Raw genomic sequence first — 71,097 nt, 5'->3', positions numbered from 1 at the left:
ATCCTTGTTTCATCTTCATCCCATAGTTCACAATCAACCATAATTCTGTCGCCTTCCTTTTCACCATTGTGCTAATTTCTCCATCCTAGAACCCTCGCCTTTAGCCTTTGAATAATTTAGTTTTAGAGTCCATAATGTTGAGTTTGTGTTCCAAGTCGAGTTTCGTTGCTGGTTTAGATTTGTTTCACCCATCAATTTACTAGGGCTAATATTCATGTGTGTGCTGATGCTTCTTTGTTTTCTTCTTACCAGGTCGGAGGGACTACCTCCTTGTTGATGGGGAAGGGATCACATGCGCGTGGTCTTGGTGTTGGTACGGTAAATCTGAAGTTTACTTCGGGGAAGACCGTGCACTTGAAGAACGTGCAGCATGTCCCCACCATCAAGAAGAATCTATTCAGCGGCTCTACCGTGTAGAGATGGTTATAAGTTAGTCTTCGAGTCCAATAAATATGTCTTGTCTAAATTTGGTACTTTTATTGGAAAAGGTTATGATAGCGGAGGCTTGTTCCGCTTGTCTTTGTCAGATGATTGTAATAAAGTTGTGAACAATGTTGTTAATGTTGGTGAATCAAATGTTTGGCACTCGAGGCTTTGTCACGTTAATTTTGGTTGTATGATGCGGCTAGCTAATTTAAGTTTAATTCCAAAATTTACCTTTGTCAAAAATTCTAAATGCCATGTATGTGTTGAATCAAAATAAACTCGCATGCCACACAAGGCTGCTGAGGCGAGAGACTTGGCACCTCTTGAATTAGTTCATTCCGATTTGTGCAAAATGAATGATGTGTTGACAAAAGGTGGTAAAAAATATTTCATGACTTTAATCGATGATTGCATTGTTACATCTATTTGTTGAAGTCAAAGGATGAAACTTTACACTACTTTAAAATCTATAAAACTGAAGTAGAAAACCAACTTGAGACAAAGATCAAAAGAGTTAGGTCGGATCATGGTGGTGAGTACTTCTCAAATAATTTCACTTCATTCTACGAGGAACATGGTATTATTCATGAGAGGATGTCTCTCTATTCACCTCAGTCAAATGGGGTTGCCGAAAGAAAAAACCGCACTCTAATTGATTTGGTTAACGCCATGTTAGATACTGCGGGACTTTCCAAGGAATGGTGGGATGAGGCTATATTGACTGCATGTCATGTCCTAAATCGTGTTCCTACAAAGAATAAAGAGATAACATCATTCGAGGCATGCAGGAAAATGAACCGTCACGTGGGAAGTGGCAAATGTCTAGCGCGAACCCGTGGCCGATATTCGAACCCGTGCGGCAGCAGATTTTTTTCCCACCTTTTATGGAACGTTCGCCACACATGTTTTCAATGCGGGCTTGTTTCTCTTCTTGGGCCGGATCGAGCTGGACCCCGGTTACACGTGTAAACGACGTCGGCTTGCTGCCCTGCACTCCTCCACGTGTCTGCCAGCTACACAAACTGGACCAGTCAGCCAGCAACGTGGCAGCCGGTCTGGTTCTATGACAAATCGCGCCGATCGTAGGGACGAGGAGTTAATTGGCGCACATTTTTTTATGACGATATGAAATGTTGTTCTGTGACGCGCGTTGTACTTTCGTCATTGTTCCGTATGGGCTGAAGGTTTCGGCGATGAACGATGACGAAATTCCTGTTTTCATGTGACATGTTTTTACTTTCGCCACGGTTGAGCACTTTCGAGGGATGTAGACGAGGACCTATGATGAACCTGAAATTTTTGTCATAAATGGGATCTGTTCAATGACAAAATTCAAAACGTCATACGCAAAAACGTCATGGATGCTACTATTTCTACCAGTGTCATAATCCTACATGGCATGCTAATTTATGTTCATAAAACTTCTATGAAACCTCCATCGAGAATGACCTAAGGATTTTGGAAATAAACAGCGTGGTTTTCAGTCACAACTGCTATAATTAATTAGGGGTAACATCGTGGTTATTTCTCACTACTATATTTAAAATTTTCTAAATGAATAGTATTTATCGGTCCGAGGGAGTATATCTTGCACCTTGTAACTCAATAATATTTATCTTAGGTATTTTCACTTACAATTTTTTTCTAGTTCCCTTGCCACCAAGATTCTTTTATCAAAGTCGGTCATAATATTTTTTTCCCAAGAAACCTGAAGTCATGATTTTAGCAGCTGTATCCAAGCAAACACTAAGAGTGTGTTTGGTTGGGCTTCCAACCTGCTTCTTCGCACGTGCGAGCTCCAATGCGCGTGGGTGGGCCGCCGCCGGTGTGAGCAGACCTCCCCACCTGCACGACCTTGGGAGAAAGGGAGGTGGGAGGAAGAAGATGACAACTGGGGTCCGCTTGTCATGGAGAGAGGGAGAGAGTTAAGTGGGGAGGCATGTGGATGACATATGATCCTCTTAATAGTTTTCTCAAAAAGACACAGCTACCCAACTAAATGACTTTTGACTTTCCGACATCTCACAGCTCAACTTTTCCAAAAGCCGGTTGGGTTGTGGCGGAGACTGAACTTTGACCGGTTGGGTAGCAGACGGCCACACTAGTAGTGCGGAGCAAATTAAAGCCACCGGCCGGCAATGACTTCACCGGGCAACCAAGGCGCCGCCAAGGCCCAAGGTCATGCACCTACCGACCTACGCGTGCTGCTGCCATTCACCTGCGACACTCTGGTTAGTGCCGCCGCCGCTGCCGCCGTCGCGCGCGCGGAAGCTTGCGCAACTTTTACTGACCGTCCCTTTCCCCAGCGCATCCCCAACGAGGTCGCCGCGGAATCGGCGCAGAGGAGGCCCTAATCGTCGGCCCAGCCGGCGGCAAGGTCATCTGGCCCGTCGAGGTTGGGCAGGACGGCGACGACACGTTCCTGGGCCGCGGGTGGCACGAGTTCGCGGAGGCCTGTGGCGTCGGTGCCGGGTGGCTCCTCGTCCTCCGCCACCGCGGCCGCGGCGTCCTCTCCGCCAAGGCGTTCGACGCCACCTTCTGCGTCAGGGAGCTCGGCGGCCCACCAGCTCCACCTGCAGGTGCGCAAAATTCCCCATGGGAATCTGGGACCACTTCTTCCCATTTTTTTAGAAACAACACTTCTTCCCAATTTCTCATTGGCAACCATGTCTCCCAGAAATTATGGGCAACATTTTGAAAATTTTCGGTGGTAGTTTCTTCTCCTTGTAAAATAGAAACCCTCTCGTTGCAGTCGGATCTTTTCCCAGTATTTGCCCTAAAAATGAGCTAACTGATTTCTCTTTTTTTTTGTGTGTAAATCATATTTTGTCCAGGTGAAGCTACCGCGAGCATCAAAGATTCCACCCATAAGCCAAAGTTCATCAGAGTGCTTCCACGAGGTTTCATGGAAAAGATGGTTGGCAGATTGTTGTCGACAGTTTGTGGTGCTTACTTATTATCGTTATGTGTTCTTGCAGCTAATACCTGCTAAGTTCGTGCAACAGTACATCCCCAAAGAGCTCCTAGACAATCGTATGGCCATCATTTTGGGCCCCGGCGGCAAAGTTTATAACATTATGCTCGAAGTGGGGCATTGGGGCGTGTTCTTTGCAGGTGGTTGGTCACAGTTTCTCATGGTTCATGACATTACTGAAGCTAATTCTCTGCTGTTAAGGTACGAGGGAAACATGGTTTTTACAGTTAAAGTTTTTGAGACCCATGGATACCAGAGAGAAGCCAAGCACAAGGAAAACAGAGTTCTACAAAGTGAGCAAAATATTAAGACGTTTATGATATTTTTTTAACCTGTTAGCAATAGATTTGAATAAGTTAGATACTAAAGTCCATCTCTTGTCTTATCAAGCATCAACATTGCCAACTGTTAGTGGAGAAAAGAAACCACAAGACTCCAGAACTTCTTTGGACCAGACATCATTCAAGAAGACATATGTCTATGAGATCGGGCCACCATCCTGGATAGAGAAGCAGATCAATGCCAACACACTCAAACATCGTCTTGTAAGGACAACCTTTTCCCTATTAAATAGATAAAATTGTATGCTAAAAAATAATATGAGCTGAACATCTGCTGTCATATGGCATCTGGGGCTTATGTTGACAGCTTCGAATTCCTCACAATTAAACATTTTCATGTGATCAAATGATACTCTAATTTCTAATGAAATGTGCACATGCTAACAGGAAGGAACAAATCAAAATACGAAGTATAGAATTCGGTACTGGTATTGGACCATTGTGTAACATTTGTCATGTGTATGCACTTGAAGTAATTTCTATCAAACCCAAAAGTGCACTTTGATATATAGTGAACTATTAACTGCTTACTAAAACCAATGTGATTACCATTACTGCAGGTTTTGCCAAATGCTTTCTGTGATGCTATTGGGTTGCTGGAACGTTGCACGATCACACTCAAGACCGCGAGCAATGGTAGCAGATCATGGCAGCTACATGGTTGTCCATGCAAGGATAGAAGGTACCTGCTTGCACAGGGTTGGAGGAGGTTCTGCCTGGAGAATAATCTCAAGGAAGGTGACATCTGCACCTTTAATGTCATCGAAAGCACGACGTGGCATGTCAATATCACCCGTTGTAAGGAAAAGATCAACCAGATTTGTTTGAGTTTTATTTGAGTTAAACAGTGAAGCACATGTTCCTTTTGTCTTATCAAGTATCAACACTAACAGATATTCAATAATGGCATGGAACTCCTTTTGCTTTCAGTAGGAAGCGTAAGAGCAGAAATGACAGCTTAAGCAGTGAAGACCAAAACAAGCGAAAAAGCTCCATTTCTTTGAAGAGTGCATTGTCATGTGCGAATGGCGTATATGAGGTTGGGCCACCGGCTTGGATAAAGGAGATAAGCACCAGAATGATTAGAGCATATATTGTAAGTACAATATTTAAACTAATGATATGCTCCAAGTTAGGAATTAGATAAACTTGTTTCAGTGTTTAGCAAGAATAAGAAATGAAAAATTGCCTGATATGGCATTATAATTTTTGTGAACAAGCTTTCTAAATGGTGAAACAGATACAAACATTTTCATATAATGCTTTAACTGATGGTACACAAGAGGAAACACATTTGTATGATGAAGTACTTATTTCGACATAGTATCAGCTCTTGTGCAATGTTTGAAAATATGTATACGTGCTTCAACAGCATGCAACTTGCATGAACAGGAATTCAGTATTCATTCACTTAAATATTTGAATCATCGACATTGCTTACAGAAGTACGCTTCTGAACAATGTTGCTGGAATTCTTGCAGAGTTTTCCAGCGGCGTTCTGCGATGCGATTGGTCTCCGGGAAGCTTCCATGATCACATTCAAGACCTCACTAAGCAGCACCAGCTCTTGGCAAGTGCGTGTTCTCCCATACAAGAATACCAGCCACCAGGTCGGGTCAGTCTGGAAGAGGTTCTGCCGGGAGAATGAGATCAAGGAAGGTGACGTTTGCACCTTCAACATAGTTGAATCCTTGCTCTGGCATGTCGTCGTTGACCGTTGTTAAGCTTGGACCTGACATCAGTACATCTGTGACTTTTGTTAAAAATGCTGAGATGTACTCTTCTTAATATGACATGACGGTACATCGGTCCGTCTTTAAGTTTAGTAAAAAGCTCTGGGATGCTACTCTTGATGTGAAATATTCAAGTTTGTCAGTTAGTCAACAGCACTGTTGAATGTTTACTGAACATTTCGTGTTAGTGCTCTCTGCTCATGTCCTTCCATTTACATGTCAAGGTTACCTGATTAATTACATGAAATTAGCTTATATTTTCATGAAAGAAAAAAACAGGTAGCTGCTGTGAATATTGATTAGATCAATGGTGCTAGAGTGGCAAGATGCATGATTATGCCAGGTGTGTATTCAGGTATGCTAGATAAGTCCCAGGTCGTCCCTCTTAGCCTCAAAGTAAAGCTTCATTTGAATCAAACACCAAAAAAAAAACACCTTCAAGGAAAGCAATCATATGGCACTTGGGCAACTTCAAGGGAGCTTTATTGTCTTCATGATGACAAAAGTGATAGACTTCACATTACAACAGGGATAGTTAGACATGGATACACAAAATACGATTGTTAGTTATCTACCCAAATGGTTTGGGTCTCCGTTGGGAATTAAACTTCCGATAGTAAAATAAACATTACTGAAAGCATTACTGCTAAACTGTATAAATTTTTTAAGACTTGATGATCAAGGACAGAAATATTTAACAAAGATGGGACAACCACGAAAATGAAATTGTGGCCTGGGGGTTTAGGTACCAAATCTAACAGTACCAAGCAAAAGCATGCCCCCACTGGGGTTTTTGCCGTCACTGCAGCTGCGCAGCACATGCCGGTCGGAGTCCCAGAAAAGAACCTACGGCCGGGTGCTGCTCGATTCTAGCTAACAATCCAGAAATAAAGAGATATGCCAACACACCTACAATTAAACCCAAGAAAACTCGGTACCAATTCTAGCTCCATTCTACTTCTTATCAGCCTCCTGCTTCAAGTCAGCAATGTAGCGATGTGTTTCACCATTTTGAATTTTCATTTGACACATCTCCACCTTCATGTCACACAACACAATTGCATATTTTGGTCCTCAAAGTTCATGCTCAGACTACTGGTATAGCTGGTTCAACAATTCTTTCAGGCTGAAAAGGACGTGGCTAAACCAGTCCTGGTGCCGTTGCTGAAGTTTGAACATCAATAACTGCACTGCTGGGACCGACAACACTAGATCCACCACGATTAATCAACAAATGTGGATTATTGTCTACCAGCCACCTCAGGTAGAAATTTTTCGACCACTAGTAGGACGGACAAGATCTTGGATCATCCTACCAATTACCCACGTATCTAACATTATTTAACTAAAATATAATTGGAATACTAAAATACGATAAACAAGCAAGATAAGACAAATATGCCTAATGAGCTAAGCAAAAATGATAATCAAACTAGAAAAATAATCTTAAATACTCACATTGTAGTAGTTGGGGCAATTGTAAAAGATGTCCCCGGCCTTGCTCGTAAGACAAATGATCTTCGTGCAACATGACTGGTTCGTGCAGTCAGGGAGGGGGAGAGGCACGAACTTGGAGCTGCTCAGCGTGGATGTGTTGCTGGTGGTGGTTGCCATGCGGTACACCTTTCCTTCAAACTCAAGTGATGTTGATGAACTTGAGGTGGAAGAGAAGGTCGACAGCTTTGCGTCATTGGCATCCGTGGCGGCGGCCCTGGCTGGGAACTGAGGCGCGGTCTGGGGTGGCGGCAAGGTTCAGGAGCCGGCCGGGTGCGATCCGGGAGCAGTTCAAGAGCTGGGGCCCGACCGAGGGCGGCAGCGCTATCCAGCAGCAACTTGGGCACGGTCGGGGAGGTGGGGTGCGGTCCGGAGCTGGGATGCGGTCGAGGGCGGCGGCGCGATCCGGGAGCTGGGATGCGGTCGGGGGCGGCGGCACAGGCCGGGAGTTAGGGCACGGTCCACTACTACAGATTGGGCCATTTGTCCCGGTTCCAAAGAGTTATTTGTCTCGGTTTTGAAACCGGGATTCGACCGCCGGGACAAGAGCCCCTGGAGCCTTTTGTCCCGAGTGGTAGAACCGGGACAAAAGGTCCCTTTGTCCCGGTTCCAAAGGGCTATTTATCCCGGTTTTGGAACCGAGATTCGACCGCCGGGACAAAAGCCCCTGGAGCCTTTTGTCCCGAGTGGTAGAACCGGGACAAAAGGTCCCTCACGCTAAAAAATCTTTGCGTCATGTGGGATTCAAATCCAAGACCTATTGCCTAGCACATGGCTTCCTTACCAACTCACATAAGTAGTACATGTGACTCAATAAAGAATAACTCTCTTTTGAACTATCACGTGGAGGGGTCTTATCCGGGTTGGTAACATCAACCGGGACAAAAAGGTCCTTTTTATCCGGGTTGGTACCACCAACCGGGATAAAAGGGTCACCCTTTTTTGTCCGGGTTGGTGTTACCAACCGGGATAAAAAGGGTTGGGCCTTTTGTCCCGGGTGGAGCCACCAACCGGGACAAAAAGGGAGACCTTTTGTCCGGGTTGGTACCTCCAACCGGGACAAAAGGCCCATGTCTCCCCCGCTAGTCCGGCTAGGCTTTGGACCCGGAACAAAAGCCACCTATTATCCCGGGCCCAAAGGCAACCGGGACAAATGGCCTGGAACAAAGGCATATTCTGTAGTAGTGGTCTGAGCAAGCAACATGCTATCAGTTCGGATATATTACTACAGCGGCTTGGATTTTTCTTCGCAGTCGCAATTCTTGGTTGTCGATGACCGCCAAGGAAAATTGTATCCTTAGCGGTTTTAACATTTTCTTGGCATATTTGCAAATTTGATGTCGGTCTATTTTACTTGGCGGCCAAACTGCCAAGATAATAATCCTTGGCGGCTGGAAGCTAAGGTAAATGGATTTCTTTGGCTCTCTATTTTTGGCAGATTTTGCTTGGCGGCCAGCCGTCAAGTATCGTTTCCTTGGCGGTTTTGATACTTTTCTTGGCGGTTTTTGGCCGCCAAGCCAATTCCGTTTTGGTGTAGTCACATCATTTAATTACCAATCCATATTTATGCTGGTGGCTTCTTAAACCTCCAGTACAAACTGTTTATGCTGGTGGGCTTCTTAAAAAACCGCCAGCACAAAATGTTAATGATGGGGACAGGGGGTCTCAATCTTCCGTCAGGAGGATAACTATCGTTTGTGTGACATCTCTGCCAAATCGATAGTTACCCCCACCTAACAGAAGATCGGGACCCCCTGTTCCCATCAAGTGGTAATCAGAGACTCAGGTATACCGTCAGGTTTGCAATTCAACCATCCTTGTTTTCGTCTTCGTCCCATAGTCCACAATCAGCCCTAGTTGTCGCTTCGACTTCACCTTTTGTTTTCCCTATCCTAGAACCCTCACCTTTAGCCTTTTGCATAATTTAGTTTCCGAGTCCGTGGTGTTGAATTTGTGTCCTAGGTTGAGTTTGGTTGCTGGTTTAGATTTGTTTCATCCATCAATTCATTGATCCTTAGATCCACTGCTATCCTATCCATCAAACCCTAACCGTAACTCCTCTTGGAATCCTGATTCGATGATCCCTCCATAAAATTGTCATAACTTTTGCATACGGACTCGAAATTGGACAAACTTTTTTTTCACGGACATCTAAAAAAAATTTCCGTCCATTGGTGACTGACAAGTCATTTGAAAGAAAATTAAAATTCCAAAATTCGCCCTAGAAGATTGAGTTTTTGAGCAAACAATTTCCAATCCAATTATCGGAGCATCTACTTGTTTTACTATAGACAAGAGATTACATCTAATTGCTGTGAAAATTTTTGTGGTTCATTCTCTTGTGCTCCTGATTGAAAAAAATATTGAAGAAAATAAAAGAATAAATGCGAAAAAAAAAGAAAGAAAGAGCAGGAGCAGATAAAAGAGTACACATAGCAAGTTGAATCGTTCTTTTCCATTGCCATTGTCTGTGTTGCTTTTATTTGTTCACTTCCTTTGCACTGATCTGATTTCATCCTAGAAATAAATTTAGGCCAGCAACTAGGCAAGTGCTTTCGATATTTATTCAGCATTACTATCTGTTTCTAAATTGTGTGCCACATACATATATATATATATATTGTTGCCTTCCTAAGCTCCACATATATCTCTGGTTTTTGCAAGAATTTGAGCATTGCAATCATTGTACCACTCTCTCAAGGTAAGAACCAGCCACCGGTTGACATCTTGAGCTTTGCGGCAATAAGAACCTTGTAAGAGCTTGGTAAGACGCTTCCTTTTGCTGTGTTGAGAGGCACCACTATCTACTTTCATAGCAATTGATAGGTATCATCCTTTGTTGTCTTTTCTCGTATTACTAACATTTTGCAGTACAACATGAGTAATGTAGCCCATCAAATACTCAGTTCTCAAATGGAGAAAGCAGAGCAAAACTAGTTAAACAACTTGTTCCAAACATACTTTGCTGTGAAAGAGCGTCATTGTCGTGTCATCATCGACAACGAGAGTTGCAACAACCTAGCAAGCTTATAAGTGGTCAAGAAGCTTGGCTTGACGGCAAGACCATACCCTCATCCATACTACATTCAATGGGTAAATTCTTATGATAGGATAAAGGTAACTAAAATAACACATACACTACAACATAAATGACCTTCTGTGACGAATTTCTTGTGACGATAGAGCTATTCGTCAATGAATAATTATGTTTGTGACGTTTTATTGGAATCAATACAATTTAGTGACGAAAATATGGTGTGCGTTGCTAAGACCAACCAGAAATTGTCATAACCATTTCCATTACCACATTTGTGACAAAATTTACGACAATCTTGTTTCGTCATAATTATTTTCAAAATAAATATAAATACTTCTGTCGTCTCTATTGCAAGCACAACCCAATTACGGTTGGATCCCATCGCCATTTGATTATGTGGGAGCCACATGCACTCACTGCTAGGTGAGTTAAGTGAAAACTCTAATTCTAAATGAAATATGATAGATGAATATGATTTTTTTTTAACTTAGAGATCTGATAAAAAAATAATTAATAATACAGTACAAGAAATTGTTAGGGACAGCCCCGTCGACATGCAGCGTTTTTTTTTTCGAAAAACCCCCCGCGGCGAGGAGAGAGAGAGAGCTCGCCGTCGTCTCGTTCGTCGACGGATCGCGCGCGTGCTCCAACGCCAATCGACGAGGAAGCGATGCGGCTGGGCGACGGCGGCGCGGATCCGCTGCGCGCGCTTGCGGATTTCAGTTGCCGCCAAAGGTTCGCGCCTTCATGCCTCTCCTTCCCTCCGCGCCCTCATTCAGCTTCGTTCCTCACGGCCACCATGTCTCGGCACACAGATCAGGCGGCGGCTGCGGCAGCCCGAGATTTGTTGAAGGCGGATGCGGCTCGGAAGCGGAAGGCTGCGGCGGTGCACTCGCGGCGCCAGGGTGATCTGTGGCGGCAGACTCGCAGCGCCATCAGGGGGGATCTTCGGCGGCGGACTCGCGGGAGCAGTCGAGCTCGAGCAGAGCAGCGGAACGGAGGACTCCGCCAACCTCCTTCAGCGATGCAAGTTACTTCTTCAACGGCCACGAGAGGAGCAGAAGGAGCCGGGTCCGGTGGTGGCCGATCCGCGGCCTCCGGCGGCCGCCGTCGCGGAGGACGAAGGTGCCTTCGCCGTCGCCGGCGGAGGGCAAGGGTACGGGGGCGGCCGGCTGTGAGGTCAAACGACCGGGATTTGCTCAGGCATTTTGCTTATGCTATTTCTCTCGCAGGCATTGCTCGCAGCCTGAAGTAGTATCTAGTTAACTGTGTTTTTCACCTTTCTTCTTTATTACGCGTGCAATAGTCCGAGCGAATTTGAGCAAGTATCAAATGAGACTAGCTCTGTTTATTTCGACGACCAAAGTTGAAACATTAGAAAGCAGCTGCATTAGAAACTTGTGAATCCACACAACTGAATCTTACTACTATTTTAAGTGGATCAATATAGCAATTTGGCCATACAAAAACATGCGAGCATAACAATTACTTCATGTTTCCCTCCAATTCTATTTCCTCCCCTGTTTAATTCTACACCAAGATACAACACAACTGCCACATGTGGTTACATGGATTTAATTTACCATCTCGAAGTTTCAGCATGTAGCTCTAGTTAGTTTCAGCAAGGCATCCATGTTAGTTTCAGCATGTAGCTCTAGTTAGTTTCAGCATGTAACTGGAACAAGTGTCATGTGTGGAATAGATCCATGTTACAATTTTCTGCACAGCTTCCTATTCAAATTTTTCTACTTATACATTGACATAGTTTTATGTATAGAAGGTCCTATATTTCTAGTTAAATTGTCAGGTTCAGGATTATTATAGAAACAAAAGTTAAATTGTCAAGTTCAGGATTATTTTCGAAACAACATCATCCTGCATGATAGATGGAATTTGTCTTCATTGTGTGTCAGGGATTTCTTCTCCCAATGGGCTCTGTTAGCTTGCATAGCATAATGCGTGTCAGGTTCATTGAAATAATGTTTGGCATTCAAAACAAAATCCTGAATGGAGACCAAGGCATAGTTGAATTGGAGAATTGAGGTTAGTTTCCTACACTTAACTAGAAAGTTGTCATTTTGTCATTTCTGAAACCTGATAGAAGATTGTTTCACATGATCAGGTAACTATATTTTCATATTGAGGCTTTGTTGTTCTGGTAAGAGGAAGTCATTTTGGACCTATCTGTTCATTGGTTCCATTGTCACTGTCAGTTTGCACAAGCAGTTTGCAAAAAAAATTTAGTTAGCATCAACCTGCTGTTATGTGTATGTTAGCATCAATCACTCAATTGATCAGTCTATCTGTTATCTATCTATAGGACCACTTGGCTCTGATGATGGAAACTCTTGGAAAGATGACTCGGAGGAACTCATTTTGAGCATGTGAATGTTACCTGCATTTGTGTCAATTTGGACTGTCAAATATCTTTTTTTTTTTTTGTAAGAGGAACTTTTGAACCTTTGAATGTTTCCTGCTGTTCATGTGAAATGAAATGCCCGTGGCTGCATGTATGCCTGTATGCTCGTGTGAAATGTAATGCCCGTGGCTGCATGTATGCCCGATGGTGCTGGCTGCTTCCATTCCAAATGGGAACTGATTGTCCAAGTGCGAACTGAATATATGTCATGTATTCCTATCCATATAAATATATATTATATACGAGATTATTTTAAGAGTCATTCGAATTATTTGATATATTGTGTATTATCTCATGTATGCAACACAATGGCTATAAGATCAGATTATGCACTAGATCACCATGATTCATGTGTCAAAGAGTGGATTAAATATCTAGCAGACAGCTAAACAGACAACCCGTTGTATAAGCTGTCTATTTAGCTGTCCGTGTGTAACAAACAGACAGCAGTTGTCTAGACCTTGTACATGCCCTTAACGAGGTGCTGACTTTCATTAACTTTAATTTTTGTCTTTAAATTTTTCTATGATTGAACCTAGAACCTCGCATAGAGAGGCAAAGGACCAACAGTACTAATACTGCATTTAATTAGTTCTCCATTAAAAATATCCTAAACGATCTGATAGAGCTAAAATTGGGACAAAAGTTAGAAAAAAACAAGCGGCTAACCCTAGGTCCTTATCCCAACAACCCGGGGTTTTTACATTTTTACCATTATAACGGATGACACTCGTCAGATAGCACTCTTATGATGACACCTACAAATTTACTATTCTTATCTCGCGCCTCTTACATTTTTACCATATTTGCCTATGTGGCACGCCACGGCGGCCTGACACGCTGGCGTACAGTCAGCAACGCATGCGAAATATTGTGATTGCCCCTGATATTCTCCTCTCTTCTCCCTTCCGACAGGTGGGTCCCACAGCTTCTCACACTGCCAAGTGAGGCCCACTGGTCAGACTCGTCTCCTACCTCTAGCACCGGCTCGGTCACCCAGCTCCTCTACTCCCACGACGTCCGTCGCCCTGACCTCTCCCTCCGCCGTCTTCCAAATGGCGCCCCCTGCCATCCTACCCGGCCGCTGCCGCCGCGCCCGCCGAGGGCCACGACCTCCGCTCAGGCGGGCTGCCATTGGAGCCTCACCGGAGCTCCGGCCACGCGTCGATGTCCTCCCTTCGGCCACTTCCCCGCCGATTGGAGCCCACGGGAGCTTCCTCGCGTGCTCCGCTTCCTTCCCGGCCGCCGCCGTCGCGCCCGCCGAGGGCCACGACCTCCGCTGAGGCGGGTCGCCATTGGAGCCTCACCGGAGCTCCGGCCCGCGTGTCAATCTCCTCCTTTCGGCCACTTCCTCGCCAATTGGAGCCCACAGTGAGCTTCCTCGTGTGCTCCGCTTCCTTCCCGGCCTCGTTCCCCTTTCCTTTCGCCACCGCCGCCACCGGAATGCCACCGGCCGGCCCGCCGCCCCTGCGCCTCAGTTGCAGCCGCCCCATGTGCGGGCCTGCACGGAGCTACCGTGCGCGCCGGCACTAAGGAGCCGCCCTGGCTGCGGGCGAGCCCTGCCGTCCCGCCGGCGGGAACCCCGCCGTCGCCACCGTGCCTGCGGAGCCGAGCTTGGCAATGGCGCTGGAGATAGGAGACGAGTCTGACCAGTGGGCCCCACCTGGCAGTGAGAGAAGCTGTGGGACCCACGTGTCGGGAAGGGAGAAGAAAGGAGAAGATTAGGGGCAATCATGACATTTCGCATGCGTTGCTGACTGTACGCCAGCATGTCAGGCCGCCGTGGCGTGCCACATAGGCAAATATGATAAAAATGTCAGAGGTACGAGATAAGAATGATAAATTTATAAGTGTCGTAAGAGTGATATTTTGATGAGGGTCCTCCGTTATAATGTTTAAAAATATAAACCCCCGGGCCACCACCACCAACCCACGCCCCCCTGCGTCGCCCCCAACACACCCCGCCGCCCTCACCCCTCTTCCCCCTCACCTGCCCGCCGCTGTCCCGCCCGCCGCTGTCCCGCCCGCCACCCCCCGCCCGCGCAGGTGGCTGCCGCGGCCCCTCCCGGTTCCCATTCGGCGCGCGCGCAGGCGGCCACCACCGCCCCTCCCGGCTCCCCTTCGCAGCGCGCGCAGGTGGCCGCCGCCGCCCCTCTCACCACTGCCCGCGCAGGTGGCCGCCACAGCCCCTCCCACACGGCGCCCGCGCAGTGACACCGACGGCGAGGTGCCGAGACCTACAGGCGGCAGCGGCCGCCCTCCACTCTAAGGACGGCAGCAGCCCGCAAGGCACAGCCTCCTGCAGGTTGCCGCGGGCAGCGGCAGGCCGGACCTTCCTCCTCCCCATGCGAATCGACGGCGACGCCTCCTCCTCACGTGGACCCGCGACGACTCCTCAAGAGCCAGGACTTGCGGTGCCTCTTCCCGAGGAGCAGGCGGCGGAGCCTGACCCGGAGGCAAACGTGGCTGGCGCCTCCCGGCTCCCTGAGGAACGGTGATTTGTTAGTGCTCGATCTATGCATTCTTGGTCTGTTCTTGATATATTAGGACTTGATCTGTTAGTTCTGGATTTGGTCTGTAATTAATCGGTATTAGTTTGACAATTGATTAGTAGTTTGCTTGATCTGTGAGACATGGCAATAGAAATTTGTTCATGTGCTGTTAGCTTTTCTGTTAATACTAGTTTTGTACAATTGATTAGTACCATCCTTGATGTGCTCTGCTGCAGGGATGCCCCTGCCGGCCAATATATACAATTCTCCTAGTTAGATGTAGATTCTAGTTCTTGTCTTGAATCCTTAATAAGTATATATGGGTGGTGTGAACATTTCTAAAAAATTAATAATATAATTGTCTTTTCGGCACTAAAAGCATATTTGTCCAACTTCAATCTTTTGATCAAACTGAAACTCTGATTACTAATAAAGCATGTGATGTTTGTACTGTTTTTCATTCTACAACAATAGTCTGAGATGCAAGCATGCATTGTTCGTGAGCAATGAACGTCGACTCATTCTTTTGGCAAAGACAGTGCAAACATTCTTTTGTCTGTGCTATGAAATCATTTTTGTTAGAATAGCATCCAATTCAGTTCGATTTACTAACCTTGTTTTTGTTACTTCTAGTGTAATTTTTACTAACCTGATATGTGGCATTCTTGGCCTAACTTAGGATAATGGTGAACTATATTTAGTAACTTCTTTATTTTTAATCATGAACTGATATTAAGTAAGTTATACAGATAATAAGTGCTGACATTTCTCTTTGGTTTATCACTTGTCATGCTCTAAGTCTAACATATATGGTAGATTTCTCTCTTATTGCTGGTAATAGAACCTCAACCTTTTGACTCCCTGGATGTCCTTTTAGTTGGTCTAGAAATGTTATGATGTTAATCTCCTTCTATTAACATTTGCAGATTCATGTTCATCTTTGTACAAGCTATGCCAATGGTCTCTAAAGTGACTTGGAGATATTCGTTGAATCAAATGCAGCTGTGTTTCAATTGGTGAGTATTTCTCTGCACAGTTCAGCTGCCAGTTTCTGTACTATTGTCTTCTTTTTATGATGCATGTAATAGTAGCTGCTGCCTTGTTCAAAACCACTTGTTTCCTGTGCAGATTTGTATTTATATGATTAGTAAGTTAAGTTGGCAAATGATGCATGCATTTGATACATAGTTGATGCCATTGAGCTAGAATTAAATAGGGCTACCCGTTAGCCTAATTTGGACTGATTCATTCTGTAACAAATTCCCCTAGGTTGACAGCTCTGTCCAAGAAGTTGGCTTCAATTGATGAGAAGATGGCATGCGATCCAACATATTTACAGAAGGTCAGTTCAGTAAATGTTTCAGACTAGTTTTTTCACCCCTTCCATCATCCGTGTGGTTTGGTAAGTTTTGGATTTGATGCAGACTGGATGGGATCGTGGAAGATGACTAGGGTAAGCTTTGTTTACTAATCGTTTTTCTTATGGCTTGAATCGATCTGATACTGCAGCTAGAATTATTCTAGAAGACATACGTGCATCCCAGGTTGATCTGATACTGCGCATATGTTGCTACTGATGATCAACTTTCAGGTGCAGCAAGGAGTGCGGTTCTTCAGACTTTCACTCTCAACAATTGGGAAGTCAGCAAGTTAGTTTTCCATTTGTTTGTTCCAATTAAATTGTCTCTAGCCTGTTACATCAATATTTGAGCAAACAATTAGAAAGCTTTAACCCTAGGCCTGATTGTTAGATGCATTCTTTTAGTAACATTCTAAAGTGTTGAATCCTATTCCATGACATGTTGCTGATCAGTTTAAGTTGTTTCTATGCATAGGGAATTGAGGAAGGTCTGGAACTGGATGAATAAACCGCTGCTCCTGATAATCAGCGAACTGGAAGATGCTCCACTGTTAGATGAGAACAAAGGATAGGTCCTATTTGTGATTTATGTTCTTATACTGCATAGGTAATTAAGGTAGTAAATATATGTGGCTGAGTGCAGCATCACTTGTGTACATGTCATGGAAGTTACATTTTCTAGCACAAATGATTTATGGTTGTGTGGATTGATAAGTTACATCTCATGTAAGTTACACTTGCTAGCTGAATAGCAGAAAAAAAAAATATTATGCCCATCTACATGGGTTTTGTTGGGTCATATTTTATGACGAATCAAATTGTCATAATGGGAATGCCATATCAGATTTTGATCATCGCCACGTCATAAGATGATAAAATTTTATGATGTTTTCTATTTTATGTGGCACATGTACAGTCATCCAAACACGCAATTTCGTGACGTTTCTTGGTATCGATTATGACGAAAAATGAGCGTCACAAATTAGTGACCATAGAATAATCATTATAAAATTTATGATGAAAAAATATGTTTTCGTCGCAGAAAATCTTTTATGATATGGTATAGGCGACGAACCAATTTTCGTCACGCAAATGTCACATATTAGAAAGGATGATGAAAATACCACTTTTAGTGACATAAATGAAACGTCGCAGAAGCTCATATGTGTTGTAGTGATATTTAATTCTCCATTGATTTTTATAAGGGTAGTTTAGATTTCGATATTGTACCACTGCAAGTATGTCAATTGTTGCTAGGCAAGCCTTGAATATCTATAAATAATGTTGTGCACAATATAATTGCTAATAAATATTCTTTCAAATACCATGGTAGAAAAATTACTCTTATACTTATGAATGCTACTGAAATTTTAGAAGCTGATCTTGAAAGGGATGAGAGAAGAAAGAGCAAACCGTTGAGGAGAGAATGGGCTATTTCAAATGTTTCAACACTTTCATCTAAATCTGGTTTTGTACAAAATGAAGATATTGTTTTGTCTTTTGTTGGAACTAATATTTTGCACTATTTATCGAAAAAAGAGAACAAGGTGATTAAGAAAGAACATGCAATTGTCTCTAGTAAGAGCTTTCTTGATGTGCTGAATTTATCCACCAATGATGCTAATAAAGTAATAGAACCATTCATTGATTTTTCTTCATCAGACGATGAATGTTTTATTGATCTTTGTGACAAACAAAGTGCTATGATTATTCCCATGCCACAACTTTTGAAGGAAACTGATTCATTTGTTTTGGATCAAAATACTTGTGCTGAAAATAAGAAACTGCATCCCATTGCCTCTGAAAAAGATGAACTGAATTTGTTATTTTCTTTAAATACTTTGGGTTATTTTGAGTTTGATACTCTTTGTACTCGTAGTAGTTTAGAAGAGAAATTTAAATGTGCTGAATTGCCTTGATTGTCTAGATATACATATCATTTTATTGGCAAATATACTTGTAAAGGAGACTACATGATACACCGAGTTTATATTTGTTCAAATCTAAATTCTCCTTTTGCTATGCGACAATATGATCAGATGCGATATCTATAATAATGTCATGTGGAGAAACCCAAATTTTCTTTTAAATAAGCATGATAAATTTCAAGAAGAGGAGCAATATTGGATACTACCGACAACATGTCCTCCAACAAAGCTCAAACCGAGGACAGTTTGCTGTCAAGAAGGGGAGGATGACGAGGGCATGACACCTTCAGATACGAACATTGATTATAAGGTGAGTTCATTCTTACATTTGCATAATGATTTCTTATACAATTCACTTGGTTCCACATGTACATGTCATTATTTGCTTCTAGGTACAAATGTGTCATTACAATGTGGTCGCGAGCTTGTTATCCACACATGGGACTCAGGCCCAAGTTGGAGGATGCCCCAAACATGTGGAGAGGACTTCAAAGATGGACAAGAACGTCCTTTCCATTTGGCCACCACCTTAGGAGACTAGCAAGGGAGCCCTAGCCAAAGTGGAGGCCTAAACCGATTCAACTTCGAGTATGATTCGGAGTCCAAGAGCAGTCAGTACTAAAACGGACGTCCAGGTCGCATACGGGCTTGGATTTGGACGTTCAAGATATGCACGGAAAGCTAATGAGAAGACCTTTCCAATGGCTCTAGTTTGAGGCCCAAATTCATCCGGAGTCGATGGCAGACATACGAGAAAGTTGACATACAAAAATCTGTCCTGGTGCTGCTGCGACACTGTCTTTCGGTCTTTGTTCCTTGTATCGTGTGGGAACCCATTAAGGGTGCGTCTAGGGGGTCTTGCATGACCCTATAGTCTTCATAAACAGCAGCCGCCATACCATTAGGGTTTGGGTTTTGCTTAAGTTATTCTGTCAAGAACAGTTCGCCGCTAGATTGGTTTGTGAGACCCCAACTCGTGAGTTTAATCATACATCTGCAATTGGGTTGCATTCTTTCTTGTTTTTGCTTGTGTTATTCGATTCGCAAGCAAGGATTAGCCTTCGTGGTGAGGTCAATCGTGCAGCGCATGGTTGATAACCAGAGGAGAAGTGGTGCTGCGATTGCGGGGTTCGAATTGAGTTGATTAGAAGCCGGATCATTTGTGTGACATCTCCGCCAAATCGATAGTTACCCCCACCTGACGGAACATCGGGACCCTCTGTTCCCATCACGTTTCCTATAGATGGTTCATCAAGGCGAGCCAACAGTAGGAGGGAGACAGTAAGCGGCAGACTACTTACGTACCCACCGAATCGAGGAAAAGTTGTTGAGGCAGCGGTGTGGTGGCGAAGGGGTGGTCGATGTCGTGTAGGATTCACAGCTACGGCAGTGGAGTCAGTCGGGCGCAGCCGTGAAGGGGCTCCTCTACCTCTAGCAGTGATAGTGGCTCCTCCTGTCCTCCCCCTCCTCCTCGGGCGGCACATCAAGGTCGCAGCGAGCGGTGGAACGTCGGGGTCAGAGCGCGCAATAGGAGGCAGAGCATCGAGGGGCATGCACGGCAGGGGAATTTATGGGCAGCATGGTGACATCGTTTCAACTTCGCGCCAGGTCTTTAAAAATTACAAACCCCCCCGCCCCAATATATGATGTTGTTTGTGCTGGCGGGCTTCATAAGAACCTGCCGGCACAAATATCAAATCCAAAATAGAATTTCTTCCAAATTTGTGTTATTTTATGAGATGAAACTTTTAAATGCAGTAATGATTTATATATAAAACATTTTATAAAGTTACGTGAACACACGTATAGGTTATATGGAAGCATCCATCATTTAACACATTGATCTTAAATTACTTATTGGGATAATTGATTGAAAAAAAAGAACTACATGTGCCTCATACTTCAGTGATAATTTTTACAAAATCCATATTGCAGTTGCCTAGTTACACTGTAGTTATTATACACAAAAGTGATTTGTATTTTGAACTTAGTATTTAGATAAATGAATTTTCTATATATATGTCCAACAAAAAATTACAATAAACTTGTATTTGATCAAGAAAAACTTAATTTTTGCATGTCTTAATTTAATAAGTCAAAGACCACATATAAGATTTACACTCAATCTAACGGCTTATAAGTGATATGGACTACCAACCATTTTTAACAAGCAATATAAATATCCGGGGATTCAATAACTTTTGAAGTTATTTACTATTTTTTAGTGATTAATATATTTTCTATTATGATTCTTAACAATATTTGTGCTGGCGGTAGTTTAAGATGCCCACCAACATTAACTGATAAGGACATGACACCTTCGAATACGAACATTGATTATAAGGTGAGTTCGTTCTTACATTTGCATAATGATTTCTTATACAATTCACTTGGTTCCACATGTACATATCATTATTTGCTTCTAGGTACAAATGTGTCATTACAATGTCGTCGCGGGCTTGTTATCCACACATGGGACCCAGGCCCAAGTTGGAGGATGCCCCAAACATGTGGAGAGGACTTCAAAGATAGCCAAGAACGTCCTTTCCCTTGGCCACCACCTTAGGAGACTAGCAAGGGCGCCCCAGCAAAAGTGGAGGCCCAAACCAATTCAACTTCGAGTCTGATTCGGAGTCCAAGAGTAGTCAATACTAAAACGGAAGCCCAGGTCGTATACGGGCTTGGATTTGGACGTTCAAGATATGCACGGAAAGCTAATGAGAAGACCTTTCCAATGGTTCTAGTTTGAGGCCCAAATTCATCCGGAGTCGATGGCAGTCATCCGAGAAAATTGATGTACAGAATCTATCCCGGCGATGCTGCGACGCTGTCTTTCAGTCTTTGGGCCTTGTATCGTGTGGGAACCCATTAGGTGTGCTTTAGGGGGTCTTGCATGACCCTAGAGTCTTTATAAATAGCAGCCGCCACACCATTAGGGTTTGGGTTTTGCTTAAGTGATTCTGTCAAGAACAGTTCGCCACTAGATCGATTTGTGAGACCCCAACTCGTGAGTTTAATCATACATCTGCAATTTGGTTGCATTCTTCCTTGTTCTTGCTTGTGTTCTTCGATTCGCAGGCAAGGATTAGCCTTTGTGGTGAGGTCTATCGTGCAGCGCATGGTTGATAACCAGAGGAGAAGTGGTGTTGCGATTGCGGAGTTCGAATCGAGTTGATTAGAAGCCGGATCATTTGAGTGACATCTCCGCCAAATCGATAGTTACCCCCACTTGACGGAAGATCGGGACCCCCTGTTCCCATCAGGTGGTATCAGTTTGCTAGATTGATCACGGTACAATTGTTGTTTCTGTAGTTTTTTTTAGTGATTGTTACCATGAGGTGTCTTAGCACTGCATTGCAAAATTGTGGGGAGGATCCATCCATGGAGCTTGATCCCTCCCTGTGCTACACTCGTTGTCAAGTTGGTATGGGTACATGTGCAACGATTGTGGATCCATTTTCTACCATCAATGCTGCAAGTGAACGTCTTGTGAAAGTTTTGGGACTGTCACGGAAGCCTCATTTGAGGCCATATACTTTATGGTGGATTAACCAGGGCATTCAGATTACACACCAAGTGAAAGTGAAGTTTTCATTGAGTGGACATGGTGATGTTGTCATTTGTGATGTCATTCCTCTAGAAATTAGTGTTTGCTCATTGGTGCTTGGAAGACCCTGGACTACAGATCGTGAATGGCTTCATGAGTATCCGCAATATGCCCGCCACTACTCATATTTTTTGGGGAATCAATTTGTGCGTGTTACATCATACACGCCACAGCAATATTTTGATGATCGTCAACAACACGAAGCTTATGTGAACCAAGAGAAGAGTTCATTAGTGGTAGGTGTCCAGAAGGAGGTCAAATCTGGTGTTCCTAACACATGCTTGAGAATAAATCCACTAGTACTCTTGCTGAAATTTTTCCTCCAAACAAAGCACACAGAGAGCCAGCGATTCCTGCTGATGTGCAGGAAGACGACTCAAAAAGAGGAGTTCAATGTACATGATGTTCATGGTGACCCTTCCATTGCAGGAACCTCAAATGGGTTATCTATGTTGGCGCAAGAAGTACAGAGTGATGGCACTATTATTAATGTGAAAGGGCAGCTCTCTTGTATATTTCAATTGGAATGCCAGATTCAAGACAAAGTGTGCACGCTGATTATCGATGGTGGTAGTTTTACTAATGCCATTAGTTCAGATGTGGTCCATGCTTTATCCTTGTCTACGCGGAGGCTGCTAAAACAGTGTTACATGCAGTGGATGAATCAAAGTGGTATACTGAAAATTACTCATAAGGTGAGAGAAAAATTTTCTGTTGGAACGTATGTGGATACAGTTTACTGTGATGTTGCGCCAATGAGTGCCTGTCATTTATTGTTGGGTAGACCATGGCAGTTTGATCTTGATGCTATTCATGGTGGTCGTTCTAATCATTATTTGTTTGTGCACAAGGGAGTTCATCATGTGCTCAAACCAATGCCCGAGACTGCTATAAAGGCAGCTGCTTTTGCTCTTGTCAAAAAGAAGAAACCGGTGCTGGCTACTGCCATTAAGGCTGAGGTATTTACTACTTCGAAAGTAAAGAAAAAGGTTGCTGCAATTACCCGAAAGCCGAGGACGGCTTTGCTTCAAGAGGGTGTGAATGATGTGAATATTCCTACTCTTGCTGCTACTAGTGAGTCTGTGATTCACTACAAGGAGCCAATTAAATCATCAATCCAATTTGGTTCTATCCCTAATAATATTTTTGGAAACAATGTGGCGATGACAAAAGGCACTTCTGCTGCAAATAAGGTTTCCGACATCAATGCTCAATTGAATGAGTCATCCGAGTATGATATAGCCATCAAGGGGAATTCTTATGTGATTATTAATTCTTTGGGTGAATGCTGTGATGCTAATAAATCTCCTATAAAGTTTGGCTCTTTTTCTAATTTCATGGGACACCACAACAAGAAAGATGAAATTATAATAGTTACAAAGATGAAGAATCCAGTTGAGATTATGCCAAAAAGCCGAGGACGGCTTTGTTTCAAGGGGAAGAGGATGATGAGCTAGCCCATGGCTCTTCAAAATATTAAAGCCAATGTCATTGTTAATAATGGGAAGGACTCAATTATTTCGGATAGCAATAGTCCAACAAATCCTTTGTTAATTAAAATTGGTGAATTATGCTTTGATGTTAAGCATGACGAGGAGGAGAAATTTCTAGCTGCTGTAAGTAGTGTCCAGCCGCACATGTTAATTTTCAAAGGAATTAATCTATGCAAGCAAGAGAAGAAATTCCTAACAGATTGGCTCCATGCAAGTCGAGATCAATCATGCAGAGACACCAGGTTAAGAGGGCTTGACGTGAAGGACCTAGTGGTGCTACTTAATAAATATTTGGTAAAACTACCGATTTATATTATTGACTTGTATTCTTGCTTATATTATTTCCATATTAGTTTCCTAGGTCCGTACCTGGTGTTGATCTGGTATTTTTTTTTAGTAACGTGTCTAGGGAGTCAGGTTATGTGCCTGCGTGCACAAGTTTTTGCCGAACCAGGCTGTGGCTTGTGGCCCAGTCCAAAGTAGAGTCCATGCCTGCGTGCATATATATTAGGGGCCGTTGCTCCTTGTAAGGGGGATTAGTTTTTATCGTGTGTTCTTCCCCTATTGAGCGTCGCTCCAAAGAGAACATGGCGATACTACCTGCTACTCCTAATTGAAGACAGACCTTCAAGGGTTTTGGAAGAGCCACGATCAGATCATCTCGGCCTGGGCGTGTCTCGGATCCCTGTGTGGATTCTCTTCTTCTAATCGTGTTCTTAGGGCACGCGTGGAAGTTTCTATCTAGGGTTTAGATTGCATCTGCTGTGTAAGCCAATCCCTCTATTATTGCTACTATTTGAGTTTTGATTTATCAAACGGGGTCATATTGTCCTTTCCGAATCATAACATCTTGTTTGGATCATTGATATTGTCGTGAGATTTATCAACTCTGTTGCTGCCGCTACTGTCATTGCTTGGAGAGTAAATAAATCTCAATTGATCACGTAGAAGGATACTGGCTACTAGCTGCATCTTGTACTGATGTGTTGAGGAACAACAAATAGGATATCATTTTTATTATTCAAGTGTGTTTCTATGATTGGTCATACCTGTTATACTTGCCAGACATATAGTTTCTTGATACGAGTACCGTGAAAGATTGGGACATATCTCGGGCATCATTGGCGTGTCCTTGTCACTAGGCCTCCTGGTTCTCTTTGTGCCCGGCCTTCACACCGCCCTGGGATGCAATTACAAGAATTTATAGTTATTGTGATTAGATTTTTTATATTTTGTCATTTATATGAAATCTGCATCACATTTGTGTGCAATTGTTCATGGATAGGCATATGGCAAGTCATGGCTTTGGTCGTGGTAGTGGCCGTCGTGGCTTTGTTCGTAGTAGGGGGCATCAAGATTTCCCTTTGTCTAAGGCTTGCCCCTCCTGGAATCACTTTTAGCATAGTGAACAGGAGTAGACCCACTCGATGTCCTCAAGCAAACATATCAGCTCCAAGAATAGTAAGATTCATTTTTTGTCTGATTAAAAATGTTGGATCCTTATTAATATTATATTACCTCTAATGCAGCAGATCGAAGGTAGTTAAACGGCTACATGCTACACCTCCTTAGGTGGAAAGCACGAAACACCATCCATTCAAGAAATTGACAATCTCTTTCAAGACAACATCAAGATAAGATCTAGGTACCATGATTCCAATAGTGGCTAGTGGGGAAGAATCACCTGTTTACTTGACTTATGAAAGAAGTGCCATGGAAGCTTGCCTTTAAGAACTTGAGAGGCATGGTTATCTAATTCCATACTTGATGTGGTTTGAAACAGGAGTGCTTCAATGGAAAGAACATGACATTGTTAGTCTCTATGAGAGCCTTGCATAAAAAAAAATGCAAATTACATGGTATGCGAGTTCTTGTTAATTTAAGAACATTAATATTATGGTACTTCCTTTGATTGTGCGGAGCAGTTCATAATATTTGACTTCCATCTCCGTTGCAGGATATGTTTGGTAACATCTTCATGGCGATAATAAGTTTAGAAGATAATATTTTATGTCAAGCATTTGGAGAGTTGGGTTATCATTAGTCCGAGGGGGTACACCACTCTACTAGGCTTATATTGAAAGTCGATGTACCCGATCTCCTGCTGCGAAACCAATGTTCACCATCTACGGCAAAACACTTCCTCGTTGATGTGAATTAAGCAAAGGACAGCACACTAATCCATGCTTTGATTTTTATTGACGAAATCTTGGGCTACAAGATTGGCTGTGTTTAAATATGCTAAGTACCTCTTGCTTGCGAACAATATGCCGTAGATGATGTGGCATGGAATTGAACATTTGCGTCTTGAATTTTTGAAACAATTAGATTGTAATATGTGTATTTACTTAGTTGAATATGTGGGGCTTGCGCTTTAAATCATTGCTAATATTTTGAAAACTTGTAGTGTGATGGGCTTGTATATGCATATCATTGATAAGTATATGTTTGATCAAGTTTTTGTGCTGGCGGATTTACCCAACCGCCACCAAAGATACATTTGTGCTGGCGGTCAAAGAACCGATGACAGACATATATCTATACTGGTGGTCAAAGAATCGCCAGAATAACTGAGCATTTGTGCTAGCAGAGAGTTCCTTAAGGGAATTGTAACCGCCAGCACAAAGCCAAAATGGCCGTCAGCAGAAACCTTATATGTACTAGTGCACTCTTGGAGATGCTCTTACAAAACAGAATCCTATAATGAAAAGGTACAAGTGAGTGAGCAACCATTACTACAAAACAATCCAACCTCCTTCCCTAATCTTTCGTTTTAAATACCGTCAGCCCACCCTCACCCACAGCCTAAAAAACCCTATACTCTCCCTGTTCTTCCGATGTCAACGGAATTCTTTTATGGTTTCCGACAATAGGAGGCGGCAAGCAAGACACGGGTTTTCATTTTTTTTCCCTCCCTTATTTGAAAAGTCAAACTTTTGTTACCAGTGTTACGTACTAGGGTTGGCGGCCTTGGCCAGTCAAAAGTAGCAAACCTAGTAACTGAAGAGTACACACTAGCTAGTTCCACACCGCTGCTGCAGCCGGCGGCGGAATCCCATTCCCAAACCCAAAGCCTCGCCGTTCGTCCCAGCGCGTCCCCGGCGACCCCGACCATGGCTTCGTCCGCCGGCCGTGACGGCGCCCAGATCAAGCACCCTAGGGTGCTTCTGCCCTTCACCTGCGACAGCCTGGTGCGTGGAATTTCGCCGTCGCGCCGCGCCTTCCTTCGCCGGCGACGCAGCTCCAGAAACTGATCCGATCTTGCCGCGCGATTGCTTTGCAGCGCATCCCAGACGAGCTCGCCGAGGGGATCGGCGCTGAGGAGGCCCTCGTCGTCGGCCCGGCCAGCGGCACGGCCAAGCACTGGCGCGTCGAGGTCGGGTGGGACGGCGACGGCGCGTTCCTGGGGCGCGGGTGGCCGGAGTTCGCGGACGCGTGCGGCGTCGAGGCCGGGTGGCTGCTGGTCCTCCGCCACCGCGGCCATGGCCTCCTCACCGTCAAGGCGTTCGATGCCAACTGCTGCCTCATCAGGGAGCAGCTCCGCACTCCCGCTCCGCGTGCAGGTACTCAACAGTCAACACTCCACGATTTCGAAATCTTGGGCCTTTACTTTCTTCTCATGGTGTCGAACCGTCGATGTCTCGTTGACAAGAAAAATTCACCTGCGATTGTGATGGATACGATCTATCGGGTTCCTTGTCTAGTTCACCCGGCCCCTTTTTCTTCTCTGTAAACGAATACTCTCTCGATCTGCTCTTGCATTATAGGATAGTTTCTTACCAACAAAAGAAGTTTGAATTGAGAAATAAGTAATATGCCAGTGAGTTGCATGGACTCTGAAAATATAAATACGATTCTCCATCTCCAAGTAGTAAAACAAAAAGCAAGATCCAGTAGATGATTGGGATCAAGAAGATGCAACAAGATTCAAGTAATTCGCAGCTCTGGTGCTGTCAGTTCATAATTATTCAAATCATTTTCCATTCACTCCAAACTTATTGTTTGTAACTGATTTTGTCCAGTTGGAGCAACCGCGAGCAGCAAAGGTGCCTCCAGGAAGCCACAGTTCATCAGGGTGCATTCAAGAGATTTCATGGAAAAGCTGGTTTGCAGACTATTGCTGCTAATTCATTTTATATCATTGGAATAGGCTGACTCTAGCTACTCTTTTTGTGTGTTCTTGCAGCTAATACCTTCTGAGTTTGTTCAACAACATCTACCCAATGAGAAGTTGAACAATCGTCAAGCCATTATTTTCGGGCCCCTCGGCGAAGTTTCTCACATTGAGCTTGAGAAGAACTCGTCAGATGATGTCTTCTTTTCAGGTGCCTGCTGGTTAAAGTTTCGGCTATTTTATAACATCACTGAAGCTGATGCTCTGCAGTTGACGTATGAGGGCAACATGGTCTTTACAGTCAAAGTGTTTGATCATGATGGATACCAGAGAGAGTCCAATCACAAGGAAACCAGAGCTCAACTAGGTGAGCAAAATGATAAATTAATATGTTATGGTACTTTTATAATCTGTTAGCAATAAATTTGAATGCGAGTTTAAGTACTCAACTACGTGTCCTTTTTTGTCCATCAAGCAGCAACATCATCAGACATTGGAGAGCAGGAGCGGCAGGAAGCACCATCTGTTTCCATTCAAAAGCATTGCAAGATCAAAGTGCCAGGTAGTGATGGTGAAAAGAAACCAAAAGGGATCGCGACTCCTTTAAATGAGGAGCCATCGTGGATGAAACCTGTTTATGAGATTGGACGGCCATCATCTGTAAAGAAACAGATCAATGCCAACACACTTAAGGAACTCGTAAGCACAACCATTTTCCTGTTGAATATGCTAAATCCTATTCCCAATGGAGTTTCCATCAGGGAGTGCATTAATTTGAGATTTTCTGTCAACAGTTTTTATTCTATGTGCATGCTAAGAGGAAGGAATAAATCAAATTAGTATTATAAAAGTATAGGATTTTATATAGTAGAATCTGTATAGAATCTGTATAGAATCTGTATAGGAATAAATCAACAGTTTTAATGCATAGAATCTGTCATGTAGTCACACTTGATGAACTTTTTATTGAACCCGCAGAGTTCAGATCTAGCACGCAGTATGAATCGGCGACCTCTTACTAAAAGCAGTGTGATTGCAATTGTTGCAGGCTTTGGCCAAACCTTTCTGTGATGCAATTGGGTTGCAGGGACCTTCCACAATAATCACCCTCAAGACCTCAATGAGCAGTACCGAATCCTGGAAGGTGCATGCTGTTCAACGCAAGGATATGGCGGGCTACAGGCTCCTGCAGGGTTGGAGGTTGTTCTGCTCGGATAACAATATCAAGCTAGGCGACATCTGCACCTTCACTGTCATCGAGACAACATTGTGGCACGTCATTGCCTGCACTCGTTGTAAGGAAACAATAAATCATCTCTGCAATGTGAGTTCAATATACTGAAGCGCATGTCCCTTTTTTCTCTTATAAAAAGTATCGGCGTTAATATATTACCAAACTTAGCAGGAAACGCCATCTGCTTCCACTTCCAGTAGGAAGCATAATACCATGAACAACGAGTCAAGTAATAAAGGTGAGAAGAGACCAAAAGTTTCAATGACTGCTTTGAACAAGACATCATCTAGGGGATGTGTCTTTGGGATTGGGCCACCCGCTTGGATAAAGAAGGAGATAAACTCTACCACAGTTGAAAACAGACTTGTAAGCAAAATCGTTCCTCTATTTATTTTATATAATATTTCTCTAATATTCATATGAGCAACGAACGAATAGGATAAACTCGCTCCGTATGTTAATAAGAATATGAGCTGCAATTTTGCCATAGTATCGATTGTTGTATGCCATCTGTCATGTATATACACTTCAAGAGCATCTAAGCATTCTTGCATTGGTTGATCAATATAATTGCACTTGCAGTATTTGCCACCGGTCTTCTGCAAAGCAATTGGGATCTCAAAACCTTGCACTGTCACGCTTAAGACATCGATGAGCTCTACAAGGACGTGGCAGGCACGTGTCGCCCCGTATCAGGGTACTAGCCACCATGTTTCAGGGCAGGGCTGGACGCAATTCTGCAGGGAGAACAGGATCAAGGTGGGTGATGTCTGCACCATCAACTTCGTTGAAACCACCATGTGGCATGTCATCATCAATTCACGGGAGTGATGACTGGGCTCTGTTGCTAGCATGCACTGGCCACTGGGTGGCTCATCTGTATGTTCCTATCATGGGATGCACAAGTTGATCAGTAACTGGCCATACCCTATGAAAGTTTTTAGCTTGAACACTTCAGTTCCCTTGCATCATATCATTTGAGATGATTTGTTTAATCGCATAGATTTATTAGCTGAATTTGATAGGATGGTGATGGAGAGAAAAATGCATGACAGTTGAATTCATACTGTTACATCAGCCTGAAAATTGGAGTTCATAGAGCTATGAGCTCACCTTGTGTGTACTCACTGCCCTCAAGACTGAAGTTTTCATTTATTTGTGATTGCTTGTCATTTGGTATTTTACTGTTATGTAAGTTCTTAATCGGAAATTTTTATAGTTCCTCTAAAATTGTGCTAAAACAAAGGGTCATCTGTATTTTTGTATTTATTTTTTGAAAATGGAGACCATTAGTTCATGTAGTTGTTTTAATGCGGGCGCTCCACCTACCACACATTGTTTCTAGACTAGGTTTGGAAAAAGTTGGCTCGAGATAGATCTGCTCGCATACTCAGTTAAAAAAAATAACTTTGCTCCACCATATTTGTTTTCTCCTTTTCGATTATGCAACCTTGGACTATTAAAATTAAAGGATGCACTACCGGAAAACGCTAATTCGCCGTGTGCCAGAATCTTTGCCGTGTGCATTTTATCGGACACACGGCAAAGAAAGGATTTGCCGTGTGTCTGCAAGAAAACACACGGCAAACAACAAACACACGGCGAACCGCGCTCTTCGCCGTGTGCCAAGCCCTAGCACACGGCGAACTCCAATCTTCGCCGTGTGCCATATGTCTGGCACACAGCAAACATTATTCTGCCGTCACGCGCCGTCTAGGGCCTTGACGGACGTCATTATTTGCCGTGTGCCTGGCCCTAGGCACACGGCAAAGATTGTGTTTGCCGTGTGCCTCAGTCCAACACACGGCGAACCCGAAAAAAAATTCATGTTTTTGCTTCCAAATTGTTTCTATACTCTCCATATTTTGTTTGGTACTCTATGTTTGAATATGATATTTTTATAGACATATTAATTGTATTTAACTAATTTATTTCATTTCAATGTTTTTTCCGTATAAATCAAATATAATTCCAAAGGGCATGAAATAATAGGAAAAAATTTGTAAAAAATGATATTCATAATATTGAATGTAGTGTTAGAGCTTAAATAGTAGTTGAAACAAAATTTCAAAGTTTCTGGTAATGAAACATTACGACGATCGTGGTGGCAAATAGTGTTTAAATTCTATAAAATTAGAACGACGTCATCGACGGCGTTAGCGGCAGCAGGCCGTTCCTGCTCACCTGCAGCGCCTCGTTGTCTCCGTCTCCTTCCTCGCCGGCGCCTGCGCAGGAGGACTCCGACTGCAACGAGGAGTGCGCCCCGGAGAAGGAGGTACCGCCTGCTCCCAGCTCTAGCTACTCTTCTTTCAATTCCTTCTGAGCCCTCCTCGTTGGTAGCAAAAGGAGAGGGAAGAGGTGGGCAGGCAGCAGCAAATGAGAATATGAGATGTGCCATCCATTCGTGCTGTGCGCATGTAGGTCGGGAGCGTGCGGGCGCGTGCAGCGGCCGGCGGCGGCGTGGACTCGCGGCGGGCGGCGTGCGGGCGCGTGCGGCGGCGTGGACTCGCGGCGTGAGCGTGCGTCTTTTTTTTATATTTTTTTAAATCTTTGTCGTGTGTCACATGTTTAGCACACGGTGAAGTCGACCCCGCCGCCGTCAACTCCGGCCGACGCCGTTTGTTATCTTTATTTCGCCGTGTGCCATGAATAACACACGACGAATGTGTTCACCGTGTGCCCGATATATGACACACGGCGAACACCTTCGCCGTGCCAGTGGCCGTCGGCGCTTCGTCGTCGGCCACCCACGGCGAAAACTTCGCCATGTGCTAAAGGCACACGGCGAAGTGAGGAAATCCGGTAGTGATGTGACAAGTGATTGTTTTCCCAATATTTTATCTTTTTTCTTTTTGTATCATGCCACAGCCGGCCAAATTGAATTTTTTGGAAAACGTTGACTCAAAGCCTCAAGTGTGTTGGAAAGTTTGTATTTTATGATAATGTATGCGGTGCAGCTATACACACATTGTGTGCTGTCTCGTTGTCCTAGAGTGAAGGCCAGTGCAGATATCCAAGATCTCATGAAGATCTTTGAGATATATCCGGATAGACCACCTTATTGTCAGGACTGGAGTTTCCAAAAAAAAAAATGTACAGGCCTGGTGCTTCCGTGTAGGACACTAGGATGAGGCGATGTGACAATAGCAATGCCACTGGCGATGTGCCAATAGCAATGCCCTCCTGAATCTCTCCGATCAGAGAGAGAGAGAGAGAGACCCTGGCTCCTGCTTAAGCAATGGCAATTGCATATTGGCCGAGTCCTCGAAAACCAATGGGATCAACATAAAATTGGTCTCTTGCGCAACAAATGATATCAAGATGTACGTTTAGTGGGGTAGAAATGTCTTTTTTTCCATCAACGTTTCGCGTAACCAATATCACCCGAGAGAAACACATTATATTTATAGGGAAATGTATAGCTTTTCTATGGCAATGTAAATTTTCTCATAAATAATATATGCAATACAGGATAGGTATGCATGGGATAATATATTAATTGGCATAAATATCATTGCTACAATAAACTATTATACTATAACACAACAGATTCTTATCACTAATTTTTGAAACTACGTACTGGTATGTTAGTAATTAAAACTAAAAGTTTGCCCACACCTATTAAGTGAAAAATCACACCAACATCAAGAATAAGGGTAGGAGTATTATTCAATCAATTCCTTAGAATAATCCAACTCATAACCTACTTTCACATGTTTTCAGGTGCAAGGTGAACCTATATATTAACCAATTCAGTTATTGCATGTATACCTCTGTGGTTGAGATTGTCTAATAATATTGCAAAAAATTGATACCAATTTGCCAAAATGTAATTTACATGCTCCTCGGTCAGGAATGTAGAGGATATCTTGGCAAACTTCATCTCTGGAAACCGTGCTCTCCCTTTGCCTGGCTCCTTGTTGGTGAGCGCATTTCGAGCCGAGTACATTACACCTGTGCAAGAAGAAGGCGGCGGACAAGCTACGTGCGAATTGATGTGCTCCATTACATTTTGCTTTATGAAACAATGTACATACACACTCACATACGCACGCATACTAAACCATATGAATACACACATGCCACCCTACCCCTATGAGTACGTCCGGGTATAGAATACCAAAGGAAGAGGACATAACCATCATCCCCTGAACCGCTGTCGGACCTGTCCGACCATCTGCTCCACTAGAGGCACCCAACCAAACGTCAAATGGCAAAGTAACCCCCTCCCTAGGACCCGATCGGCGAACGGACCCCTAACCCTCACCACTTGACGGCTGACCAGTCGGGGGAGTAGGGCCCGCAAAAGATGAGGGGCACGACCATCCAACCTCTCCGACCACAACGGAGGAGGGTCCACCTCCCAATGAACCCTTGCCAGGTCAAATCGCCCGTATGACCACATCCCACCACAGGAGACCAACATCACCGTTGAAGGCTGCCCACGTGCCTTTATGCAAGCCATCACAAGTTGATGGGACAAGGTGGGGCTTAGCCCTAGTTGACATAGGCTCCTAGGCTGAATATTAGTGACGGCTATCAGAGTCACTAAATTAGTGACAGTATATTAGGCTCCTAATAATACATAAAGTATATTAGTCACTAAATTAGCCCGGGTTGACATAGGCTCCTACGTCAGAATAGTATATTAGTGACGGCTACAGAAGCTCATTGGTGGCGGTGAATTTGCGTGTCGCTAAATTTTCGTCACTGATGTGAACCACATCGGTGACACGTGAAAACCCGTCACTAACAATTTACAAAGGTGACAGCTGTAAATTATACACGTCACTAATGATACATAAAGGTGACAGCTAGAGAATTCGCACGTCACTAATGATACATAGAGGTGACAGCTAGAGAATTCGCACGTCACTAATGATACATAAACATGACGGCTAGAGAGTTCGCACATCACTAAGCAAAGGTGACAGCTATCAGAGTCACGCGTCACTGATGATAAAAAAGATGACAGCTTTAAAGTTTACCCATCACTACTATCCATTATCGGTGACAGGTTTACCCAACACCCGTCACTGATGATGAGTAGAAAAAAAAAGACAGGAGGCATCCATTGCCCATTTACATTCTGAAGTACAAAATCAACAAGCATTACAATTTTTCTATAATCCCTAATCAAAACAATACTGTACAGAGCATTTGCTATCCACATGAACAAGCATTTTCCATCCACATGAAAGAAGTACAACACCATATAACAGATAACACTACCAATGTCTAAGATCCTAAGCCAGCTTGCTGCTCTACTTGCAACCATATAACAGATAAGAACTACCAATGTCTATGATTCTTGCATCTGCACTTCTAAATCTTTAGCAGTTCTTGGCACAAACTGACGATCTGCTTCACATGAACACACCATTCACTCAGATTAGGTAGTAGTCAAAATAAAATGAAAAAAATCCCCACAATGCTCCTTTAGATTCTAGAAGTGCATTGTGGCTAAATATGCAGCGTCTTTTGCTGAGTAGAGCTTGTACCAGAAAATGTTCATAGACATTGATGCCAAAAAAGGTATAATTTACAAATGACAGCAGAGCATGGGCAAAGTAATGTGCCAACTACAACGGCAATTCCTAAAATCTCATCCTCGGAATCTGCATCACTAAAGAAAAGCCAAGACACTTACCCCAAAAAGCAAGCAACAACTTTGGTAGTTCACATGCTTTTATGCTTTTGGGCAAAGGGGATCCCTGACTCCCTGTTCCAACAAAACAATAAAACAATTTTATTAGAGTCATGTAAACTAGTAAGTAACACACAGCAAGCACATACCATTTCACTAAAATAAGCAGTAACAACTAGGAAAAAGAGTCATGTCACGTACCATTTTGATTTGCAGGAGGCAGACTTCTTGCCATGATCACCTTACTTCTTTTTTGACATCTTAGTGAAGCAATGCACATGTGCATGCAAACAAATGAATAAGAATATATTAATTTGGAAGATAATACATTAATTTAGTTACTACAACTCATCACTAAACAGCTTGTGAACTCATAACAATATTGTATGGTCTTCTCACCTGTTTGGGTATAGAATGCAGCGTTCCATCACTTATATTCTAATTAATTTAGAATGCAGCTTTCCATCACTTACATAGCAGTTGAGTAAAATATATTTGTGTGTTCATAAGACAAAAGGATGACTGTACATTAAGAAGATGACTCATCAACCAACTGTTTCAGAAAACAATCCAGTCAGTCTATTTATCTCTTGTCAGAAATTGTCTTAGCAAGACACAAGAACGATACTGCCAGAAACTAGTTAAGTTCTGAACGCACAAGATGAAATTGCCTACGTTGGTGGCTCAGGGAGTAGCAAAAAGCCTTCAACATCAGCTTGTACCGACTTCAAGTTTATATGCAGTTTTGAACCATGGATGAATACATTTCATGCATTATGACTCAGATCTAACCACTAGCAAATGTACCATCAATACAAATACTACACATCACGTGCCCGAGCAATAAGTCAAGCTTCTAGAATGTGTACCTCATCAACCAGTCCCTTCTCAAATTCTGCCCATGCCGTTGGATGTTTGCTTTCTAGTAGTTCCTTCTTGGACATTCTGCAAAAAGAGAAAAAGAGAAATCTGAGAATGTGATAATAAACACCAGCACAAAGACAGACAATCCAATGGGCTAGTGACTCAACCACAGTTTATCAGAGAAATAAAGCAGGCATAAGCAAAAGTTAATTCTAGTGCAGTTACAACATTAGAATCAGACCTACATCAACCTACTGAAGGGCCTCATATAAATTATGAGCTTTCAGGTTCATCGAAAGCTCAGTTCACTAATTCAGAAATAAATCTTATCTCAAATCTGCAAGGAGACATAAACAGCAGACATGAAGAGCCCAGCTTGCAGCGACCAGGCATTATTGTTTCATGGAAGAATCAACAAAGATCAGTGGCAAAACATATGCAGACTGAACATGTGCAAAACAATTGTATTATAGCAACCAGGATGCAAAAAGGGGACACCAGTTGAAATCAGATGTGAAACCTGTTTCTCTAAAGCTTCAATATGACATAAGAAAAGACAATTATCTTGACATAGCCATGATCTCAATTCCAAATCGGCATCATAGATAGCAGAAATAGTGGCATTAAATAAGCAATGTAATGTGCTACGAGACTTCTGATCACTAAAAAAGTTGCAACGCAAGCATTGAATGAATGCACTGTAAGAAACAGTCTACCTTTTACTCATAGCTTTTCACAACAAAAGAAAAGCAGAAATTAATATGGTAAAAGACAAATACAGAATGGAAATCTGCCTAACCAATTGTGCTTGCTCACTAGTTTCTTTGATATGCCATCACAGTGATATAGCTTGGCATCAGTTTATTTTGTCATATTGAAATGCTTCACAGCTTTAGCATATAAAAACTGGAAGGACTAGTGCCTCATCATGTCCAATAAGATGTGAGCAACTCCAAATTCTCTCTGGATACGTACCAATGTACCAAAGAGTTTCAGTAAGATGTGAGCTTTCTAATAAAACTCGTCCATAGTAGGGAACTATGAACAAGGGGCACACCTGACAGAAGATGTGAGTTTAACCTAACCAGTAAGCGCAAACATCCAACTTTCTGAAGCCACTACTACTAATTGAGAGCCATGTCCAAAGAAGAAAGGCATGAAGAAAATATAATCTGCAATGCCACAAAATGACTGAATCGAGAGGGATCAATTTAAAAAACATTGCTGTCGGTCACGGATAATCAGAAACACGGACCAATGTTTTCTTAATTGTTTCCCTCGAGATTAAATTCAGCATATAGTAAACAGGTAGCAGAACCAGAAACGAATATGCATATAACCAGGCATCCCTAATAATAAGTATCAATACCAACAGGTTATCAAACTTTGAAATACATCCTGGCTACATACCACATCACAAGGTTGGCCATCCCAGATGATTTGACACTGTCACACAGCAATCAGGTCAAACCCACGCAGCTCGTAGAGAGAGAGACTAAACCAAGGTAGATCTAGAAGAGAGGGGAAACGTAGGACTAAGAGAGTAGGCGGATCTTACACTTGCGGATGCGGGCGGCAGGGTAGCCGCAGGAGGAGTAGGTGCTCTTCTGGAGGTGGAAGCTCCGGCGGCCGCACCGGATGCGGATCGTGTGCGCCTTGTTCCGGCACTTGCCGAAGCTGCCCGTACCCTTCTCCCCTGTAAAATCACGGGTACCGCGACACGAAGCAGCATGTTAGCCATCGAGGGGAGCTCATTGTCGTGGGCGCAGGCCGTCGCGGGCGCGCGGGGTACCGCCGCAAGATGCTTGACTCGTCCGCGGCCTCTTCGAGTCTGCCAATGAGCTCTCGCTCCGCGACATCGTTGAGCATCCAGCATACTCCTCGCCACCCCCGCGGCGCCCCGCTCCTGCTCAGAGGCGCCGGTGGCCACCGCCTCCAGCGGCGGCGTTGGCGGCGCAGAGTCAGGGCGTGTTTGATTTCTGCGCTCTAGAAGGCCTGGGCGCCTGGCTCGTGGCTCGCCAGCCACAGCTAGGCTCAAGCCAGCAGTTGCTCTTGTTTGATTTAATTGTACCAAATGAGCCAGGCTATGTAGCGAATGTGTTTGATTTGCGTGTACCAGAGGTATGGGTACCTTGCATCCGGCAACATGTAGCCTTACCACCCATCCTTTCCCTGCTCTCGCCTGTGAGTCATTTCGTCGAACACATGCATGGCGACCAGCCAACCACCTCTGGGCCGGCGAAGCAGCACCTCAGCGCCGTGGAGACCCTCGTGTCTCGCTCCCGCCAGCCGCTGCGCACGCTCTCGCTCGTCGGTTGGCCACCGCGCTCGCCCGCCGTTCTCGCGCATCTCAACGCCGGAGCAGGGAGCCCGCCGCTCACCCGCCGCTCGAGGTCGACGACAGCACGACCGGTGTGCGGGTGCCCGCGCCTGGCCCACGGTGGACGAGTCCGGCGGCCTCGCTCAGGCCCACGCGGAGGTCGCCGTCGCCCGCGACAGAGCCTACTGCCGTGGGAGCCGGTCGCGGACGCTGAACGAATGAGGTCGGACGGGGACGCCGGTGGAGCAGGGGAGAGCGGCGCTTGGCCTGGGCGGTGGCGGGGGACGCGGCCAGCTTCGGGATGTCCATGGTGAGGAACACCGCGAGGGCCGCGGCCAAGGGTGAGACCGGCGCCGGCCTCGACGCCAGCGCCGCGGACCCCGCGGCGACGGCTTGGACCAGCCGTGCTCTGCTCCACCACGAGCGACGACGCGTCCTCGCCGCGCCGGACTGCGACAGGAGCGTCGAGCAAAACCCCGATCCACCGCCGCCCTGCTGCCAAGCCCTCGGCGCTGGCTCCTCCTCCTGGCGCGCCTGCCTGGGCTTCGTCGGTGTCGCCGGGCACGACGACGAGGAGGCGTCGAGGTACCGTGTTCAAGGGGGGCGGTGGGTGAGAGTGGAGGTAGCGCTATCCTCACCCGTGGGCCATGGCTTGCGCGAGCACGGGACGCGCTTGGCTCCAGAAAAACGGAAGTCAAGAGCGTCACACGGGAGCCAAGAGAGAGAAGGTTTTTTGGTTCGTTGGAGCCTGGTCGAGGAGCAGTGGAAGGAAATCAAACATCGGCTACCTGCATGTGGGGAGCTCGAGCCACTGAATTGGCCCATATCAAACACGCCCTCAAAGTCCGCCATGGGGAGCGGAGGGATTAGGGTTGAGAGGGAGGAGGGAGAGGCGGCGGCGGCGCAGAGGGCGTGCGGCGCTTGAGGGAGGCCGAGAGAGGAGGGGCGTGGGGCTGTTTTGGGCAGGGTGAAAGGCCGTGGTGGCCCAGGCCCAAATTGTCCACATAATTTCTATTCTTAGCGTCTTTTTTATTTTTATATTTTTCAAAAAAAAATTACAGAAATATATTTTTGGTTTTAGATTTCACAGTTCTATACCCCCCGCCCGGCAGGGGGGGCGGTAGGGACCTATATGTAAATAAAAATATTTTTTTGCGCAGAGGTCCTTGGCGGGTGCCTGCTGCCCCCCTGACGGGCGGCAGGCCCCCTGCCGCCAAGTGGTGGGGCGGCAGGGGGCCTGCCGCCCGGCAGGGGGGGCGGCAGGCTCCCACCCCAAATATAAAACTACGCCCCTTCCCTCTGCGCCCTCATTTTCTGCCCACGAGATCCAGAGAGGGGAGAGGGAGAGAGGAGGGGTGAGGGAGGTAATTACACCGGCGAAGCCCTGCCGGATTTTGGATCCGAACCGCAGGTAACCAATATTTCTCAACTTTGTCATTCCAGAATTTTTGTATGTTTAATTTTATGATTAGTATTTTTTATTATTGTAAGCACTTAGGGTTCGGATTAGTGGTTATAATTGAAGCCATAGTATATTTGTAGATATTATATTAATTAAAATGAAGTCTTTGCATGGCCAGATATGTCGAGCAAAGTGGCGTTTCAAGTTCATTACGGTGACTTCTATAGAATTACTCATGATTCCTATGGAGTAAATCTATCAGCATTGGAAAGAAGACAGTGCAGTCTAGATAAACCCCTAGATAGGAGTTTTGAGTCCATACGGAAATGTCTTCACAGGATGTTCAATGTGAATCCAAAGACTCATTTGCTTACGGTTCATACCTTGACTTCCTGGGAAACTAATGGGGATTTCTGGGAGTTAACGCATATAAGTAGTACGGAAGAATGGCAACATTACATGCACGCAGCTCTTGAAAGTGGGTGGCATCTCGCAATGGTAATTCAGATTCACTAGAAGACCGGTGATTTAGGTGAAGGGTCAACACATACAACATCTGACTGCAATGAAGAGATGGAAGAGGATAAAGAAGAAGAGAACATGCAAGCTCCAGAACCAGAACCACAAGGTTTAGCAGATGAAGGCGAGTGGATACCTGAAATTGTGGAGGACATGGAGAAAGAAGATCAGGATGCACAAATAATAGAGCAATGTGGGGACTCATCGGACGATGAGGACGATGAGCGCTTCCCAGTGCTAGGTGAATGGCGTGAAGAGGGTTTTGGTAATCCAGTGGTACAAGATATTAGATGTCCGGAGTTTGAATACAGAGTGAATGAGGTCATACAAGGGGCAAAGTATCATACCATTGAGGATGTGAAGGATGCTGTGAAGCTCTGGGCTGTATCTCTGAGGAAGGAATTCAGAGTACTGAAGTCTAGCAGCAAAGAATACGAGATGAGATGTGCAGATAGAGACTGTACATGGCGAGTGCATGCATACAAGGGAAAGTTCAAGACACACTGGGAATGTTCAATTGTTACACCACATACTTGTAGATTGACAGGTGTTGTGGGACATCATCGTAATATCACATCAACTTTCGTGGCTAAGAAGATCACTACAAGAAATATGAGTATCCGTGACGAAAATCTAAATGACGAAAAACAAAAATGTCATAGAATAGCTGCCATTCTGTGACGATTTAAGCAATATCGTCACTAATCTAAGGTAGACGAGTACCTTAATGACGAACATGAATTTTCGTCACAAAAGATGCAACAATCAATGACGATATGACAAATTTGTCATCAAATATCAAGTAGTTAGTGACGTTTTTGTTTCATGATAAATGTAGGTTCGTCACTAAATACCAAACATCATAAACTTATTCTTCATTTAGCCTTCTAGGGAGAGTACACCTTTGAAGTCCTAGTCTTCCCTCTCAATATGATTAAGAGCTAACATTACTTCTTCACACTAAAATATAACAAAACCTTATTTCATATGTTTGCTTACATAAAAAAGACTATTAATAGTTTTACTCAATAATACTATTTTCAAAAGGACACACTTCTTTCATATGTGTGCGAGCAACGACGAGCAATAGCGGCTACTCTAGGATGGTAGGGATGGTTACGGTGCATGCATCTTTTTTAAGGTCCCAAAAAAGTTTTAAAAATGAAACGAAAGAGGTAATCCCATTTAGTGTTAACTGAGAGCGTACATTCATAGTTATCATATTGACTAGCAAGCTACATTGATACAAGGGCCCTGTTCGGAGAAATAGCAAGAGTTATTTTGAGGGCTAAAGTTTAACTCAAGAAAATAGCCTTTAAATGAAATAGCCCTCCTGTTTGGCTCCCTTTTGGCTATTCGGGGAGGGGGGCTAAAAAATAAACCATAGATCCAAACAGACCAAGGTGATTATTAGTTCAATTTTTTTATTAGTATTTTTCACTAGGTCTATTTGATAGAATCATTTAATTTGTTAGTAGTTCAATATTTTTGTGATACAAGGTGATTATTAGTTCAAATATTTTTTAATAGCAAAATTCTTAGGCAAAATATGAGTCCCATATTATTTTCAGATAAAAAAGCCAGACATACTACATTCGGCACCTAAAATTTTGGCGGCCAAACTTTTATTTTGAAAGTTTTGGCGGCCAACCTTTCGTCCGTCAGAACTGAAAATACCCCCGCTATCTCCTGCGCGCGCGCAGCCTTCAAAATTTGGAATCCAAGCGCTCCTGTCCACACGTTCCCTTCTTATCCCTTCGTCGCTCCCTCGTCTGTTCGCTCTCCCTCCTCAGTACCAAGAACCAAGCACCACACACCACCAGCACCAAGAACCAAGCGCCTGGCCTATTCCCCAAGTTCCATGCCTAGCGCCGCTGCGCCGGCGCACGCAGCGGGGTGATGCCCTCTGCCTGCCTCGTCGCTCTGGCCTCCATCACCGCGAGCCTCAGCCTGTTGCGCAGCACAGCATGCGAGCGGACTACGGCGAGGTGCGCACACTGCTTGCTGGGGCCATACGCAGCGGCAAGAATGGGTACACGGCCGGGCTCCCGGAGTACTCGCACGCCATGGCGGATGGCTACGTTGGGCGCAAGGAACGCCGCCGAGCAGGTGCTCAACTTCTCCCAATCCCCCCAATCCATTGCAACTAATTTCGATCTTTAATTTAGATCCAGTTTCTTTCTTGGCTCATGAGTCACGATATGCTCTCTCCCTGTGACAGGATTTGGAGTTCGGGTCATGTCCAATCCAAGCTGCCCTTGACTTTGTCCACGATTCAAGCACCGCCGGCAGCTTATAGGTAACAATCACTCCATTCGCCCCAAATCTCTATTGCTTCTTTCACTGAGATGCCATATGTGCGTGAGATGCCCCAAATCTTAGGAATTCATAGATGCATTTCCTTAATCTCCTCTCTGATGACTGAAAGAAATTTCACATATTAGTTAAAAGGCATCATTAATGTGACATGTCGTGAAGCTAGATGTTCTGTCAAGCCAATTGGCTTCCATTGATTTACTTCAGTTGAAGCTTATCTCATCTGAAAATCAATTTATGTGACTTCTATACAGCTTTTCATGTCCTTAATTAGAGTAGATATCTTTTTTTTTTCAAAGGAGCGGTGGATTGTGAAACCATGTTACAGCTATATTGTGGTTTCTTGTCTTTTCACGTATCTAAACAGGCAACTGATTCATGTTTGTGTGAGCAGGGAAAACCATGCAGAGTGTCGACATTCACATGGTCAACATCAGTGGTCAACCATGTTTGCGTTAGCTGCACACTGGAATCAACTACGGCAAACGATGATTGCGGCCACCATCTTTAGGATCATTTGTTCACACTGTCCTTTTTGTGTATATTTATTTGTATATGGTGGTGAATACTTGTGACCAAGTGCTGGTCTTGTATAAGTAAAAGAATTCTAGGATGATTGTCTAATATATATATTTATTCTTTTGAATGGTTTTCATTTGTCATCTACGTGTATTTGGATAACCTTTTATGACAATGTGGAGATATTTTCGTCACAGAATAGCTATGTATGCCGAGGATTTGTGATGCTTTGGCGATATTGGATGATAAAAAATATCGTCATAGAATGTATAAATTTAGTGATGATAATGTAATCGTCATAAAATACATTACATGATGTTATAGAAATTGTCATAAAGTATGTTTGAATGACGATAAGTGAATCGTCACAAACTAGTTCCATTCTATGACGATTTTGTGAAGAACGTCACCAATACTATTTTGTGACGGTCGTTCTGTGACGATTCTCATGACGCAGGCTAAATGTCACTATTAAGCTTCTATGACGAAAACCCATATTTTTTGTGACGATAATGGATCATCATGGATAGTCAAATCTCTTGTAGTGGATGTATGGGGTGATTCTTGACAAAATGGATTACGAGCCTGCATTGATAATTAGGAACATTGAACAGAATTTCCAGTATGTGATCAGCTATGCAAAGGCTTGGCGGGCTAAACAAAAAGTATTTGAGATGAGGTTTGGCACTTATGAAGCATCATATAACAACCTACCTCGTATGCTTGAAGCAATTGTGCACAGAAATCCTGGAAGTGCTTTTGATACATACAGTGTACCGATCTTGTCATGGGGGCCAAGCATTCTGCTGCGAGCTTTCTTATGCATTGGAGCATGTGTGAGGGCATTCATTTACTACCTTCCTGTTTTGTGTATTGACGGCACTTTCCTGACAGGGAAATATAAGGGAACAATATTGATGGCAATCGGAATTGATTGCAACAAGCAGATAGTTCCCATCGCCTTTGCCTTTGTTGAGAATGAGAACACAGAAAGCTGTTATGGTTTCTTGAACGTCTGAAGATTCACGTTGTTGCTGGAAGGCCTAATGTTTGCCTTATCAGTGATAGACATGCAGGTCTACTTGCAGCTATAAGACAGCTCCAAGAAGGTAGTCAATTTTCACCTCCTATATGGCCAGATGTTGTCAATAGGTGGTGTGTGAGGCATATGACTGCTAACTTTTATGAGCGGTTCAATAATAAGGATCTGATGAATTTGTTCAAGCGATTGTGCACTCAGAATCAGCAAAGGAAGTTCGATGCTTTGTGGGGTATAATTGATGACATGAGCGCTGAATTGCTTAAGAGCCAGGCCTCATCATCCAGCAGGAGACGTTCTACAGATTCATTAGTTGGACATGCTAAGCCATTTTCACAGTGGATTGATGGTGCGCCTAAAGAGAAGTGGTCACTTCTATATGACATAGATGGGAGACATTATGGGATCGAGACGACCAACCATACTGAATGTTACAATATGGTAATGCGTCGAGTTCGTGGATTTCCTCTTGTTGGCATTGTTGAGTTCATCATGTATGGATGTATAAGGTATTTTCGGGAGCGATACGCATCAGCCGTTCCCTTACTTAATGATCCAGGAGTATATTTTTGCAGAAGGGTCAATGAGTATCATAAATATAATCATTGCAATCAAACATAGCAAACATATAAGTATTGCAATTAAAGGTACAGGCGTCCCGTCACAATTTACATCACAATCTAAAACCGATGTCCATCATATGTTACAGATCATGTCATGAAATCATCTAAGTCGTCATCCCAGTTGACAGATGGTGGTGCTGTAGGTGGTGCAGCATTACTTGATGAACCTCTCGACTTTCCTTTTCTCTATTTTCTGGTTCTAGGTTCATGTACAGGGGGAGGAACATCAGGTGTTCGAGGCTATGATTTGGGGGGCACGAAGTCATCCATATCGTCATCCCAGTTAACACAACTAGGTGCTCGAGGTGGTGCAGCATGACTTGACGAACCTCCGGTCATCTGTTCTTGCGGAGGCCGAGAACTATCACCCGAAGATCTTTTCCACCTCCTTCGTCTAGTTTGCGGCATAACTCCACCGAAGATACATACCAATTTACGGAAATTTGATATCGATTTTTTAATCAACTCCGTGTCCTCGGGGTAATCCTAGCATATAATTACACAATAATTTTACTATTTCGTAAATATGGATTACAAATGACGGACGGGATTAGAACTGAATAAGAGTTACCTTAATATGTATCTCATACACCTCTGCCCGCATCCATATCTTACAAGTAGTTTGTAAGAATCCAATAACATAAGGATGATTCGCTAGTTCACATACCCTCATGTATATCTTCCGACGTTCTAGCAGGTGTTCCTTTAAATCTTGCATTGTAATACCTCGAAACAATGTCAAATCTTTAAACTCAACTAATTTGGACAACACCATCTCTATCGTACCATCCGCTAATGGATCCAACTTCTTACTGATTACAAGATGTGTCATGATCTCAAGAAATATACTAGATTTTTCTTCGGTCCATGAAAATCCAACAGAATTAGAGACAGCCATTGCCTTATGCTGCAATAACAATAAGATACTGTCATTCTAAGTTTACTATTCTATATTTCACTATCCAAAAACTAAATCTATTCTAATTCATAATTATTTTAGAAACAAGTCTATAATAGTTGAGAAATATTAGTTACCTGCGGTTTGGATCCAAAATCCGGCAGGGCTTCGCCGGTGGAATTACCTCCCTCACCCCTCCTCTCTCCCTCTCCCCTCTCTGGATCTCGTGGACAGAAAATGAGAGCGCAGAGGGAAGGGGCGGAGTTTTATATTTGGGGCGGGAGCCTGCCGCCCCCCTGCCGGAAATTTATTTTTATTTACATATAGGTTCCTACCGCCCCCCTGCCGGGCGGTAGGGGTATAGAACTGTAAAATCTAAAACCAAAAATATATTTCTGTAATTTTTTTTGAAAAATACAAAAATATAAAAGATGCTCTATTCTTTGCTACTGATAGATCTGAACAGCTCACATTGGTGACGCTGGTAAAAAAACTATGTCACTGTTGTGTTGTATTATTGGTGACGCGTCTAAAAGTTATCCGTCACCATTGAGTTTGTTCATGTAATTAGTGATGCGTAATAAGTAGACCCGTCTCCAATATTGGTGATAGAGATGGTGTCTTCAATGTATTGGTGATGTTCACAATATAAAGCCGTCACTAATCTTAAATTAGTGAGGTGTGAACTTTTCATGTCACTATTGATGGTGTCTCGTTTTTTCATTTTTTACGTAGCTCACCTTGTGTGTGCTCACTGCCCTCAGACTGAAGTTTTCATTTATTTGTGATTGCTTGTCATTTGGTATTTTACTGATCTCTAAGTTCTTAATTGGAAATTTTTATAGTTCCTCTAAAATTGTGCTAAAACGAAGGGTGATCTGTATTTTTGTATTTATTTCTTGAAAATGGAGACCATTAGTTCATGTAGTTGTTTTAATGCGGGCGCTCCACGTATCACACGATTGTTTCTAGACTAGGTTTGGAAAAAGTTGGCTCAAGATAGATCTGCTCGCATCATACTCGGTTAAAAAAAATAACTTTGCTCCACCATATTTTTTCTCCTTTTCGATTATGCAACCTTTGAACTATTAAAATTAAAAGATGTGACAAGTGATTGTTTTCCCAATATTTTGTTTTTTTCTTTTTGTATCATGCCACAGCTGGCCAAATTGATTTTTTTTGGAAAACATTGACTCAAAGCCTCAAGTGTGTTGGAAAGTTTGTATTTTATGATAATGTATGCGGTGTAGCTATACATACACTGTGTGCTGTCTCGTTGTCCTAGAGTGAAGGCCAGTGCAGATATCCAAGATCTCATGAAGAGCGAACGAGCCAGTGGCTCAGTGGTAGCGCTCACAGTGGCGAGGCTGCCCACCCAAGTTCGAACCCCGTCTATCCAAGATCGCATGGGGATTTAATTCCCAGAGGGGTAGTGGGGCTCGGGTGTGCGTGTGTGTGCGCGCGTGTGCGCGTGTGAGCCCTCCAGGCGCGTCCCAGACTTCTCGGTAGCCTACCTACGTTTCAGCGCGCGGTCGACGTGGATGCCCATATGAGTTCTTAAATAATCCCCCCGTGGTCCTGGGTGCTTTAAAAAAAATCTCATAAAGATCACAAGATCTTTGAGATAGCCAGATAGACCACCTTAGGGACTGTTTAGTTCCTAAAAAAGTTTGCATAGTACCCGTCATATCGAATCTTCAGATACATGCATGGAGCATTAAATGCAGTTAAAAAAAATAAATAATTACATAGTCTAACTGTTTCATACGAGATGAATCTAATTATGCTAGTTAATCTATAATTAGACATTAACTATCAAATAACAACAAAATGTGCTACACTATCAAAATTCAAATTTTTTCGCCATCTAAACACAGACTTATTGTCAGGACTGGGGTTTCCAAAAAAAATTGTCCAGGCCTGGTGCTTCCTTGTAGGACACTAGGATGAGGCGATGTGCCAATAGCCCAATAGCAATGCCACCAGCAGGATTACAATGCCCCCCTGAATCTCTCCGATCAGAGAGAGACCCTGGCTCCTGCTGAAGTGCTGAAGCGTACACTACTATGAAAACTATTTGTAGGGACGGGTAAAATTACATTTCTAAGCGGTGGATGCTGCATCCACCCCTACTTTTCGCAGCTAAAAATAGCTGTTTGTAGGGGCTGTACGTTATCTGCTTCTAAAAATACATTTCTAGTGACGAGTGACCCCTCACCTATCCCTCCAAATATATTTTTAGAGACGGATAACGTCCCCACTCATCCCTAAAAAATTAATTTATAGGGGCACATAAGGGTCACTCGCCCCTACAAACTGATTTAAAAAATAAAAAAACCGCCGCTCCACGGCTGCTCCTCGCCGGTGCCATCGCCGCCTCCCGAGGCTGCCGCAGCAGTACGACGTGCTCCTCGAGAACTGCCACCCAGATAAAGAGGTGCGGGCCTCATTGCGCCGCCGTTCTCGAGGGCTCCCCCGAGGCCGAGGATGACGCGGTCGACCTCCTCGACGAGCTCGACAAGGAGGCCACCTGCGCCGTCGCCCCAAGCCGCAGGAGGTTGGGCCCGCTGGCCACCGCGCCCATGCGGCCCCGCCCACCGGCCACCTGCGCGGCCGCCCCAAGCCGCAGGAGGGCTAGCTCGGCGAGCAGCTAGCGCTCAAGTTGCCGCATGTGCAGGATGTACTCGATGGCGCTCGAGCTGTTGCATCTGCAGAATAGACTCGATGCCGTCCCTGAGGATGCACACTTCGGTCAGATGACGATGAACATCCGAACAACAAAGGAAGGTCTCGCTATAGCATCTGATTAACCGATGCTATAGTGTCAGAACTTTCGGTGACACTTGATCTTCATATAGCCGTTGTTCTTGCTGATGTCATTGCTCCGACGCTATAATCCGGTGGGCATCGGTTCTTCCGGTGCTGAAGGGCTGGCTGCATCACGCTTGACATTGTCTCCGGAACATAGTACATTGATTGCACCAATGCTTGACTTGACAGTGTCGGTTCAACCGGTGCTACACTCTTTCTTCACTTGATCTCCAGAGGCGCTCAGCCTTGCACCAAAACCAGGGCGTCGGTTATTTCGGCAACCATCGGATGCACCGATGCTTGGGCATCGGTTCTTCCGGTGCTATTGGTTTCTGCAGAACTCGTCCAATTCAGCGTTTCTTTGAGTTCTTTCTTCGTGTTTTGCTTTGTATGGCCTTTTTACTTCATCCCTGTGATCTAGAAACGTTCACTCAACAAAAATATTAGTCTCATTGATTGCGTTGTCATTCGATCACCAAAATCACTCGAAATGGCATTAATGGTGCCATGTTCATTACAATCTCCCACTTTTTGGTGATTGATGACAACACAATCAAAGCAAGCATAAAATTTTCAAAAATTGACAATTTGAACTACTTACACTTGCTTGGATGCTTACCATCATCCAATGACGGTTTGGCCTCCCCCTAAAACATGATTTTCCCTTTGATTCTCCCCCTATCTTGCTACTCCTTCCTCATAAGTTGACTTGATTCACTTAGGCATTTCTCCCCCTTTGGGATATACTTCTCCTCCTTGAGAAAATACCTTGCTTTGATCCATATTTCTCTCCCTCTGGAATCAAATCACCTAAAAAGTCTTGCACTTAAAAGGTCTTGCAAAACAATATAGCTCAAGAGAAGATTAGTAGCCTAAGGAGTTAGTTCCATGACTTATGATCCAATTGTATGATATCAATGAAGATACCAATTAAAAATTTTACTACGTTGGATTAAAAAATCACGAAACTAGCATGACATGGGCTAAACTTCCCGCAAAGTGTGTACATAACATGATAATGTGAAAATCAAGTGCACAACTTGATGTTTAAACAAGGAAGGTTAGGCCATATCATGCATGGAAGTAGCTCTAAAATAATAAGGAGTTGATAATGAACCCAATTGAATGAGTTTAGAACCTTGCATACCTCTAGGGAAACTTTGTTTACCTTGTATGTACCAATTGAGAGTGACTTGCAACAATTGAAGTCTTTGAAAGATGAGTACTTAGTATATCAAGGTTAAGCAAATGTATGAGCACATAGCCTATAAACTTAGATATGAGCATTTAGGTTCAATAGAGCATGGCTCAATATGCATGAAGCACAATTTATCTAATCACTCTTATAGAGTTGTTTGTTCACATTGAGCGTGAATAACATTCTCTTAGAGTGTTGACTCCGTCGTGAGACTACAAAAGGTAAGCTTGCAAACATGTTAGTCTCAAAATCACAAATCATATGATGAACTCCCCCTAAAAGTGTGTATTTAGTTTTTGAATCACCAAGCAATTGTATGCACATTGATTTTGACACAATTGGGAAGTTTACCCTATAGCTTGTATTCATGGTACACATATAAAATACATACCTCATGAAATCCATGTACCATGAAGGGTAACCTTGTGTAGCTTTCTACACACTTATCGAACCATATAGGTTGCTTATAGGTTCGAATCATGACACAAGCAACCTACCATATATAACACTAGGAGATGCAATGCATGCAAACATCCTAACAAAGGCAATGGAGTTACATGATGCTTGAATTGAAATCTAACTACCATTATCTTATGGGGGACTTGGGCAACAAATGTCCAAATTGTGAGCTTAGCTTGTTTTGGCTTGAACCTTCACTTCAACTTGTAAGCTAAGCCTCCAAATCCCCCGTAGCCATTCTTGGGCTTCAAGTCTCTTTTGGAACCCACACCATTTGAGGCCCCTTCATGTTGGTGATGATGTCCTTGGGCACCCAAATGGAGTGGTTCCAACTCTTTTTCTTCTTTCCAACCTTGTGAGCAACCACCATGCCATTGATTTTCTTTTTTATCACATAGGAGGTGCTATTACTTTGTTCCTCCGATTGGGCTTGATGTAGATGAGAGAACTCTTAATTGTGAGCTTCTTCTTGTTCTTCTCATCCGGAAGCTTCTTCCTTTGTTGAGGACACTTGTTGGACTTGTGGCCTTCTTTGTGACAGTTTGAGCAAGCCACGGTGGACTCCTTCTCAAACTTCTTCACCATGTCTTCACGGTTATCTTGAGAAGGTTGGACATTGCTCTCTATGCCTTTGCCCTTCAATCTATACAAATCCTTCATGAGCCTTTCCACTTCTTACTTGATCTCATCATTCTCCTTGGCAATGAGATCATCACATGATTCTACAACAACATTCTCATAGCATTTCTCATTGCAACAGTTAGAGCAAGATTCATCAATTAAGTCAATGCAAAAAGTTGAAGCATTTATCTTAGAAATTGGAATTGCACAAGGGATAGTTTGCTTCATTTTCAAAAAGTCATTAGTATCATTAATGCTCTCAAATTTTAATTTGAGTTTTTCATGCTCTTTGCTAAGCAATTTGAATTTGCACAACAAATTTTCATAATTTGTAGCAAGAGAAGCATTTAGATCATTGAGAGCATTAAGGTTTTTGATTTCCTTTGATTGTTTCTTAATAATTTTTTGGTGCTCATAAACTAAGTGAAGAAGTTCATCAATTGAAGGAGAGTCGGAGTCATCATCACTTACATCGCTATCCATATCTTTTGCCAGAAAACAAGTGAATTTCTTGCTTGATTCATCACTTGAACTTGTACTTGATTCTTCACCACCGCTTACCCATTCACCAAATATGGCATATGATTCATGCTTGGGCTTCTTCTCTTTTTTTTGTTTGTTCTTCTTCAACTTCTTCTCAACCTTCATGAGTTCATGGTGAGGCCCATCTTTGAGGAAGACCATATATCCCATTGAATTGATTTCCTTCAAGCATCTATTCATCTTCTTCACTTGCTTGTAGAGGTTGGGGTTCATTGGCTATTTTTCATCATTTGAGGAGTTTCTTGCATCCTCTTCTTCCTCATGACTTGAGCTACCTTTGATGTCCATCTTCTTCAACTTCTTGAGTTGTTTGCATGCAAGTGCGCTATGCGTTGGTGAAGAAGATGGCACCTTGACCTTGATGTCATTTCGTAGCTCATGGGCTATCACCTTGTTGAGGATTTAATTTGGTGTCAAAGTGTTGAGATCTTTCTCATATAGAATTGTGGTCACCAAATCATAGTCCGGCCTTCGGAGTGAGTGAATGATCTTGTGAATGAGTTCCAAATCTTCAATTTGCTTCAAATCTAGGAAATTAATCTCATTCACAAGAGTGTTCAATCGTGAGTACATGGATTCGACATTCTCATCATCAAGTTGCTTAAAACTATTAAGCTTATCAATGAGAACATGATATCTTGCATTGGCAACATCTTCCGTACCCTCATGGTTCTCAATGATAGTCTTCCATAGCTCTTTCGTATTTTCACAAGAATAAACACGATTGAACACATTATCACAAAGAGAAGACAAGATTATGTATTTAACGGTGACATCATGTTGCTTCTCTTGAAGACCATTATTTTTTACCCCTTCACTCACAACTCTCTAAATGTTTAGTCCCGTCGCTTGGAGATGGGCTTGCATTAAAATCTTCCATCGTTGGAAGCCCGTGCCGTCGAACCGTAGAGCGGGTCTAAAAGGATCCATCATTTCCCTCTGAGAGCTAACTCAATAGGCGGTGAAGCCTACCGATCTAATGAGCCGGTAAACACAAATTTGTCAATGGAATTGGCTTTCTTTGTGAGAGAAGTGAGTCCCGGCTCTGATACCAATTGAAAGCGATCTGGTGCTCTAGCCTAAGAGGGGGAGGGGGTGAATTAGGCACTCTAAAAACCTTAACATATGGCTCCAACTAGTTTGCACAAAACTTAAAGTAAAATAAACTATCTAGATGTGCAACTACGGTTCACCTTAGTGTGAAACCCTCATCCCAAAAGAGTTTTGCAACCTATAGCCAATTTTAGCAAAATACTACACTAAGAAAATAAAAGCACACAAGTTACAATGCGGAAGTTTAAAGAGAGGGATGAGAGGAAGCGAACTCTCGACATTAATATTGAAGGCTAAAGTTCAAACTAGCTACATAATCAAGTTCAAACTAGCTACAGTATATAGTAATGTATATAATAGACATTAATAACAAAGAACATAAGTTACGATATCAATTCAAAGTAATCAAGCAATACATAGAAAATATGGATAGAAAATGAAAACCATAAATAACTCTTTACTTATTCACAATGACTCGGTCTCGTATTGTTGTTTCTGATCTTTGGACCATGGATGTGTGCCTCTATGCAAAAGAAAGGAGTGTCTACGGGGTAGCAGGCCAGCAGGCACAACAAGGGTGAGCAGATCTTCCCGCTGGTGTACTGGTTTCTTCCCAGCCTTCCAGTGTGGATGCACATGGCGCATCGGGGTTAAGAGGGGATGATCTCAAAACCCTAGATGGAGTTGAGGTGTGGCTGCATACCTATTCGATGATCCTCCGAGTCCGAAGAACTCCTGATCGACGGTGGTGTGGGCTTGTACTGCATTTGAACGAACACCAACAGCGGCGGGGCCTTTATCACTGGAGTCGCCATCATCCATGGCGGCGGCGGTAGGGGAAGTCGCCATCGCGCACAGGAGAGGGAGGGCTGGTCGGGCAACACGAACAGACTTGTGTATGTGCTTCTCGTAGTCTCCTAGATTGGTTAGGAAGTAGCGTTAATTAGGGGTAGTGGGTCCGCACATTTTTTGGATTGTGGATGGGTTTCCTTGAGGGAAAATATTGGCGGGGTTTCCAAATAATAAAATATTTGGAGGCAATTGTTTGCGGCAAAACTGGCCGGCTGCTGTATACACTTCGTTGGAATCGTATACCCAGTGACAAGTGGGCCAACTAATTTTGATGCACGTTGTGCCAACTAATTTTCGTTGGAATCGTATACCCAGTGACAAGTGGAATCCGGCTAGGATTTTTGACTAGCAGTTTTTTCATTTTTGAATGTATTTTTCTCCTATGGCACGGTCTTTCTTATAATCAAAATAGGTGGACGCTCGTGGGGCTAGGTGCTGACACCGAAGCCCCATCACCAGGCTACCCGGTCAGAGTACGGTGGCGCCTGCAACGGCCGAGTTCATGGTCGGCAGCTCAGGTTGAGTGCGGCGATACCGAGCGGTGGCTGAGTTCACATTTGGCAGCTCAGGTCGAGTGTGGTGCCTCCGGCAACCAAAGCACGCTGGGTCGAGCGTGGCGGTGCTGGCAACCAGCCGCCGAGTACGCTGGCCGAGTTCATGTTTGGCGGCGTAGGTCGAGCGCAGTGGTGCCGACAACCAGCTGCCGAGTACAGTAGCCGAGTTCACACTTGGCGGCTCGAATCGAGTGCGGCGCCACCGGCAACCAAAGCACGCTGTCCGAGTTCACGCTGCTAGCGTAGGTCGAGCGCGGTGGTGCCGATAACCACCTACCAAGCACAATAGCCGAGTTCACACTTGGCGGCTCAAGTCAAGTGCGGCGTCACCGAAAACCACAGCACGCTGACCGAGTTCACGCTCAGCGGCGCGGGTCGTGCGTGGTGGTGGTGTTGGCAACCAGCTGTCGAGCAGGATGGTCGAGTTCACTCTCGGCTTGGTAAATAGCGCTAAGGGTCTCACCTTTGTAAAATTCTTGTGCAGCTTGAGTGTTAGTCCCATGTGTCTTAAGGCTGATGGTCACTGCTCGAGTCCCCTGGCACACTTTTTTTCAATGGCATATTTTGCTTGTATGGCGTGATGCTTGGATGGGTTGGGTGAGAGGCATTTTGCATGGCGCTGTGTTGGGTTCCGATTGCATCACGCTCGCTGGGTTGGGTGTCGGCTCGTCCAGTCGCGCGCGCGTGGGGGAATGCATTTCTCCCGCTCACGCTGAGCCGCTGCCAAGTCGTGCAAAATCACGCAAAATCCTTTCTGCCAAGTCGTAGTCTTCGTGAAGAAGACCGCAACATGCACAAGTGCGAGCGTGGCGTCGAGCTTGGAAGCAGGCTTCTCCGAAGACGCCGCCGGCGTGGAACGCTGCAGCGAGGACATGTGGACTCGACGGAGTCCGGCAGTACCTCAATGGAGTCCGGCACCATCTCGATAGAGTCGGGTAGCACCTCGATTGAGTCCGGCGCGCAGGACATCGATGGAGTCCGGTGCCATCTTCGAGATCAGGGGAGGCTAGCGTGCTGTGGGAGTTGAAGGGAGGCGGGCAGCAAGGAAGCGAGAAACGAGGTGACGAGAGTTATTGCCAATTGAAGCTGAGTCGTTGGTAAGCGGAGCAATCGCATCCATCACCCCGATGTTGAGTTTACAGTTGCTCGTAAGTTTCCTTCCACCCGGTCGATTTTTTCCACCACAGCACATGGTGGGCCCCACTGTGCTAACATATCTTCTCTCCTGCAGCGCATATCCCACTCACGTGATCCCCCCTCCTTCTCACCCGCTCCCTTCATCCTCTATCTCCTTTTCTCTTTCTCCTTCTCGATCCAGGCGAGGCGAGCGCTGGAGCCGGCGGCGCTCCCTGGCGAGCGACGCGGTGGCGGCGCTGGGGAGCTCTGCGCCCCTAGGCGAGCGGCGCGGCGGCAGCGCCGGGGAGCGAGTGGCACGGCGAGCTCCGCCCCTATGGTGAGCAGGCAGCGGCGGCGGCCCGACGGGAGCGCTGGGGAAGCGGCGCGGTGGGGAGGCGCGGCGGGCCGGCGACGGAGGTGGCGGCGAGGAGCGGAGGCGGCGCAGCAAGCTGGTGGCGGGGAGGAGGCGCCGCCGCCGGGTTGTTTTTTTGTTTTTTCTTTATTTTTTATAATCTGAATAAAAAAATTTCTACCTCAATTTTTTATGTAATTTTTTTCAATTGATTTTTGCACAAATTTTTTCTCGTTAATCTTTTTCCTATATCTTCAGAATTTTTTCCATCTCTCTCAATTTTTTTTCTTGAAATTTTTTATCTGTCTAAAATTTTTCTTGAAATTTTATTCTCTCTCTAAAATTCCCCTTGAAATTTTTTCTATCTCTCCGAAAATGTTTTCTCAATTTTTTTTCTAAACCTTTTTTTATCACAAAACGACAAAAACTTACTAAAAAAGGAAAAAAATCTGTCGGAAGATCGACTGTAAGGAGCCGTCCTTACGGTCGACGTAAACTAGAAGGACCCGCCTGGCACGCGCCGCGAGTTAATATTTCCTAAAAAGGAAACAACATATTTTCAAAAAGGGAAAGAAAAGTATGTCCGAGAATCGACCGTACCAATCTGGAGGTTACGGTCGACCGCAAATTAGCAGGACCCATCCATCACCCCGCGGGCGAGCGACTACAGATTTTGTGAAAACGGGGCTAGAGCCCACAACCACAACTAATATGAGTACGGAGGGAGTATTACAAGAACAACTGTTCCAGGATACTAGAAAGAGCCGTGGTTTAGGCCAGCTGGTTACGGTGCTTGGCTCCCACCTTCGTGACCTATGTTTCAAATAATGCGGTAGCGGGTTTTTTTTTCATTTTTTTTACATATTTTCTCCTATATCTACCCCGGCGTGCAGACAATCCAGAAAGTGCAGTATTGGTTCTTCTTTGGAAGTCTAATATTACAGCATGCATATGGAATCAAAGAAACACTCAAATGTTGAGAGGGACTGGGGCTCTCCAATTATTACAGGTTCACCGAAAGAATAATATTTTCGTAAAAAAACATTAAAAATTATAAATATCGCGAGCTCAAGAACTCTACTTGCGCCTGCATCATCCTAGAGGCCCAGCGCCGCCCGGCAGCCGTGGACGATTTATGTGATCTTTAGACTTGATGGCTCTAGTTAAAAACCTATTATATGTGTTTTTATTATTATTTAGACTTTTTTAGTTTTTCCCAATATATAAGGGTTGCTCTACAACCATAGCATTTGCAATGATTTATTTTGTCTTTGCTATACGTACAACTCTTTGCAACACAAACCTATTATATACAACACAACATATTCCTTGTAAAAGGGCCGTGCTATCGCAACCACCTACTAAAGCGTTGTAAATGATATTTTTTCGTTGCCATATGTGCACCACTTTTGCAACGCAAAATACTATTACATTCAAACCATCATATTCGTTGTAACATAAAACGTGCTATCACAACCAACATCTCAAGCGTTGCAGTATCATCTCAGTATTGCAACACCAATAAAATTGTCTGCAACGAAAATCATATCGTAGCAACAAGGACCACTTATTGCAACCGGAGTACATCTGGTTGCGACAACACTTCTCCCAATGATCTTCAGACATTAGGCCACGAAACAATTTTGCGTAGTAAAAATCCCATCTATCGCAACCAAAAGCGCAAACGGTGGCGATAACACCCCCCCTATTCCAACCAAATCGTAGCGTTGCCAAAAAAAAAAAGCGTGGCATTAGGGTCAAAATTTAGTAGTGAGACCAAGAAGGTGTTGCGCAAGAAGAAGAAGACGTCATCGCCCGCTACTACTTCTCCAAGTACGGACGAAATGACCTCAACCTGATCAGGTATGGGGAAAGACCCTGCTTTTCAGACCCTAAACCAAGAGCTAGCTTGGGGAAGGTTCCCTACCCTAAGTCAACTGTATCCCTTTAGTTTCTTTTTGAATAAATTTGATAAAAACTTTCAAAAAAAATATTTACCGCTTTATTTCTCTTTTATCATGCGCGGTAAGAATGTTTTAACTTTTTGTGAAAGTTGAAATAATGAGTTTTGCTTTGTTCTGCCTTGTTTGATATGTCTAGTTTTTTGCTAAAGAGTTCTCTTAAGTTTAAGTCCGTTGGCTATATAAACGATTTGCCATGAATCTGAAAGTTTTGTGGGTTGCATATGCTTGATCTAAGTCTAAGTTATTGTGAGTATAGATATGGTAAATAAAGCCGTGCAACCTTGTTCTAGTGATGCTTGAAATTTGGAGTTTTTTTTGTCTTTGAAAAGTTCAAAAATAGCAAGTTCCTCAATGATAAGCAAGTCCTACCAGAGCCATATGTCATACACTATGAGAAACTTTATACATATGCTGCTTGTCATTCTGTTGAGTTCTGTCAAATTTTGTGACCCTAGTGAGAATCTCTTCATGCTCTCTCGATCATGAGTAAGCCATACCACCATTCATCCATCTATCCATCCACACACTTGCACCTTTTGATCGAGAATGCATAATTTGTTTCTCCATGGATCCACTCTTTGATTTTACAATAGATGGAATGCAAGTATGTCCTGTTCTTACCCTACCTTGAGCTCCACAAAAGCTTTATCCGTAGTAGGGAAGACCGAAGGCAGTTACTGCCCTGGTGAGGACAATAAAAGTTGAGTGCTTCGAGAGAATCATTTTGGGAAACTTGGCCACATTTTCAAAAAATTTCAAAATTATCTCCAGATGGATTGCAGACCTACGAGCAAGTAAGTACTGCTTTATGAGTCGTTCTAACTCTCAACAGCTCAAGACAAGGAGATAGCTAAAAAGCCCCATGGATGAGTAAGGTATTAGAGCAAAAGTATGAGAGCCAACTCATTTAAGCTTACAGATGAATATCTTTGCTATAGACTATGACATGACAGGCAGGTAAGGGTCAAAGTGATTTTCTGATCAACAACCTAATTTTGTCCTGCTTTGCTTGGGACGAGCAAATGATAACTTGGGGGATCTTGTTGATGCTACTGACAATCATTTCTAGGCGTCAACTTGATCAGAAAATTATGAGAGTTTGCATTTCTTACACGCATCTTTATCCAAATAAACCCCTAGACCACACTTCACCTTTAAAAATATGCAAGATGTGTTTTTGAGCTAATATGCAAGTTACAAGTACACTTTGGACCGACATAAAATCACAAAAAATATCAAAGCGCAAGTTCAGGCTCAAATGGACGAAGTGTAGCCCAAAAACCGAAGCCAACCTAGTTAAGACAAGTCGTGCCACAATTTTTGGATAAGAGGAGGCCCAGACAAGCCCACCTGAAGAAGTTTGGGGGCGGTTAGCGCCACAGGGTGGCCGACCGACCACTCTGGTTGGCCGGCCAGCACATGGGCCCCACTGTCTTACTCCTTCGATGTGGCAGCCCCTCATTGGTCCTAGACGTCGGTTCTTGGATGTAGAGCTGCTGCACGGCCGTGGCTCCCTCCTATAAATACAAGGGAGGGGTAGAGAATGGGACACACACACAAACCACACCTCACCTCACCTCACTTACCTCAAGGCATTCTTGCTTAGTCTATAGGCTTAGTGGAGTTTAGGAGAAGTCTGGGAGTCATCGAGTCCCCGGAGTTGCTTTTGAGTTCTGCTCTAGTTCTCTCTTGTAATTCTCAGTCATTTGTAATAGAATTAGACTATGGTTACCAATATCTGCTTGAAGTATGTTCTGAGTTATCGGATATATGCTTCATGATCTGGTTGCGTTATCATTCGATGCTTGCATTGCATGATCGCCCTGTGCTTGCGATGGTTAACATATTGGCCTTAGAACTCTGTCAACTATTTCAGTATTCGTATATTTGCTCTAGTGTAATGTATGTCCATCCGGAGGGTGGGTACTCCGCGTGGGATGCTAGAGTATCGCTTACCAATGTAGACGTTGTGTCTATATTAGATAAGTGTTGCTGGATGTCACCCTTTCCCACGGATTGAGAGGTAGCCGGCAGGTGGTGACAGCTCTGTCCGAGCCCTAGTAATCCTCCACGTTCGGATTGGGGGATATGAGGTACATAAAGCCGCCTAGGTGAACAGGCTTCTCCCGTCAGCTAGAGGAGCGGTCTCCCTATTGTACTAGTTGAATCTTCGACAATCTAACCATAAGATAGCATAGATATAGGTAGCCTAGCACATCTGACTCGAGCTCTAATTTCTGCCTTTCTCCCTGCCTATAGCATCTTTTGTTTATTTATCTCTGAGGGTAGTTTGTGTGTGTCACAATACCTCCTACTATGTTATCTATCTTACCCCTGTTTATGCAATTGAATATCCAATCTAGATCAGTTCATAAACTAGCCTATGCACTTCCATTCGTTGCCTTCCCTGCGAAAATATAAATGACACCCCGGTATACTCCCGGATAAAATGCTACAGTTGTATTCCGTGCGCTTACGAACTTATTCGTGGTTCATGAAATACCTGCCACCCCCTTGGCGTCCGCGGGCATCATCACTGTCATTCAGTGGTGATGTTGGTAGGCGCCAACACAATGTCGGTTTGAGGTGAATTGGATGCAGAACTCGGCCGAAAAGGGGGTGGCTCCCCTCTATAAATATGAGGGGAGGGGGCCCAAATTGAACACACCAAGATGTAGCTCATCCTTCATTTGTAAAGGTTTAGGGGCTAGTAGAATTCAGGTGTTGAGTAGTTCTTCAAGATCTTAGGGTCTTCATGAAGAGTTTGGTATGTCTTGTATCTTCTCTTTATGTAATGTCTTAAGTTGGTACTAGAGTTTATTTATTTATCTTAGCATGTTGGTTCATATGCTTTTGCAATGTATGTGATCCTTTCATGATCTTGTGCCTGAGTTGTTTATCTCACATGCTTAGCTAAGTATCTAGTCCCATGATATCGGTTTCATCTCCCTTAACCGGGCGCTCTAGAATTAAGGCTCTTGATAAAGATGGATGTCCTTGCGCAAGGCTAGAGCGGTAGTTGCTAATGCAGATGTGGTGTCTGGATTAAGGGTTACGCTTGAATGCGACTCTATCCCACAGTTTGTAGAGGTAGCCTACAGGTGGTGACAGCCCTGTCAGTGCCATCGAAATCCTCCACGTTCGGGTAGAATGGTAGGAGGTCCATAAAGTACCATGATGACATAGTTTATCTGCTAGTCATGAGCGGTCTCCCGATGATGTCATGAAACCAGAACCAAAGTCTATGCTTGTGTATGTGCTCACTCAAACATAAATCGTGCTTGCTAAATAATAAATCCATTACATTGCCGCCTTCCCTGTGGGAATATAAATGACAACCCTAGTTTACTCTCGGGTAAAATGCTACAGTGGTATTCTGTGCGCTTGTGGATTAATTAGTGACATACGAAATACCCACATTGACATCTGCGGGCGTTGCCGCCTAGGAGCACTCAACCTAGCGGTGACGTTGGTAGATATCAACAAGCATTTTGGCGCCATTGCCGGGGAAGGCATAGGTTAAAGAATATATTAATGCTTTGGAATTTTTCCATGGTTAGTGGCCAGTGTTCTGGCAGGACAACCTCGCTGTTTTATCTTTACGTGAAGGTAGGGTAGTGTTCGACTAATTTCAATTCACCAAAAGCTTCATGACGAATCCGAGTCGACTTTAAGGAAAGCATGATTTGGTGTCATTATTTTCCAAGTCCAACTCCCGGCAATTGAATCAGTCCTCATGATTGCATCATCAAGATTCAAGAAAAGGCTCAGGTTTTTCCACGAAATTGGTTTTCCATTGTTGTTGCCTAATCACCAATGATAGGGGGGACTATGTCGATCGAATGAACAGCCACATCAAGATGCAATCAAGGTGAGTAGTGAACTACATTCACTTCTCAGGGTCATTAGTACCCCGAACACCCCGAATACCCCAAACATCATGTCAAGGTAATAATTCTTCCTATAATCCTAGTGATACAATAAACCACGACAAAGAAAAATCTCGTCAAGCTTGGCCTACATTTCAAATTTTAAAGATTAAATTCACGAACTAAAATTGTCTTGTCCAAGAGACTTTAAATTTTGAACCCTTGATGATAGGTAAATCGATAGTTATCTCATATTTGCTTCCAATCATTGCATGTTTGAATTTCAGATTTTCATTTGGGTTTATGCATATGCATTTGCATCATTTTGCATTAAAACCCTTGCCATTTTTGATTCCCCACCTTTTGCATTTGCATCCTTTACAAATTTTGGAATTGGACAAGCACCCAAGGGGCAATTTTTGGAAGAAATGTCAGCCATGATCTCTTGGATGCTAGTGCATACATAAATGTGGTTGATTTACTTGTCCAAGTTCATTTGGGTCCATGCCTAGGCCTGCACCGGCCTACTTCTGCATGAATTCAAGTGTTTTTGGCACACATAGCAGGCATTCAAGAGCTGAACACAAGGGGTGGCTCCCCTCTATAAAAGCCGGTGCACAGGGCTCTATCTTGTTGCCCCAACCTGAGCTATACTTGAGTGCCCTCGTGTTCTTCCTCCCTCTGCTCCATTTGCTCTTGTTCTTGTTAGAAGTTCATAAGAAAAAAATATTTCCTTGATTTTTCATTTCATTTGCACTTCGTATTTCCTTCCGTTTGCACTGCAAGAACATGTTTGGGGTGGTACCATGTTGACATTTCTTAGCGCAGTCACTAGGAATGATTAATCCTTAACAACAGCGCCAGAAATGCCTATTGGCAGTCCTTAGTGCAATCACTAGAAATGAGGGCGTCGAACCCATCCTAGCAACTGCACCCAAGGGGTGCCACTCTCGTGGTATAATCAATACGATTACAGATGGATCCGTAAGCGCACGGATATACCATTGTAGCATTTCACCTAGAGAGTAAGGGTATCGTCATTTATTTGTGTCCCAAAGGACGGCAGTGACAAAGGTATTGTACTCAACATTAACCATGACATTGTGCCTCAAGCAATAGGCAATACTCTAACAGAGGTAAGTATAGATAAAGAATAAGCAAGGGTAATGCGACACAACACACATCCACACTCCTAGTGCTTCTATCCAAAGCTGGGGTCATGTTAGATCATGGTTAGGACTGCAGGTGCCAGGAAAATGGGATAGCGGGGAGAAGGTCCCGCACCGGAGTACATCCAGTCCCGTTACCTCTTTGCATGAACTCCTACACCGAACCCGAACGTCGGGGAGTACGCTAAACGCAACGCCGCTGTTACACCGGACGGACAGGGCTGTCACCACCTGCCGTCTACCCTAGTCACACCGTGGAGCATGGTCATATCCGAAGGATCCCGCATACCCGAGCACCACGCTCGTGTATGAAGTCACTACTCTAGTGCCCCCAGGTCTCCCACCCTTCGGATGGACGAGTAAAATACTAGAGCAAGCCCAAAAGCACAACGAACCTCTATCCGTACCCGGATCATCTGGCCTAACCAAGACCGTAGCATAACTTATGAACGATCTAAGCATGGATTGATAAACTATCAAGATAGTAAAGCAACCATGGCAAAACTCTATATTATGAATAGAAGTCAGACAAGTCAGATACAAAGCTATACCAGGATCCGAGGATTGCTCAATGACCCCGAGGACGACTTGCTCGCTAAAGAGAACTAGCCTAGCTCCACTACCTAGCTAAGAGAGCAAGAGAGAGGAGAGCCTTCTTGGAGAGAATGGAATGAAGTGTGTGTGTGTGAGGGGTGAGAGGGGGCCCTATTTATACTAGTGGAGGTCGGTTCCCGCCAAATGCACATATGGAAGGTAATCAGGAGACTTGGGGCCGACTCCCCCTTGAAATGCACCTGGACGGGAGGCCGGCTAGGTTCGGCCGACCCAGGGGGTCGGTCGGCCCCACCTGGCCGCCTCTCGTCCTTATCCTTCTCTGGCAGGCTGACATGTGGTCCCTGATATCTTTCCTTTTATGCATTATGCGTGGCGCGCCCGTTTGCTCTGCCAGATGGGCCCTCCTTGTAAGTGGGTGATGCCGGACGAGATATTCTGCGTAGTTGTATGGCGTCTGCTGCGTATTTTCATCTTATTCCGCTCCTGCTCATCTTAAATGTACAAAACTCGAAAACAACTGTGGAGCAAGGTTAGTGATACAAATATGCGTGTAAGGCATGCAATTTTCCTTTATTATTGAGTATAGTTGACGGGTGAAAATGGCACTTAAGCACCGTCAACAACTCCCCCAAGCTAGCCCTTTGCTCGTCCTGAGCAAAGTTTTAGACTTAGGTTATTGATCAGGAGTTGCTACAATGTCGCATTTCTGACTTATGCCCAAGGCACAACCGAGTGTTCTTGCCTTTATTCTGAATAAGTTGGCCTTGTTCACACCTTTTACCTTACTCTTGTGGGGCTTATAGCATCATCCTCATCTTTGGTGGTTGAGGGTCAAAACGGCTTGTAGAGTACCACTTACTACTCCTTTGTTCAACCGTCAATCCGGAGGTTTTATAAAGTTTTTGAAAAGAAATTTGTAAGTTCCTCGGGTGATCTCCCGGATCGCTCAAATGTGATTCATTCCTTACCACGGCCTTTTTTTATGCGCATTTCTTTTTCCACCCTACTTCTAATGGCTTTTTTTGGTGGATCTGTAGGTATGGAGGATATGATGGCAATCTTGCTTCTCATATTTCGCTAAGTCAAAGACCGGATCCAAAGAAGAAACAAGTCATAATCCTTGATCAAGATGTGCAAGTGTGTGGATATTTTTGGTGGATGATGGATGAGAACTCCTTTGTATGAATTCTCTTTCCCTTGTAATGTTTTTGGTATGGGCTATATTTTCTTTTTCTCTCGCTTTTTTTTTTGACACACCTTGTAGGTGTGTGGCATAACTTCTTTGGGTATGCATCTTTTCTCTTTTTTTTTGACATACCTTGTCGGCATGTGGCATACCTTCTTTGGGTATGCATCTTTTATTTCTTTTTGTATAGCCCATACATTATGATGATAACTTTGGAGAGAAATAAACATGGCACATCTTGGAGTTTTATTTGTGGATAGATGGGGGATGTACTTGCTATCTTCCAGGTGTAGAAGTATAGCATGTGAGTGGACGTGTACGTGATCTTGATCATGGGCGTATGAAGTGATTCTCACAAAGGGTCACAACAATTTGACAAAGCTCAATGAGAAGACAAGTTGCATATATGGAAAGGATTTTCAAACTTGTAACTCATATGGTTCTGGATCGGAATTTCATATCACCGAGGAACTTTATTTTATTTTTGTATTTTTTGAAAACAAATACTCCGGATATCAAGCATCACGTAGGAGAAGATCATAGCAACTCTTTTTAGCCATATCATAACCCACAACAACCTAGATTCGAATTCTGCTTTTCGCTACCCACAAGTTTCAAGCTTAAGGTTTGAACAATTTAGCCACCAAACTCAAAACTTAGGGAGAGCACAAGGTTGTAACTAGGCATATCAAAGGAACTAACAGAGCAACTATTCATCATCCCAAGAAGGAAAAACTACACATGCTTACTACACATACTGGAAAGCAAGTAAATATTTTTGGGTTTTTATGGGTTTTGCTAATTTTTATTTGATTTTAGTTATGCAAATTTTTATGGATTTTCATAATTTTGCAAATTTTTGTTTGGTTTCATGCAAGGTTTTGGAAAGCGGTAAAGGTAGAGTTTGATACAAGGTACCTCTCATGGGGGTCCTCCCCTAAGCTAAGCTTCAGGCTCACTACTGCTGGTTGGGATTAAACCCAGCCCAACGGTAGTAGGCCATCCACTCCTCCTTGGATTGCTGCTGTTGCTGCTCCAGGTTGCGGATCCTCTCGCATGTGTATCGCTGCCAGTTTTGAGTTGACTCGATGTGCTGGCCCAGCGACTCGTCGATGTTGGTGGTGTGCATGTTCAGCTCGCCCATCTGCCGAGTCAGAGTGGCAAAACCTCTGGACGAAGCTGTACGTCGCGGGGGTCCGCTGGAGCTGGAACTGGTGGACCCGTGCCCTGAGGCCTGCCGTGCCCACTCGGTGGAGCTGGCACTCTGCCATGACGAACCTCCAGCCTCATATTGCTGTGGTTGAGGCTGAGGTTGCTGCTGCATGAATTCCTCCCTTCTAGCCCTACTTCTTGTAACCCTGCCAGGAAGACCAGAAAGACTATGCCTATGGCTCTCCTCTTGTGGAACAAGAGGGATGGTTAGCGAACGACAGTTATACAAATGATATCCCGCATTTGGCAACGGGATTTCATTTGCATAACCAAGCGAAAAGAAAATCAAGGAGTCATCCGGGTCTTTCTTGAGCGTGTGGCCTTGAACCAAGTATGCCTCATCGATCATAACACGGGGCTCCTCAATGAAGGGAACGGGGTTCCCATCTAAGATTCCATGTTTGATGCGATGCGGGTAACCAAAGAAGTGCATTCAATAGGACCCGTCATCCAAAAATTTATGAGCCATTGCTTAACCATTGCTTGTGCGGGGGAGATTCGGATTTTGTTGACCATGGCGTATAATATCATCAACTCATCGTTCCGCACTGGTCGTGGATCATCTCTTAGAAAGAGAGTGATAGCTACCCACTTGTGCATCAAACGAAGAGTTGGATTTTGAATGTCATTGCACCGAGGTGCAAACTTGCCATGAACAACTTGACCCGAAATCAAACCCCAAAACTCATGTCGATCAAAACCGTGGCAAGCTTTTGCAAGGGAAATCGGCAAGCGCGCACTAAAACCAAGGAGGTGACTGAAATTTCTCCAATTAAAATAGCATTCAACTCCAAAAAGTCGGAAAGAAACACCATCGTCCACCTCCCGAAGAGTGCAAAGAAACTGGATGGTGAGGAGACGAGAACCATTCTCCTCAACGGGCACAAAACCATCCCATCCAACCGCATGCCAAACACGAGCGAAGTCAACGTCCATACCTGTTTTTTCGAGAAGGTCTGGATCGAAGGCTCCGGTATGACCAAAGCTTCGATTCTTGATCATGGCGTAGGATTGACGCTCGCGGTCATCTTGCAAGTCGAGGTATGGTGCATCATCTTCATCTATCTCCATGTCCTTGGCTTGCTATTCTGCATCTTGCTCCTCGAACTATTCTTCTTGTTCATCTTGCTCATAATCCATTGTAGTCGGTGTTGGTGCAGGTTCGGGGGAATGATGAGAGCTCGACTCGCCCTGCGAGCGCACGGATATACCATTGTAGCATTTCACCCGAAGAGTAAGGGTATCGTCATTTATTTGTGTCCCAAAGGACAGCAGCGGCAAAGGTATTGTACTCAACATTAACCATGACATTGTGCCTCAAGCAATAGGCAATACTCTAACAGGGGTAAGTACAGATAAAGAATAAGCAAGGGTAATAAGACACAGCACACATCCACACTCCAAGAGGAAGGAATAAAGGAGAGAAACTATAAAACAAAGAACTACTCTATCCTACGTCAAGTCAGCTGGAGCTTAGGCTAGGTTAGGTGTCCTAGTGCTTCTATCCAAAGCTGGGGTCATGTTAGATCATGGTTAGGACTGCAAGTGCCAGGAAAATGGGATAGCGGGGAGAAGGTCCCGCACCGGAGTACATCCAGTCCCGTTACCTCTTTGCATGAACTCGTACACCGAACCTGAATGTCGGGGAGTATGCTAAACGCAACACCGCTGTTACGCCGGACGGACAGGGCTGTCACCACCTGCCGTCTACCCCAGTCACACCGTGGAGCATGGTCATATCCAAAGGATCCCGCATACCTGAGCACCATGCTCATGTATGAAGTTACTAATCTAGTGCCCCCAGGTCTCCTACCATTCGGATGGATGAGTAAAACACTAGAGCAAGCCCGAAAGCACAACGAACCTCTATCCGTACCCAAATCATCTGGCCTAACCAAGACCGTAGCATAACTTATGAATGATCTAAGCATGGATTGATAAACTATCAAGATAGTAAAGCAACCATGGCAAAACTCTATATTATGAATAGAAGTTTGACAAGTCGGATACAAAGCCATACCAGGAGCCGAGGATTGCTCACCGAACCCGAGGACGACTTGCTCGCTAAAGAGAACTAGCCTAGCTCCACTACCTAGCTAAGAGAGCAAGAGAGAGGAGAGCCTTCTTGGAGAGAACGAAATGAAGTGTGTGTGTGTGTGTGTGTGTGAGGGGTGAGAGGGGGCCCTATTTATAATAGTGAAGGTCGGGTCCCGCCAAATGCACGTATGGAAGGTAATCAGAAGACTTGGGACTGACTCCTCCTCGAAATGCACCTGGACGGGAGGCCGGCCCCACCTGGCCGCCTCTCGTCCTTATCCTTCTCTGGCAAGCTGACATGTGGGCCCTGATATCTTTCCTTGTATGCATTATGCGTGGCGCGCCCATTTGCTCTGCCAGATGGGCCCTCCTTGTAAATGGGTGACGCCGGACGCGATATTCTGCTTAGTTGTATGGCGTGTACTGCGTGTTTTCGTCTTATTCCGCTCCTGCTCATCTGAAATGTACAAAACTCGAAAACAACTGTGGAGCAAGGTTAGTGATACAAATATGCGAGTAAGGCATGCAGTTTTCCTTTATTATTGAGTATAGTTGATGGGTGAAAATGGCACTTACACACCGTCAACAACCACTACCCCGCATGAATGATTTTGTGGTGCGTTCTCGCCCACAAGAACAATTTTTGTGGAGTGTCATTGTTGGTATTTTGTAACATCATGAATAAAATCCGCAAATGCACGGATACCACTGTAGCTTTCACCCTGGAGTATTCCGGGCTATCGTATCTACAGAGGAATGTGAGTACACTATCTACAATTCATGTTCATCCAAGGACACACACACGTGTAGGATAAAGAGGATAGAAAGGTTTTCCTACGGTTCAGAACCTAAGATAATAAAAGATCTAACTTCATTGTTTACCTCGGGCTATCAGTTTCCCATGGATAAAACCACATGCTCCGATAATCAAGGCTACTACTATATACACGAATGTGGAGAGTTACTAGGGCTTTAACAGGGCTGTTAGTACTACCTGCAGGCTATCTCTACAAACCATGGGGAATACAACAATTAAGCGGTAAGATCTAGCCTAGACACCACGTCTATGCTATCTAGTACAAATCTTAACCTTAGCGATGAACATCAGTCTCTATCAGGAGTCTTAGGCTAGGATTATCCACTATGCACTAGTGAGCACTCAATCTAGTAAATAGTAAAAACTAGAACTTGAACTTAAACTCTATTTCTGAAGAACATAACAAAACACGAACACTTACTATGATTGATAAGCATCTGTCGAGGTACAAGTGGAGAAGAGTGCCGATAGACCCGGCACTTCTCCGACTCCTCCTCACTCTCTCCCAATTTTCCTACACTCCTAGGCTTCCTAGAGCATCTAGGATGAGCTCCCAATCTCCCAAAGGAAGAGAGGAGGGCTGCTCCAAGGTAAGCTTGTGTGAGGTGTGTTGTGTTGTTCAATTCTTTACCCCCTCTCATAGTTATAAGAGGGAGCTATGGGTGTGCACGGGGTCTTGCAGCTGCCATGACTCCTTGAACCAATGTTCTCCACCAATGAGGAGCTGCCACATCAAAACTGGAAGGCAGTGGGGCCCATGGGCCGTCGGCTGACCTGCCTGGTCGGCCGAGTTGGCCCAGTAGCCAACCGCCTTCATCTTTGGGCTAGAGGTTGACATGTGGGCCCTTATGCCCGTGGCAGGTAACATAGCTCTTGGCTTTGTCGGTTTCCAGCTCAGGTGGGCCCTCTAATCCATGTTCTACTGCGTGTTGCGCTCTAATTGGCTAAGAAGGTGTTGCCTTGGATTGATGACGTGTTCATGCGCATGGCTGTGTTTCCTTCTCATGTGAGGCTGCCAAGTGGGCCTTTTGATCCTTGTGCATGCTTGTGATTGGTTGGAATTTTATACTTTGGATCATACTTACTAGTGTCCAGCATTTTTTTTGCCCAAATTCACCTACACATATTTTCAGACCAGCATCTGTGGAATTTGTCAATAAATCATCCTATGTTATCATTTATTCCTTGCGATGCTTATATTTTGCATGATATTTAACTGTCAAAATGGGTTAAAATAGACCGTCAACAAGATCCCCCACAGTTAGTCCCTTGATCGTCCTTGAGTAAAGGATAGGACTAAGGTGGACCCGGCTTCTATATCATATGATACCAGCATACAAATTATTCTAAACTTCACCTTTACCTATGAATTTTGATGTATCTACTTTAAATTGTTTGGGAAGTTGAAGAGTGGAACGGTGCTGACTTCAGTCTCCTCCACTTTCCTGCTATATGACTGGGGGTTTTGAAAATATTTTTGCAAAGACCAACCATAGCTTTTCTTCTCTATAGGATCGCTCATGTCGCTCAGTGTGTATATATCCTCACCAAAGCATTACTTCTTTTCATCCTACTTCTAAAGATAGCTTATGTGGAGCTCATGGTAGGAGAAACGGAAGCATGCACTTGTGTCACATATATTGCAAAATAAAAAATTAGATCCATGGAGATGACATATCATACCATTTGATCAAGATTGTGCACATGTATGGAAGGTGGATGAACAAAATAAAAGACTCCTTTCATGAATCTCTCTCCTTTATTTGGATAACATGAGGACATGGCTGTATTATTATTTTTATTATCTTTGGACCTTCATGTGTCCATTTTTTTTCATTTGGACCTTCATGGGTCTTTCTTCTTCTTTTTTTTGATAGCCCATGCCTCTTTCGAGAGATACTAGAGAGAGAGAGATCATTTCATGGAGTTTTATTTTGTGGATGGATGTAATGGCATAGCTAACTTCCAGTGTAGAAGTTTAGCTGGTGGTGTGTACATGATCTTGATCAAGCAAGTATGAAAGACACCTCACTAGGGTCACAAAATTTGATGAGGCTTAATGCAACAACAAGGCACATATGTGTAAAATTTCTTTCATGAATATCGACATATGGCTTTGGTAGGACAAACATGTGGAGTTGTAAAGCTATGGAGGTTTCTCTTTTGATACAAAATTTTCCAGACATATAAACAGATAAAGTGAGGATTCTTCCATCAAACCATATTTCACTTTCCAACAACTTAACAATTATGGGTTCCCTAAAATATAATTCACAAGTTCAGGCTTAGCAAAGAATAAAATGTATGCAAGCCAATAATATGAAGCACACGACCAGAGGATATCCTTGAGTTTAATTTTAATGATTAACAAAGATTTCATTTAAACACATGGATTAGGGAGATTGAGGGGTATAGTGCACAAACCATCGTGATGGAGGACGAACAGGGATAGTGCTGGTTGGCCAAACCTGGGTTTCTGGTGACCAATGCTAGCACCAGTTTGTCTTAGCCTTTTGCGTGCTAGTTCATTTGTTGTTGTGCACGTGTTAGGGGTGATCTTGAGTGTATGTGCATCCGAGCTCCAAGAGATCTCCCCCACACTTGTTCTTGTACCTGGTGCTTTATTCAAAAGACAAAAGATGGAAGCAAAACAATGGCTCTGCCGGTTTTAAGAACCAAGGAGCCCTAAAATCTATTGGAACTAAATTTTAATCTCACCGTGAGACTTACCCAATCAAGGTTGAATTGATGTTGCATCAACACGAGCATGCTGTGCCACATTAATCCAAAACCTTGGCTTACCTTTCTATTTGACTTCAGCTCAATAACTCACCCATTTGGATTTGATTTTCCTGCAGGGATTAGTTCACATATTCAACCGATATTTATACAAGTATTAACTCCAGGAACATCAATCAAACTTGACATAACGTCTAGTTTGATCGAAGAGGACACTTTAACCTAACACCATGCTTAATTTAAAATGCCTATGAATGTGTTATGCATCACACACATTCAAACCAGAGCACACAAAAATAGATAAAGGAGGCATGAAGCATGATTAAGCTTTATTCAAATGGAGAGAAGCATGAGCACGAACCTGGTGATCCTCGAGCGACCTCCAGAAAGGGCTTTGTTTAGAGTCAAAAGCAGGATACTAAGAGTACTTACCATGGTGTTTCGTTGATGAAGAACTCAATATTGTCACCATGGCAACTCCTCTCACATTTTTTTCTTTTTATGGAGCAAGATGCAAGAACTAACACCATTTCCAATTCAAGATAAGAACAGGCATGAAGGGAACTAACTTCGGGATACTCACATACCTCCCCCACACTTGGAGTTTGCACTGCTGGTCAACAAAACTTCAAGTGTGAGGAGTTCAAGGTCCTTTTCATAGTCGTTCCCTTGCCAAGACGTATCAAGATGTCATATTTGGTGTAGCTCTCATGTTCGTAGGTGTTGCCTATCCATTGTTCTCTTTGATCTCCACCTAAAATGGTTAGCGACCAAAAATACCTGAAGGAAAACCTTATCCTATAACATGATCTTGCTTTTATTCAAGAAAATAAATGATAACCCGGGCCATCTACCGGCAGTGCTTTGTTTATGGCCATAAGCTCGACCATGAGAACTCTTGCGGCTATCATTGATGATGTGTTCTCCTTTCACCACCAATTGTTAAAGCTAGCTACAAGGATAGTGCTGTAGTGCAGCCACAAAATCTGCAATGTTTACGATAAATATATACATCTACAACCAACCTTCTGAATATTTTGCAGGAGAGGACCTTAAGATGGTTGTAGTCCTCGTGTGTGCACGGGGCACTAAGCGTGCCTGACTCTGGAGTGGTGTTGAATGAGCATAGTTCCTGTGGTATTTCGAGAGTGAAACTACCATGCTCATTTGTGGAATCCTTTTCTTCGAACT

At 43.9% G+C, this 71,097-nt stretch overlaps 3 protein-coding genes and 3 long non-coding RNA genes across 9 annotated transcripts; 5 read left to right on the top strand and 1 right to left on the bottom strand.

Annotated features, from left to right (window-relative positions):
* Positions 1-2,649: 2,649 nt before the first annotated feature.
* Positions 2,650-5,625, top strand: LOC120640590 (putative B3 domain-containing protein Os04g0347400). Of its 2 annotated transcripts, XM_039916465.1 has the most exons (7): positions 2,650-3,005; positions 3,261-3,326; positions 3,405-3,693; positions 3,791-3,945; positions 4,302-4,539; positions 4,672-4,837; positions 5,223-5,625. In XM_039916465.1, exons 3-6 carry the CDS (start codon positions 3,462-3,464, stop codon positions 4,701-4,703), a joined length of 657 nt encoding a protein of 218 aa, XP_039772399.1. In that variant the 5' UTR covers positions 2,650-3,005; positions 3,261-3,326; positions 3,405-3,461; the 3' UTR covers positions 4,704-4,837; positions 5,223-5,625. The 2 variants fall into 2 exon arrangements, with proteins under 2 accessions (XP_039772399.1, XP_039772400.1); XM_039916466.1 differs by having other exon boundaries at positions 3,261-3,693; positions 5,185-5,322.
* Positions 5,626-10,616: 4,991 nt separating this feature from the next.
* On the top strand, positions 10,617-12,674 carry LOC120642960. Its single transcript, XR_005662810.1, has 4 exons — positions 10,617-10,740; positions 10,821-12,048; positions 12,128-12,163; positions 12,326-12,674. It is a non-coding gene; the product is annotated as an uncharacterized LOC120642960 (long non-coding RNA).
* A 1,834-nt stretch (positions 12,675-14,508) lies between these two features.
* LOC120640589 lies at positions 14,509-17,056 on the top strand. Of its 3 annotated transcripts, none has more exons than XM_039916464.1 (5): positions 14,509-14,918; positions 15,843-15,932; positions 16,186-16,258; positions 16,341-16,369; positions 16,514-17,056. In XM_039916464.1, exons 1-4 carry the CDS (start codon positions 14,770-14,772, stop codon positions 16,362-16,364), a joined length of 336 nt encoding a protein of 111 aa, XP_039772398.1. In that variant the 5' UTR covers positions 14,509-14,769; the 3' UTR covers positions 16,365-16,369; positions 16,514-17,056. The 3 variants fall into 3 exon arrangements, 2 of the variants coding, with proteins under 2 accessions (XP_039772398.1, XP_039772397.1); XM_039916463.1 differs by having other exon boundaries at positions 14,512-14,918; positions 16,508-17,056; XR_005661884.1 differs by having other exon boundaries at positions 14,517-14,925; positions 16,508-17,056.
* Positions 17,057-26,417: 9,361 nt separating this feature from the next.
* On the top strand, positions 26,418-29,483 carry LOC120640031 (putative B3 domain-containing protein Os04g0346900). Its single transcript, XM_039915931.1, has 7 exons — positions 26,418-26,495; positions 26,588-26,867; positions 27,327-27,409; positions 27,491-27,785; positions 27,897-28,117; positions 28,506-28,742; positions 29,235-29,483. Exons 1-7 carry the CDS (start codon positions 26,418-26,420, stop codon positions 29,481-29,483), a joined length of 1,443 nt encoding a protein of 480 aa, XP_039771865.1.
* Positions 29,484-33,747: 4,264 nt separating this feature from the next.
* Positions 33,748-38,120, bottom strand: LOC120640588. The gene is made up of 5 exons (XR_005661883.1): positions 36,722-38,120; positions 35,169-35,244; positions 34,501-34,559; positions 34,303-34,374; positions 33,748-34,013 (listed from the first exon to the last, which is right to left on the bottom strand). It is a non-coding gene; the product is annotated as an uncharacterized LOC120640588 (long non-coding RNA).
* A 3,065-nt stretch (positions 38,121-41,185) lies between these two features.
* Positions 41,186-42,414, top strand: LOC120640587. Its single transcript, XR_005661882.1, has 3 exons — positions 41,186-41,513; positions 41,626-41,703; positions 42,115-42,414. It is a non-coding gene; the product is annotated as an uncharacterized LOC120640587 (long non-coding RNA).
* The last annotated feature ends 28,683 nt before the right edge of the window (positions 42,415-71,097 follow it).

This window comes from Panicum virgatum, chromosome 7K (assembly GCF_016808335.1).
Source record: "Panicum virgatum strain AP13 chromosome 7K, P.virgatum_v5, whole genome shotgun sequence".
Lineage (NCBI taxonomy): Eukaryota > Viridiplantae > Streptophyta > Magnoliopsida > Poales > Poaceae > Panicum > Panicum virgatum.
Note: the sequence above shows the minus strand (reverse complement) of the source record. Positions and strands in the feature narration are given on the sequence as shown.

Excerpts from the sequence above, each read along its gene's own strand:
- LOC120640590 (XM_039916465.1), top strand. The coding sequence starts at position 3,462 with ATGGCCATCATTTTGGGCCCCGGCGGCAAAGTTTATAACATTATGCTC. Across the intron at positions 3,694-3,790 it reads GGAAAACAGAGTTCTACAAA|CATCAACATTGCCAACTGTT; the intron begins GTGAGCAAAATA and ends TGTCTTATCAAG. Across the intron at positions 4,540-4,671 it reads GCATGTCAATATCACCCGTT|TAGGAAGCGTAAGAGCAGAA; the intron begins GTAAGGAAAAGA and ends TTTTGCTTTCAG.
- LOC120640031 (XM_039915931.1), top strand. The coding sequence starts at position 26,418 with ATGGCTTCGTCCGCCGGCCGTGACGGCGCCCAGATCAAGCACCCTAGG. Across the intron at positions 26,496-26,587 it reads CCTTCACCTGCGACAGCCTG|CGCATCCCAGACGAGCTCGC; the intron begins GTGCGTGGAATT and ends ATTGCTTTGCAG. Across the intron at positions 27,410-27,490 it reads GAGATTTCATGGAAAAGCTG|CTAATACCTTCTGAGTTTGT; the intron begins GTTTGCAGACTA and ends GTGTTCTTGCAG.
- LOC120640589 (XM_039916464.1), top strand. The coding sequence starts at position 14,770 with ATGCGAATCGACGGCGACGCCTCCTCCTCACGTGGACCCGCGACGACT. Across the intron at positions 14,919-15,842 it reads TCCCGGCTCCCTGAGGAACG|ATTCATGTTCATCTTTGTAC; the intron begins GTGATTTGTTAG and ends TAACATTTGCAG. Across the intron at positions 16,259-16,340 it reads ATCCAACATATTTACAGAAG|ACTGGATGGGATCGTGGAAG; the intron begins GTCAGTTCAGTA and ends GATTTGATGCAG.